The sequence below is a fragment of the Azolla caroliniana genome, unplaced genomic scaffold (genome assembly GCF_043228905.1).
Source record: "Azolla caroliniana isolate FFs.n. ecotype wild unplaced genomic scaffold, voAzoCaro1.0.p SCAF_17, whole genome shotgun sequence".
NCBI lineage: Eukaryota > Viridiplantae > Streptophyta > Polypodiopsida > Salviniales > Salviniaceae > Azolla > Azolla caroliniana.
In genome coordinates, this window is record NW_028230452.1 from 9,294,439 (window position 1) to 9,366,527 (window position 72,089).

The 72,089-nt window shown below is 40.8% G+C and overlaps 1 protein-coding gene and 2 long non-coding RNA genes across 3 annotated transcripts; 1 reads left to right on the forward strand and 2 right to left on the reverse strand.

The window, feature by feature from the left end:
• Positions 1-23,646: 23,646 nt before the first annotated feature.
• On the reverse strand, positions 23,647-36,716 carry LOC147853095 (FAD-linked oxidases family protein). The gene is made up of 18 exons (XM_087332954.1): positions 36,483-36,716; positions 35,646-35,724; positions 35,463-35,566; positions 35,317-35,365; positions 31,481-31,573; positions 31,295-31,409; positions 31,092-31,152; positions 30,894-30,930; positions 30,747-30,808; positions 29,275-29,371; positions 29,106-29,180; positions 28,920-29,028; positions 27,123-27,232; positions 26,967-27,029; positions 26,605-26,684; positions 26,395-26,525; positions 24,042-24,085; positions 23,647-23,969 (listed from the first exon to the last, which is right to left on the reverse strand). Exons 1-18 carry the CDS (start codon positions 36,698-36,700, stop codon positions 23,850-23,852), a joined length of 1,647 nt encoding a protein of 548 aa, XP_087189080.1. The 5' UTR covers positions 36,701-36,716; the 3' UTR covers positions 23,647-23,849.
• Positions 29,620-29,850, forward strand: LOC147853096 (uncharacterized). The gene is made up of 2 exons (XR_015531263.1): positions 29,620-29,695; positions 29,800-29,850. It is a non-coding gene; the product is annotated as an uncharacterized LOC147853096 (long non-coding RNA).
• Positions 36,717-38,910: 2,194 nt separating the features above from the next.
• LOC147853097 (uncharacterized) lies at positions 38,911-39,402 on the reverse strand. The gene is made up of 2 exons (XR_015531246.1): positions 39,303-39,402; positions 38,911-39,234 (listed from the first exon to the last, which is right to left on the reverse strand). It is a non-coding gene; the product is annotated as an uncharacterized LOC147853097 (long non-coding RNA).
• Between the last annotated feature and the right edge of the window lie 32,687 nt (positions 39,403-72,089).

Consider the following 72,089-nt stretch of genomic DNA (forward strand, 5'->3'; position numbering starts at 1 on the left):
ATACATGTCATAAAGACAAGGCCTTGACACACTTTGCATCTAGCGGTTTGATGTATACCTTTTACAGTAATATATATGTATCTTTCTCTAAAGAGAATGCAAACAAACAACCATAATCATTCTGATCCTTGTCTTTTATGCTTGTGATTTATATACAACAAGAAAACTCTCATCCTGGCTTACAAATGCACCTCTATTCCTTTACACATAAACCCTAAATTCTCACAATCATAGGTTTCCATTTGGAATTGACCTATTGAGGTGATCCTGAGATGCTTCCTAGAAAGGAAAAAACTTACGAAAAATATTAACATCAGTCTTGGTGAACTTCCATAAAAAGACTTCAATAGAGGATATCGACCCATCTACACTACAAGATAGATAACTTTAGTACATAAATTCATTGTGTTATTATTTTTAGTGTTATATACAGAATAGACGATTTATAGTTATATAACTCACCCTGCAAATTCTGTAAGATAATTTGTGTCATTACACTTACTGTTTTCTAGATTAATGATAGTACTTGAAATTGAGGTCTGGACCTAACTTAAAAATTACTTGCTATCTGATTGTTTTGGTCTTTAAACTTAGTCTTCTTTGTATTTATTTCAGGCTTATATCTAGTACAATCATAAATCTTTGATAGGCAGAAACACCAAGAATCGTTTCTGTGACATCATCTGTTCTTGCAATTTTCCAAGAATGGCTACCATCATAAGTATTAGAAATGCAGTTGTGAAGCCAGAGCAATGCTCCAGTAAGGCAAGGTAGGGTTGCAAGGGTTGGGTTAGTTACCACAAACCTAATAACTGAGACAACTTAAATGTTTCAGTAAAGAGCCTTTTGCCTCATGCTCATAATGGAATGAAGGCATGGAGAGGTAAAGGTTCTATCTTGAACTTGGCTATGTACACTAAAGTAAGGTGACCTCAACTGAGAAATCTAAGGATGTAGGTGGATGGTAGGTGGTAGCAATAGCAAAAAGAAAAAGCAAACCAACATGAGATTGAACACAAGACAATTTTAAATAATGACGAAAAAACTTCATTCAAGAATATAACAATGAAATAATGAATACATTAATGGAAACAAATTTATTTCTAAGGATGATATTAGGTTAAGAAAAGTTGTAACTTTCCATCATTATGATTAGAAAATGGTTGCAGAAGAAGAAGAGAAAGACGAGGACGAGGAATAATGTACCTTTTCATCATTATCGATTAAACAATATAATGGATGATGATGATGGTGATGGTGACATCATTAAACAATATAATGGATGATGCTGATGCTGATGGTGACATGGTGACATCTTCCCATCATTATAATTGCTTAGAAGAAGAAGAAAGGAAGAGGAAGTAGTTACCTTTTCTTTGTCACAGTAAGTGTTGGAGATGGAGGTTGAATCAAGAGGAAGTTTTGGTTCGGATGGTTCGAGAATAGTTGAAGTCTCCTTATTTTCTTTGTTCTCAGAGGAATTTCGACTATCCATATGCGTACTAAACCCTAAACCGACTGTTACGGTTTCTCTGTTTCCCCGCCCTTGCTCAAAAGAAAAATAAAATTTCAAATTTCTCTTCTCACACAACAACATATATATAGGTTAGAATCGGGCTCCTCCCTCTTGTAAGTCGGGCTCCCATAAAGTGAAAACTTGAGCACGCGCTTTTTTTTATCCAGATTGGACAGTGGAGATCGCACACGCCATCAACGATGCGACTTGCACCATCTGCGCCCGTGATTCCCTCTTAAATATTTGGTAGTAGTTAGACACGTCGATGTACATATGTACTACTACTTCTTCAGTCTTCTTCTTCTACTACTACTACTAATAATAAATAGGAAGAATAAAAGATATTATGTACGATGGATGACATCTATCTATCTATCTATCTATCTCTACATACAATCCATTGATCGATCCGCTCTTATTATATATCCATTCATTTATTCCTTCCGATCATGTCCTTTTTGCCATCCAAATAATAAAGAGGCCTGGTGAAGGAATTGTGGTCAACGCACCCCGAAAGAGCGCAGTTCACAAAGAGCACGTAGGCCCGTGACTAACTCGGCTCAGTCCAACAGCCTTCGTCGTGTTTAACCCGGCTCAGTCCAATAGCCTTCGCCGTGTTTAACCCGGCTCTGTCCTTATGTTTCTCAACTCTAATTGACCTATATCCAACAGCCTCTGCCACGTCTAACCTAGCTTTGCCCTTGTGTTTGTCACGTCCAACCCAACTTAGATCTTGCCTTTGTCATGTCTAACCCAACCCAATGTTGTTAACTCGACTAACTTTTTTTCTAACTCGACCCCCGCACCTACATCTAACCCAACTGAAATTTCTGAAGCGACTAGAAACTTCAAATATCACCAAAAAATTTCAAAAACATATTCAAAGATCAAAATACCTTAGTTTTACATTTAAAACTGTAGACACCAAAAACTTCAAAAAATATTGGATCTATAGCAAAAGTCAAAGTTCATCGCAAACAATGAATCTTCTCAGATTTCATCCACCATAAAAATTTAAGCCATTATAAAAATTTCAGGCATCAAAAGAATTTCTAAAGTGACCAAAAACTTCAAAGATCACATATATTCTGCAAGACCAATAATGCAGACATTCAGATTGTAACCACTTTCAAATGTGAGCCACCCTAAAAATGTGAACCACCAAAAACATGACAACCCTAAAAATCACAAGATCTAAACAAAAAGCTAGAGATCATGGCTCTTGTTCAGTGGATGGCAAAATACACCCATAATTTTTGCTGCAATCAACATTAGAGTCCCTTGAAGCCAATGTCAAGCCATCACAATGCAAACATAGAAGCTTCTTAGCCTCACATATTGCCGAATGCCTCTTAGAACACGTTCGCGTTCACAAGTGGAAGGATCGTGCATAAATGGAAGGATAAGGGAAATTTTGGTTGATTTTAGGGCTTTTTCAATGATTTTACAAAACACATTGATACCAGTATCATACATGTTCAAACATACTATGAAAAAGGTTAAAAATCCATTATTTTCGTGATTTAGAAGTAACTAAAAAAAGACGAATTTCAAAAAGATACATTCTCAATTTATATCACAAACTTTACAACCAATGTTATTTTATAAGAAACAATTTTTTAGAAATCATAAGAATTCAAAACACATGCTTTTATATTACTCTATTTGTTACAAGCGGAATGTAGTTACACTTAATAGCCAAATATACATTCATGATCACTCCTTTACGGAGAATCACTACTATAACTAATATACAATGACGATTCCTCCTCATCATCCTCGGATGTACCAATCAGTGCATTATCTTCGTCATAAACCAAATGGTTTGACTCTGGATTATATGTAGCAGATCTCGTTTGCCTTTGACTCGAGCCACCTTGTAGACCTGGTAATTTTTCTTTTATTATATCTATTGTTGACTTCCTTAATCGTCCGGCTTTTGTAAGTGTGAAGTCGTACACGATGATATCCACATCAGAGATATCAAGGGTCGAGGTGTTACGAATGTTTCGCTTCCTCTTCCTACCTCCCCTTCTTGTTGGGCATTCAATCATTTCCAATGTATACTTACCTGTAAAAGCATTTGCACTTCTAGTGTTGTACCAATGAACATTTATAGACTTGATCGTGTTTTCTATTTCATGCATTAGCACTTCTAGAATTTTAACAACCCAAAATTGGTGGCCATGTGAGTTCTCATCAGTCGGCGTTGCAATCAACATCCCCGCGGTGAGCTCTTGCAAATTGCCTTGCCATCTAGCTTCGGCTACTTTGGTCATCCTTGGTCCCACATAAATGTCTCTTTGTTGTGGATGGACTAAGTTGTCATTAATCGCATTTGCTAGTTGCTCCGGAGTTCTATTTACGCGATCATGTTGAAGCGACCATGTGAATGGTGTTTCCAAATTCCAATTATCACTAGATACACAATTGTCTATAATTCCTTTCTAATCACTATAAAATACATCCCACCATGACGTGTCTTGTTGTGCGGCATATTTCTTGGCGGCCTCAATATGCTTTCTTTTTTCTTCTAAGGCTTGGAGCCATGACCGTTTTTGTTCTGATACCAAGTCGCTCTGCAACTGTCCTTTCTTCTCAATTGGCATTTGCTTAGCTCCGTGGACAATTGTACTCAGCATACAAAGTAATAACTGGCAACCACCTTCAGGTTCCCATGTTGTAGAAGATGAATATTGTTTAGCATACAAAAGTGTAGAACCACTTATTCCATTTTTCTTTATCATAAAAATGTGATTGAAACTTATATTGTTTAACTGAGCAAGCACTTTAACACTCCCACCACCCCCATCTGATATATATCTCTTAAAGTCATATACCTCCTTCAAGTGTAACACTTTTGGGCGTGGTGTATATGCATCACAAATGACATCAAATAGTTTAGGTAAAGTGAAAGCATCATGCCGAGACAACTATCTAGAGAATGTGCTAAACATCTGATCTATATGGTCATGTGTGTGGCCAACCAAAAGAAAATTGACTTTCACTTTCCTAAACAATTCTTGGTTGACCAACATACTTAGATAGCCAAATACAGTTGAATTTTTGTTCTCTCTAGCAGTATTGTCCAATTGAATGTATAGAACAAGGGGGAAAGGTTGGCCCCAAGACATCAAAACTCGGTGAATGACTGTAACTGTTAGGTTAGGGTTATTGTGAACATTGGGGTATGTAATGAAGACGTGAGGTCCAACAGAACTATTATAAGCCAAGCATCCCACCAAGTGCATTTGAACAAGGCACTCATCATTGACATCTTTGGGGAGCCTCCGCATATGCGGCAAGCACGTCTTCTTCTGGTCCATGCCATCTATCATTAAGCACATGTATTGTTCGGGCCTCTTCAAACACTTCTCTCTATGATGTATCGCCTTCTTTCGTTCTAAGGATTGTGCCTCACGATGCTCTTGTAGTAACTTCTTACTCATATCCTTTTCCATTGATGTCTTTGCACCTTTAGCCAAACTTTTAAGATTTGCACAAATGGAGCAATACCCCATACGTACTTTACGAGGAATGATAACATTTGAAAACCGAGCTCTCCATAATCTTGTGAATTGGCTATAGGTGATAGACTGATTACGTGAGCCCAACATATCAAATCGATAGACATCATAAACTTCCCGACGTGTATAATTATCAGAAAGGTGCATCCTACCTGTAGTGGGAATTACTTCACAATTTAACTGAAAGTAAGTTTTCATCCAACCAATAGCATGTCTTCCAATTGCACCTTTTGTTATGGGCATGACCATTTAATATCCCGTGGTGAGAATTTACCGTAGTATTCTATACACGTGGATAAGTGTGAGGGTTAAATGAGAGTGTAAAGAAGGGGAGGATTACTTTTAATCCTCGGGATTGAGACAACCCATTAGGTCAACTGTGAACTTGCATGGGGGCCTTGGGTATCGCTATAAATAAGAGGCCTAGCTACCCTCATTTGATCAACTTTTTGACAACATCGAGACTCTGCTCTTGTGGTGGGTCAACTCTTGTAGCGAGCGCGCCAGCACCAGGTACGACTCGACGCCACGGCGGTGGTATGGGACGCCGATCGAGGCTCGAGTCCATCTTGATCCCTTCGCTCGGGGGTGGTCGGGTGGATCGGCACCCTTCTTTCTCTTTCTCCTTTCTATCTATCATTTGTTTATCCTTATCTTAAGCTTACTTTAGTACTTAGATCTCTAATACCTTTCATACTTGGAACCTCTTTACAATTGAGCATCTGATCCCCGCTAAGTAGACGTTGTTGTACTCTATGTAGCCGCATATTACTAACACATAACGCAATTTTGAATGCAACTCTACATATCTGTTGTGCATGGAAGATATAATACTCGAATGATACTTTGATCCCCGTACATTTGTCAGATACTAGTTGCATATGTGTCCCGAGGTAAGTGTCTTGCTCATCACCGGTCATCGAAAAATAGTATCGCCTTAATTCTCGCAACTTTGATTTTCCAATCATAGACATACAACCACGGGCACAACATATTTTTTTGACATCAAATCCAATCTGTTTATCTGATGTCACCAAGCTAAATCTAGCCAGACGAATTCTTCGTGGGATTCTTCTAATATGCATAGGGCTCCCAGATTTCTCTTCCTGCATAGAGTTTGGTGTAACCTTGTTACAATCTCATTCTTTGTTGTGACCATCGCCAATGTTATTCAATGTTTCCTTGGCACTACCTTCATTCTCCGTATCTTTATTAATATCGTATTCTTCAATAGAGAACTCTTCACATGTGTCATTATTTACATTCCCTGTAGATGAGCTCAGACAATATTCTTCGATAGAATATGGTGAGTCTGTCGACAGACAATATTCTTCAATAGAATATGGTGACTCTGTCGACAAACAATACTCTTCAGTAGAAAACGATGAGTCTGATGACAAACAATATTCTTCAATCGAGAACGGTGAATCTTCACTCATGGCTTAAGGTCTAGATAGGGCTCTGTAAGTTATGTGCTTAGGGTAAGGAAAAATAATAATAAGCTCCTCTCTAAACATATACTCCTCTCTAAACATAAACTTCTCTCTAAACAAAAGCCAAATCAATAGAATGTCTATATTATGTAATATTATATTAATACAATACATAAAAAATTTATTTTTAATATAGTAATTATATTTAAAATATCAATTATTATTTAAACTACATCCATATGAAGTTAAATCAAGTATAATATAAATCTAATCATTACCAAGCCATAAATATGTTGGATTAATGTTAAAATCATTGGCTAATTAATGACACCCATATTTGATATAGAACCTCTCACTCATTGGTTCTTTAATGCTCACCATTTTAAATATTAGACTTATCAATCATTGGTTAATTCATGCCCACATCTTTAATACACAGCATTTGAGAGTCATAAAAATTGTTGCTTTTAGTAATCAATCATTGGTACATTCATGAACCTCTATCATTGTCTCCTTCATGACCTTTGAAGTCATTGCAGGTTGTTATCACTATAAAAGATTGATCAATATGTTAGTTTGACTTTGTAATCATTAATGCAATCATAAGTTACTCTAGTTAATGTCACTGTGGTTACCAACTAACTATCCTCAAACTTACCAACCTTGGTTAAGGTGACTATGGTTACTTTAACCAATGTGGTCAATCCCTATAAATAGGAAGACCTCGTCATATTTCACTCACAAGAGCACACAAGAGCGTACAGAGCACACAGAGCACACAGAGCGTATAGAGCACACAAAACACATAGAGCACGTATCGAGTTCCTATGTTTCCTTTGCTTTTTAAACAGGAACTCGATACGGCATATCGAGTTCCCGTTTAAAATTTAAGTTTTAAACAGGAACTCGATACGTCGTATCGAGTTCCCGTTTAAAGTTTAGGTTTTAAACGGGAACTCGATACGCCGTGTCGAGTTCCCGTTTAAAACCTAAACTTTAAACGGGAACTCGATACACCGTATCGACTTCCTGTTTAAAAAGCAAAGAAATCACAGGAACTCGATACGGCGTATCGAGTTCCTGTATAAAAGAAGGCCCTGAAAGAGAAAATTTGTGTTTTTTGGGGCAACAATTAATTATTGTGTGGAAAAGATATCAAATTGTCTGTCAAAATTAGTCTTTTTTATGTTGACTTGCCTTACTTTTTAAAAAAACATGCCCTAATTATAGGTGTTTTATGACCTACTATTTGCTTAAAAGAGTAGAAAATAACCCACAAATTACCTTTATGATAGCAAATTCTCCTCAATATAGGTCTGGAATCTATATAAGTCATACCTCCTCTTTAAAAGAATATATAACCTTGTTTACTTATTACGATATATATTTTCTAGTTTGAATAGCCCTGCCTAGAATGGATTTTTGAATATAGGACTACCATGTACTTTGAATGCATGATTGATATTTTCACTTCACCACTAATCGCCTGCTAGTGAGAATTGTTCTTCATCTTCTTATTTATATTTTAATATACAACCTTAATCTACGTGACCACCTAACTTATGTTTTTGCATGTACTTTCTTAAATAGGTCGTTTGAGAACCTTCGGACCGACCCGTGAAGAAAATAAAGCTTCGCATACAGGGTTCTCCAATCGAAGCCCAGACCAAGGTAGCTCTTGAGACCATGAAGAGAGGAAAAAAGCTTCTCTTTAACGAGGAGACAAAATCTCAGCCACACATTGACGTTAGCCAAAAGAAACTTGTCGCTGCTACTGGCGGTGAAGACCTTCCTGACCGTAATCTAACGGACAAGGAATGGTGTATGCAATATGTCGACTCAAAGAAAAAAGTCGTATTGTATACAGCAAAGAAGAAGGGGGAGGGGTAGCTTGGAAAGGAAACCCCATTTATGTATGGCCATATTCTACGATTTGACTATGAAGATGCAGATTCATCCAACATACTGGTAATGATAGAGTGCTCCAAGGGGGTACGTAAAGTGTTCCTTTCAGAAGATCTTTTAGTAAAGGAATCTTGTGGGCCAGAAGCGTTCAAAAAAGATCTTGAAAGCTCACAAAACCTTATTGTTACGTTGAGGCCTTATATACAAGGCCATGTAACTCTAAGAGATGAAGTGTCCTCCCCATTGAAGGCTACAAAAAGGGTATCCAAAGTCCAGTCAAGACCACCAAAGAAGAAGACATCCAAAATGTTGGACACCGATTCAACAAGTGAAAACGAAGAGGAGGACAATAAGGGAACGCTAGGAGCTGAGCTGGCATCGGGTGTTTTGTCATCCGAGCAAAATAAGATAAGGAGAGAGTTAATGTAGCGTAAACTGGTCAGGAAAGGGCAAGTGTTTAATTTGCCTATAACACACATCCATCGGCCCCCTATTGAGATTAGAGAGCCACACCGCATGCATGTTCAAAATCTCAAGAAAAAAATGAAAATTAATCCTCATGCCACTGTGGTGCCTTTTATTGTTATGGTAGATCTTGAAGAATGTGAAACCATTGAAGATTTTGATATTAGAAAGCATGATCAATATAATTACTTTGTCATTGGTGGATCGCATTCAGCGGAGGCACATCGGCAACTTGTGAGAGAACATCCAACGACTTTCTTCTTCAAGTATGCCGAGTGCAAAATTTATGTTGGGCTCACAACCGAAGAGGATAAGCTGTTGGCATGGGACCATAATAATGATAATGACTATAGGCAGAAAATGTCGTCCATTGAGCGTATACGGTTCTTCCACCACGAGTATTTGGACGTGAAACAAAAGTTTGGTGTGAAGTTACGTCCAGGCCTACGACGTCAATGTCTGCATGAAGTCGGCATTGTTGTAGATGATAATGTTAAGTCTGATGGTCTTCGAAAATATGAGTCTTGGTTTCAATTGGCATTTAGAGATGGAGAAGTATGGGACCTACAAGATCAAATCTTCTCAATGTGGGAGAATAAGGAGGTAAAGGGTCAACGACAAAAGAAATGTAAGGTTGACCCTCAACTAGAGTTAAAGTCACAAGCTGCCAAGAAAATTGACTTGACAATTGAAGAAGCCGCAGACGACATGAAGCTGTCTCTGTGGATAGCGATGCAAGGTATTAAGGATGAGCAGCTTCTTGTCTGTTTTGTCAAGGGTTGTGGCGAAAGATTTAAGCCTTTGAAGAAATGGTCACTGAGTTCAATAAGTAAGTCTTTCAAATACTGAAATTGTAGTCTATATGGTGTAATTCAAAGTTCTAATCTTGGTTTCTAATTTACAGTCATAAGGTGTACATTAAGATCCAAGAAGTTATGATGAAACAACTTGGATGTATAACTTGGGAACAAGTGACCGAGGATTATCCTCTCACATCTTCATATAAGGCGTTATCAGAGTATTTTATTGCATTCAAGGATTGGGTTAGTATTGATGGTTTTTCATTACCCTTTTATTATATGTAGAGCTTGTATAATAATACCTGATGTCCTATTGCTTCTATTAGAAACCGTGTCGAGGCAAGAAACAAGGAGAAGTTAAGGATATACACGATTTCCCTACATCCTTCCTTGCACATCTCGAGCGAGCCAGAAAAGAAAAGGATCATCGCTTAGTCAAGGCGTATGAAATGGAGGAAGATGGCTCCTTTAAAAAATTTAGCCACAAAAAAGATATTACGAGAGATCTTTACTACAATGTGGTTTGCGGTGATGTCGTCGACTTGATCCAAAAGGTGCCAAAGAAGGAATATATGCTAATGATTGCAGATATTCCTTATGGATTTCGAATGGCTAGGTCATCATACGACGATGAACCGTTTAGGCTTAAACAATTGGAGAAGATGGTCAAGGATTTCGCTGAGCTAACGACTGCATCCTTGTGGCGAATAATTGTCTTTCATAGTATGGACCAAGGATACTCGGCAGCTCAAGCTTTGAGATCTCGTTGCCATGGCATCGAGAACCTTGCTTGGTAAGGATTATTTATAGGTGTCTTTCACTATATTGCATTTTTTAAGGTTGTTCAATCTATTCTTAACTCGATGTATTATTTTTTATAGGATCAAGACCAATGTAAATAGAGGGCCAACTTTTCGGTTTGTTAATGCCATTGAATACATCACGGTTGGCTACTTCGATGAAATTAAGAAACAGAGAATCAAGGAGCATTCTAATGAAGTGGGAGGTTCAAATCTGTTGGTATATCCAGCAGTGACACGGAAATTGCGACATGTCACCATGACAGAACGGGGACTTGTCAACCCATATCAAAAACCTCAACGACTTATGATGCACTTGATCGAGATGTTTTCTATCGAAGGAGACTGGATATTAGATCTCTTTTCTGGCACAGGTATTCCTCGAACTAGGGTAACAATCTTGAGATAACCAATCCCGAATCTTTTTTTGTTTGACAACTAAATCTTCTTGTTACTTACATCACAGGAACGACGTCTACATGTGCATTGAAGCTCTTTAGAAATACAGTTGCATTGGAGAAGGACGAGGACCAGGTTATATTTATTAATATGTAGATTAAGGCTTTGTGGGAGTGCCCAGACCAGGATGAGGAGGTCGGTGCAAAGAACCTCGCTAATACAGAAACGTTTCAACCTACTTTGCGAGAGCCTGTTCCTCCGTTAGTCGGCGAACCGGGGGAGCTAATAGAGCTTGATGATGAGCTTATAGAAGATATTTCGTTGGCTCGGCTAACAGGGGAAGCCAATGCACGTATAGCCGAAGAGAGTTCTACACAAGATGATGAAGAAAATGGCGTTGATGAATTGATTGCTATGTAATAGACTCTATGAAGAAAATGACGTTGACGATTTGTTAGGATTTCACATTATTAATACAAATTTTGGGTTTTACCTAGTGGATTCTATTCTTTATAATCTTCTATATGTTTCAATTTTATTTTTATATACTTGGTTAGTAGATTTATGACATTGGTTTCACCGCGTGCATAGCTGACTACCAAATTTATGGAGAAACATGAATTAGTTAAAATTGAAGCTGATTTTGGTCCAAGCTAACCTTAACAGAACATGGCCCTACAATTGTTGCCATGACTATCCATGTTGTTATTATGGATCTTTGTCTTCTATTGTTAAAACTATTATGTTTCTATTCCATTGCTGCTTAGATTGTGTAGTGTGTTGATAATTGTTCTAGTTGCGTTATCGTTCGGAGTTTGATCCTGTGTGAATCACCTAAGCAATAGAGTAGATCAATTTTAAATACAGGTATGAAAGCCTAATAGGTTTGTTATTTCCATGACATTATCCTAAAGTTCATTGCCTTACATTATCCACAATTATATACATATGGTTTGATCCCATATGAACAAACTGAGGAATAGATTAGATCAACTTTAAATACAAGTATTGAATACTTTAATAAGTTAGTTATTCCAATCACTTATCCTAATGTGCACTATCCTACAATTTCCACAATTACATACATGCACGTATGGGTCAAAGTATAAATTATGACTCATTTTATTAGTATGGATACAAGTACACCTGATATTTTTGTAAAACTTACCCAATTAATATAAGTCTTTAAGTTAGTGTTTCCCTTGTCGCACAGTAGTGACATATTGAACCACTGTTGAACTTTATTATGCCTACATTAACTTATCAACGCGTCTAAACTTGCATGATTTCTAATGATCTCCACTCGTAGACCTATCATGTATTTTTATATTTGCAAATTCTCATCAAGTTGAGGAACATGTGATACTAGTGCATCCAATTTTTGTAGAGAGGGTGTATTTGCTTCGTTTTAAGAAGATTCTACAAGTGGAATGTGCAATCCTTCCACTTGTGAACGCGAATGTGTTTTAGCACGACGAGCACCTTTTTATAGTCTTTTGGGTTGTGTTCTGGTATGGTTTCAGGAGTTGACAATAAGTTCTTGCAAAATTTCAAGTTTGACTCCTCTTTTTTGAAGAATTTGTTGTTTTCGACATACTGAACCTTTTTTTTTTTTTTTTTTTTTACCATAAAACATATGCTCCATTGGTATTAATAAAAAGCCCGGAGGCAGTATACAAATAGTACATAATATTGTTTCATCTCCACCAGTATATCTGAAATGATTCTAGTATTTGTAAAAACTGTTGGGAAAAAAAACAGCCATAAAACACAACATTGATTCCAGTGATCTGCTGCAGATTCCATGTCCTCCGTCTTTCCAATCATATGTGTCAGGTGTAAGAAGATTTCCGTCTCTGTAAGAAGATTCACCATCCCAACAGAAACAGTTGCAAACAGATCTGAAGTGATTCCAACATTTGTAAAAACTGTTGGGGAGAAAAAAACAGACCATGAAAATGAAATGTACTATACTAATTCCACCTCTCACCCCATTTGCTTTGATCCCCACAACTTATTCACTCTCCCTTCATGATGTGCTTAGGCCCCCTCACCATCATCACTCCTAAAAACAACCAAATTGCTTCATTCAATCCACCTCCACCATCTCGCCGAATGCCACCAATGTCCTGTGGAATTAACAACAAAATAAATAAAAAATTCCTCATCCCCTCATGAGCTGCTTCGATCCCCCCCACCATCATCACTCCTAAAACAGACACATTGCTTCCTTTAGTCCACATCCACCATCTCGCCGAATAGCACCAATGTCCTGTGCAATGAATCAACAAAAATGAGAAATTGTTCCTCATTCCCTCATGATTTGCTTCGTTCCCCCACACCATCGTCACTCCTAAAAACAGAGAAATTGCTTCAGTCAAACCACATCCACCATCTCGCCGAATACCACCTCTGACCTATACAAAAACAACAAAAACAAGTGAATAATGGTTCCTCATCCCCTCATGATTTGCTTTTGTCCCCCCCACCATCATCACTCCTAAAAACAAACAAATTGCTTCAATCAATCCACATCCACCATCTCGCCGAGTACCGCCAATATCCTGTGTAATTAACAACAAAATAAGTGAACAATGATTCCTCTCCCCTCCTGATCTGCTTCAGCCCTCGCACCAACACCACTCATCCTCACACCATGACAAAGTTGCTTCAAATCCCAATGCCATCATCCCGCAACCTATGAGAACCATAATATCTGTCTTAAGTCAACCCATATCTAGGGTATCTTGCTTCCCCTATTCCATCTCACCGATTAACGCGGTCCTGTAATCACAACAAAAAATGAGCGAAAATCATTCCTCGCCTTCTCATAATAATCTGCTTCAGCCCCCACTCCAACATCACTCATCCTAACCACAAAAAACAGAAAAACGGCTTCGTCCTGTCCCCATCTACCATCTCACTATCTCCGATTCGACAATCCTGTTACACTAACAACCAACAAATGAGTAGAAAACAAACAGAAATCCTCACCTTCTCCTAGTAATCTTCGACAACCCCCACCACCATCAGTCATCCTAATCACAAAACAACTTAAACCTATTTCAACCTGTCCACATCCACCATGTCGATGTCTCTGATTATCACACGAAATCTGCCTCATACCACTAAAATCTTCTTTTACTAGCCTGATTCAGCATCCAGAACATCATCCCATTTCCTCATATCTTCTTCTAGCATATGTATATCTTACCTACATTAAAATAGGCTTCATACATGCCGCCACCGTCTCCTCCCTGTTATCTCATGTTGTTCGCCATAAGAATGGTACTGGTGGCGGGAACAACCAACGAGGTGGCACATAATTCCACCTAACCTCCGTGCCTGCATCTAACATTATAGGAATAGCTGACCAAACTCGTCGTAATCTCTTTCTTTTTCGAATGGTTGTGTTTCCATAGCCTTTATACCTGTCATACTCACCTTTAACCGAATGTACTAATAAATTCCAAAAAGACTTTACCTGATCCACAACATGAATGTCTTCATCATTGTATAACTTGGAGCACCGAGCTTTCCAAAGAACCCATAGAGACAACGAGGAGACAATCTGCCAAACATAGCTCCGCGAGAAGAACTTGACTCCCTGCAAGGATCCTGAAGTAGAATATACCTGAAAACTTCTTACATATAAAGACAATGAAGAATGATTATAATGATAAAAAGCCCTTTGTTGATCCAACATTCCCCAAAAGACTGCACCCCACGTAAAAATAGCAGACTTATACTTACGGCCTAGAAGCCTAAGAATTCGACACCAAAAACTTTTTGCGGAAACACATTCCCAAAATGCATGATGCAATGTCTCATCCGCAAACCCACACATAATACATGACCAATTACTCATCGATCTCCTCAATAAATGACCTATTGGCAATGCATAATGAATCATCAACCACCGAAAATGCAATATCTTATTCATGCATTTAATAGACCAAAACTGTTTCCAAAACATAACCATATTAGTAGATGAAACATTACCTTCCTCCCAATACTTTTTTCCAGCAGGTATTGGCTCGGTCTGCCTCAACATAAAATTCCTACCAAACGCTACTGAATATTTGAAAAAAGGAAGGATCTTAGTCGAAGAGTCAGATATGGATAATTTCCAACCATAATCCGCTGGATCCCACTGCAGGTCATCAATAGGTTTAGAGTCTAACACCGAAATATGAGATGAAAAATTAACTATTAGTGGACTAGGATCGATATATATATTTTTATGTAATCTAGCAATTACTCGCACTGGCAATTGCTTTGCAGCCAACATGATTTGAGACTCCTCATCCACTAGTATCAACCTACCATTGTCCAACACTTCATAAAAATAAATGCTACCATTTTGATCATATAACCGAGCTCCTATAAGTATATTGAGTGTCGAGAACATACCGTACCAACTCTGAAAATGATCGAATTGCAATGTAGGCATTGTGACCTGATACACCCTGGACAATTGTGATAACATGATCTTAGCCCCTCTTAAGTTCGATAACCTATTACTTTGCTCCAACGTAGAGGACTGCATAAACCTTATCCAATCCGCAACCGTACGAGCTGGTCCACTATCCATTGCAGCCCATGATAACCTAGGGCGTAAACCCAAAACACATGCAGCTTCATCAGTAAATAAAGGATTCCATATCAATGGTTGACGCATAAATTGATGATAGCTTTTCGGTGGCAAGAAAACAAGCGCTTGCCGAAGAGTTTCCCATGCCCGAAAAATTCCATTGAAGAAACGCAATGATCCATCATTGGACTTAGGTAGCTGGAAATCTGCATTAAAGAACCATCTAAGACTCTCCTTCCATTGACCACCTACCGAAGGCTTGACCTTATATAGATGTTGCATCCATAGCTTTTTCCATAACTCCTGTCCTGGCAATAAACTCCTAACAACATGTTTAGTAAGTAAAGCTTTGCTTTGCATAAATGGATCAATCAAACCTAAACCACCTTTTTGTTTAGGTTGTATCAGGATAGACCAAGCTACCTTTGCTACAGGATTGACTGACCTATTGTTCCCCCAAATAAAATTCCGTACTAAACGTTGAACTTTCAACATTATTGACCTAGAAAACAGCCATGTAGATGCTATATACCAAATCGAGGACAACAACACCGCATTAGCTACAACTACACGTCCTGCTAAAGATAATTTTTCTTTATTCCAATATACTAATTTATTTCTTAATCTTAACAATAAGGGTGCAATCATATCTTCTGACTTTAATCCCACACCCACTCGACAACCTAAATACCTAATGGACTGACCTTGAGGTATCCATGTGAATCCTAAAGAGGGTACATTAACTGGCGGATCTCCCAAAGCGACCCAAAAACCTGATGACTTATCCCAATTTATCAATGCACCCGATGCATCTGAGAAATCATCCATGGCCTTTTGCGCATGAAACAAATTACCATGTGAGGCCTGAACATATAAAGCTGTATCATCAGCGAATTCACAATCCACATTTGCGTTTGCTACTGGTAGTGCTAAACCTTTAATATTTACATATGGAGAATTTAAATGTACAGAGAATGCTTCGGATACTAACAAAAACAGGAAAGGAGCAAGTGGACATCCCTGGCGTACAGATCTTGAAATAAAAAAATTCCTACCAATGTCCCCTGCAAATAATAGAGAACTACTTGCATTACGATATAATGCTGAAACTCCTCGTATCCAATTACTTGGAAAACCCATCCTAACGAGTGTTCCCTCCATAAAATTCCAGTCCACTCTGTCGTAAGCTTTTTCAAAATCAAGAAATAACACCGCCAGATCTTGCTTCTGCACTTCAGCGATGGTCACCATTTCCCAAAAGAGAATAATATTATCAAAAATACTTCGCTCTTGCAAAAAACATGTCTGGGTATCATGAATCAACTCCGAAAGATAAGGTTGTAACCGTCTAGCTATCGTTTTTGCTAATATCTTATAAATAACATTCAACAAAGTAATTGGTCTCCACTAGCTAAGCTCTTCTAACTGTCCACTTGTTTTAGGAATCATATAGATTAAACCCTCCTTCCATTCTTGGGGCATATTTCCAGAATCTAAAATTTGTTGATAGGCCTTAGTCAGCCCATCACCTATCAAATCCCAATACTGGATATACCATTGAACTCCCAGCCCATCCACACCAGGACAAACATCCTTTGCAAGGGCTTTTACTGCTTTAAAAACCTCTTGAGTACTTAATGGTTGTAAAAGACAACGTAAAAGATTTCCAGAAACCCTATTCTGAACCCTAGACCATATAATGTCCCTCTTAACCATATCAGCCTCAAAAAATGGTCTAGCTTTTAACAAAGCTTCATAATAATCAGAGGCTATTTGTCGCATCTGGCTAGGATCCGTGGTATAAGAGCCATCAGGACATCTTAATCTAGATATCCTAGCTGATGACTTATGATGATTATGCACTGCAAAGAACAACTTGTTGACTTTATCTCCCAATTCTGCCCATGTGGATGATGTATTGTGATAGTTAAAATCAACAGAAATCTTTTGTAAGTCCAATATTTGATTCCCTACTTGAACCACTCGAGCACTTATATAACTCGAATGTGGTCTTCTCTCTTGCAAATGTTGCAGGGATTTCAATCCCCTACGCAGCCTACCTATTTTAGTTAAAGATGCATAAAATACTTGTTTAGCCTTCCTGTAAAAAAATTGTTGTGTTTCACTAATAGCCTTGTGAACACTAGATAATGCATAATCATAGGAGTAGTCATACTTATTCCAAATATTATGCACCGTAGGGGAACAATCTGGGCTAAGAAACACATGATTCGGAATTCTAAACCTTGAGTTCTTATACTGCTCCTGTAAGACTATAACTAACCGAAGTGGTGCATGATCAGAAAAGGAAAATGAAGGTATGATTCCAATGGAACCTCCTTTGTCCCACAAAAACTTATCAGCATAAAATCTATCTAACCTAGACAAATTTGCATGTGATTGTCTTCTATCTGATCTTGAATACTCTAAGGAATCTTGTATCCTTGTAAAAGAAGACACATGCCACAAGTCCAATAAACCTAAAGAAAAGATTAAACGTTCCCATTCATATAGTTCTAAACCAGATATTGTTTGTGATGTGCCTCCTAACCTATCACACCCATCCTCCAACATATTAAAATCACCTGCCAATGCCCAATGGTCAACAACTGGTAATTGTGCCATTAGGCTCTTCCAAAGTATCGTTCTATCTTTCGTATGATTCGGTGCATATATATTCAACAAACCCCATTTTTTCAAACCAATTTGTAAAATTACATATTGACCTCTACCACAAGTCAAAACTCCGTAATGTAAGAAAGCAGAGCACCAAAAGTCATTTATTGCAATGCCAAGTCCCGCCTTCCGATTATTATCCCCAGTTGCAAGCACCCAAAATTGTCTCCACTGGCCTAGCAACAAATTTCCATATTTTTGTATCCTTTGTTCATTTAAATGATGCTCTTGAATAAGAAGAACATCAATTCTACCTATGACAGACTTTCTTAACTGACGACGGAAAACACTCCTTATTTTAAGGTAATGTTGGCCTCCCAAGCCCCGTACATTCCATGAAATAATATTTAATCTATCCATCATTCATGTTTTGCACTCCTACTCTACTTTCAGCCAGTGCAACGTCTCTACCCTTCCTTCCATCTTCGGAGGCCCGTAATTGTCTCCTATTTGACCAAATGTCTTTCCCAGTCACCTTATGTGCACACACAGGCATGTGTTTATCTATGTTAGAAACCCTATCAGATGACTTATCAACTATAGTAAAAGCAACTATATTACCACCCTTCATCTCAGCATGTGTGAGGTCAACCTTGAGCACTTCATTTTCCTTTTTAAACTCTTCGAAAGCAACGGATGTATCAATTTGTTGTACTTGGTCTAAAAATATTTGTTTATCGTTACTAAATTGATTATTAACCTTAAAAACAGATTCCACATCTTGTACCTTCGGAAATGTGTCTTTCGAATTATGTTGCTCGTTCGTGAAAACTGGGATGGAAAAACCGCCCTCCACTTTACTAGTCCCCACCTCCTTTTCCGTTTCCTGCAAGGAATGATAAGGATTAGCTTCAAGTAATAACACTGGCTTAACCAACTTACTAATCGGTTTAAAAACATGTTTAGCAGCAACTGTAGACCAACCCTCATTATTAACATTCGGTTGACTTGGTGCACGTGCTTCATCCTTCGGCCGGCGCTTTTGATAATCTCGACCTAAATGACCAAATTGTCGACACACAAAACATTGATTAGGTAAACCTTGATAATATATCTTTTGCACAACCGGTGATTTATTCATAAGTAAGTTAGGTAATGTAATAGTTGACGGCAACCGAACAGATCTTGGTGCAATCAACCGAACAGCGGGTACCCCACCCACCTGTCCCTCGCGCATACCAATGACCTTACCTAACAATGTCCCAATACGAGGAAGAACATTCCTCCATTCCTTCCTTAATCCGGGGAATACCGCCGTAAACACCATACTAGACTCTTGATCCTGTAATATGTCATCTACATTAACATTATGAGACCATTTATGAAAAGATATCCATGCACCTTCCACGCCCGCCTCCTTAATTGCTAGTAGCTTCGTGACGGCCTCCTCGCTTGCAAATTCCACATGGTAACATCCCCGAGACATAAATTGAATATCGATTATCTTATCCGCTTCCTCCGAGAAAGCCGCGTACAAAGTATGTCGAAGTTCCGATCGATTTAATCTCAAACCCTGTACCTACACCACCAAGGAGTAAACTTCCAACCTTTGTACCTCGCCCAAAACCACAGCTCGATCCTCCTCCGATAACAACAGGTCGACTGTCTCATCACTGAAATGAGGCGAAAATTGGGGGGGTGCACTGGACTCCCTTGCTCGCGTATGCAGTCCAGCTGCAGATGAAGTAAGCGGTTGGCCCGCAGTCGACCTCCTGCGCGCGTCGGGATCACCTGTTTCTGAGGTCGCGCTGCTCGCGTCATACGCGACCTGTGGTTTTCCTGTCTACTGCATCTCCTCTCAAAAAAAACCTTTTTCTAGCATATTGGTTGTCGTTGGAGCACTGAAACCATTCAGCTTATTTCGGAGATCTACCACTTGTTGCTAAGAATCCTCAACAACAACCTTGTTCACTGATCTTGATCCTTGAGCTGTTGATCTTCGACTTCTACATTTATCTCCACTTCTACTTCTACATTCAACTCTAGTTTTGCTTCTTTTGTGATAACATCCATTCGCATTTTAGCCGCATGATCTATAAATGGTAATGACACACATAAGAATGTCATTTGCCTTTCTATGATCATTCTTATTCCTCGAAAATGCTTACATTTACTTGCAAGGTCTCGGCAATCGCAATAAGAGCATTGGAGCAAGACATTGTACCATAGAGTTAAAGTGGTCACGGTCAATATTTTAAACCAATATTTGGCCTCACCCACAAATTGGATATCACATACCTTTCTAGTATCCTCTCAGCCTCTTTAAGTCTCGACCTTTGATTCTTACAATTTGCATGGGTTGGAATCTACCACTCTCATATATATCTTGCCTTTGCATGTACCATTCTATTACAGTTCCTCTAATGCAAGTGTCAGACACACTATCTCCAATTAAAGCATGCAGTAGATCAGTAATAAACTGCTTAATTCTTTCTCTCAAGGAAATGTTTAAGATAAATTGCCAATGTCTCTCCACTTGTTGGTAGTGTCAACATGTCCATGGTTAAATAATCTTCCAAATTTGGGCCATAGATTCCGCCGAATATAAGTCTTTCCTCACCATTCTCCTTTTATATACTCACAACTTTGGGTTTGTTTGACTGTTATTGCATTACTTCTTCACACATAGCATTGAGGGTGCATTCCATTATGCAACCCATGAGTTGGCACATCCGTTGGTAAAGGTGGTGTCTTTCAGTAGCACTCACTTTGGGCAACAAGTTAGCAACCCATGATTTTTTAGCATGGAACTAACACAGTAAACTATGGCAATGTATGTGTGATCTTTCGCCATTTGCAACAATCCAACATTGATGGTCTCAAGTAGTAACATTAGATATAGAATTATATTCTTTCCAAGATTTATCATTGACTATGACATTTGGGCTTACACTTGGCATTCTTGCAAATATAACTTTCAAGCAAGTTTCCAATGTTATTTGCTCATGATTTGAGCACCGATCATAGTAGGATCCGGATTCCCATATTGTTTGGTGCAACTGTTGCATATAATGGCAACTTGGATTGATTCGTTTTGAATGTGAAGTCAATTGCCCCACTCACACATTTCCAACATCCATTGATCTTGTAGTATCAAAATAAATGGTTATAGGGTTGGAAATCCATTTTGGCCTGGAAGGTATGATTGGACATGTGCCACTTTCCCTTCCTCTTCAAGGGCATAGATATATTGCGCCATCAAAGAACAATTATCGTCCAACAATGCACTTCTTATTTTTAGCTTATTAGCCATATTATGCACCTCTATTGGTAATAAAAGAAACAAGTTCTAATGGACTAACCTTAGACATGTGAAATGATTCTTTTTGCATGCTCATCTTGGCAACATGCCTTACACACTCAACATCAAATAAGTGATCTTTGCAACAACTTATTACATTAGGATGGGCCAACAAATGTTACACGTCACGTCTTGTTCCTAGGACAAGACCACTATGACAACCGTATACATAAATGTTCGCAATCCCATGTTTAATCCCTTCATTCAATCTTAAGCTCTCATGAAATTTACATCCACAATGCTTTGAACCCTTCTGACTTTATGTGCGCCTGATCAATTGTCAAGGCACATCTACACAATGGCAATCATATTTGGCCACATGTTTGCCTACCCCTTTCCGCAAGCATGTATTATACTTGATTTGAGCCTCAACTAGAGTATCATATATTAGACTTGTGCCCAACATGTCATTTGGTGTAGCCTTTTGTATTAACTAGCATTGGTCAATTAGTGCTTTTACGTATGCACTAGATATTCCATAATCATGAAGATCCATGGCCCAATGCTTCTTTAACTCTGTAAGAGTTTATGTTAGTAGGTGATGGGTTGTCCCCCCATGTGAGTGTAATACTATCTATCTCCATTGATCTACAGATGATACTCTTAGATTAGGCAATGTCTTAAGTAAATTGTACTCTTCATTTTTTAGCATGAGTTGACTCTTCAAGTGCCTCCATGCATTAAAATTCACAAGCATACCCTTTGCAACATCTTTTAAAGATTCAACTGTGACCTTAAATATTCCTAATAAATCTTTAACCAATAGTTCATATGTACCTTGATTGAAGTCAAAAAATCTTGGGGAGCAAAACATTGAGGGATCCATGTTGTTCTTAGTTTCGTCAGACTACGACTCGTTGTCATCCTCAGATGTCATTGAAGTTCCTAAATGTGATGAGGTTTCCTTTATTTCGGATTCCAACTCAAATATAAAATCTTCCACTTCAAATAAGTTATCACAGATGTCTAACATGATAGCAATATGAAAATTGTAGCTATGAATGTAGAAATAAGAGCAATATGAAAATGATATTAGTCAACATGAAATATTCCATAATATGAAATGGTAGTTGTGGATGTTAAAATGATAGCATTGGAATTTGCCAATGTGCTGCAAAAATGACGTTGATGGAAGGTGGTTGTTTCTAATTGTTGAAAACTAATAATTACATGTTATTGGTGTGGAACGTAAATTTGGCTAGGTTAGTTGCAAACATTATCTTTGATATCTTTTCTAAATTACAATGGTGCTCCTAACATAAGAATGTGAAAATGAAGAGCACATTTGATATTTTTAACATAAAACCAAGGGGTGTCTGAAATTCAAGTCCGTCACAAGGGACGGGCAAGTTTTAATTAGGTACTACATATATAGAAAAGGACCTACTGCATATATAAAATTATTGTGTGCTTTTAATGTCCCAACACCAATTGGACTTGGTGACCGGTGAACCATTAATACACCTAGTTTCCATGGAAAACTGACAAGAAGTTAAAACACTTGCAAGCGAGAGCTTGTAGATGGGAATTAGATGTGTATAGATATATTATACAATTGCCTATTGAATTTCAATCATCCAAGAGCAATAATTGGACATGGAGTTCAGCTATGCCTAATAACCATGTTGTGAAACATTGTTTAGTATTGTTCCCTTCGCTATAGAGATTAAATATATTTCAAATCATGGCCCTCTATACTTCAGGCTGGATACTAATCAAGCTTTATGTAACCTAAACAAGCCCATTTTCGAAACCTGTCGAGGATTGTAGGGCAGAGCTTGATACTTGCTTGTTTGGTTGATGTTTTCTCTCTCTAACCCCTAGATAGAAATCTTATGTTGAGGAAGTAACCCCTGTTAATTGTCATATTCTTAATCAGCAGATTAGACCAGATTGATTATTAAATTATACTCGATAACAAAACATGAATCCAGTAATCATTGAGATTACAAAAATATGCTTTCTAATGTTTTATAGGTATAACCTTTCGGAATAATCTCATGCATAGATGTGGATATGCATGTTGGATTGCCATTAATACATTACAAGTTATCAGATATTTTAAATTTCTCCCTGTAACAATGGCCACCACACAATAACATTCATTGGCCCAATATGAGAAAAATTCAAAACATTTGTAACTAGCAGCTTACATTTATTCTGAACCAAAAAACAAAATAAGAACTTGGGTTGTGTATGTACTTAATAAGTCGGGAAACGTGGAAGAATATCCATGAAACTCAGAATGGCATGACATGTAAAGACCTTTTATTTACTTCGTGTTCCAGATTACCTTTTTATTACACCATTCTTGAGAAGAACATTGTACAAGTAAATCATAGGCATTTGATTCCTTCCATCTTACACTCCATCAGAATGACACTTTATCACAAGGTATGACAGTTAGTGATATAAGCAAGTGTGATGCGAGGTTCAAAGGCACACATGAGAGGGTATCATCTTTCCAGGATTCATTATGTTATTTGGATCAAGAGCATGCTTGATATTTTTCATCGCCTTCAATGTATTGTAGCCATGTTCTTTTTCCATGTACTGCAAAAAATATTATCCCATATGTTAATTCCCGTGTGTCAAAACTAATTCCTCTAGTTGGAAAACTATCACCTTGAGCTTTCCAGTTCCAACGCCATGCTCTCCGGTACTAGTACCTGAAATTTAAACCAGTTTTCTAGTAAAAATACTGTATTATAAAAGACTATCCTTTGCAAATGAAAATTTGCATTATAAAAAACTATCCTTAAACAATGCAGCTGGCAATGTTGTATTCAGAAAAAAGGACATCCTTAACATCCTCAGGAGTTTAACTACCAAGTGTAGACCTATATATTCACAGTGGTGTTTTATCACCTATCCCCAGAGAAATTGCATTATTTATAGATGAGATTAGGTTTCATCTTCAGATGCAATTAAATAATACTGCCATGTGGACCTTTCAAACAAAAGAATGCAAGTTGCCCATGTATCAAAAGCTCAATTATTTTCATTTTGATTCTGATAGGTCTGAATCCATTGGCCCTATCTTGACATTCACAAATGAATAAACTTTGAGACAACTCGAGAAGTGCTACTGATGTTGTCAATCACCACAATCCCATGAATGTGAACCTAGACAGGTCCATCAGCAGCAACACCAACAGTTCAGTAAGTCCAACACAAGGGAGAGGAGATACAATGCTTGATCACTAGTCAATACTGATTCCAGTATTGACCTTTTTACACATGGCAAGAAATACATTAGATCAGTTACACTTTGAAAAGGCACAAAATCATGACAGATTAGTACAGTAGGTGACCATTTTTCCCATGCCCACCCACAAATGGGTTGTTGGACCGTGGCTAGTACAATTGGAGTAAAACAAGCTTTTGCATAGCGATATTTTGAGGTTTGGGTATACAGCTATAACCTTACAAATCTACGCCTATCCAAAGGAATAAAAGATATCAAATGGTTTAAAATCATTTTGTTCAAACATATTATTTTCACCAGGGATTCATAGAGTGCATATATTCCCTGTCGCACTTTTCTGATTGGAGACGCCAAGGGTTTCTAGCTGCAGCAAGGGCTGAGAGACGGGTACAATGTCAAGGGCTTTTCAGAAATCCACAAAACAGTAAAAAATCCCTTTTTTATGGGTCTACTTGCTTTGATAAGGGCTCAGCAGATTAATATATGATGGAAACTGTGAACCCCATTCGAAAGCAAAGCCTGTTCAGCTCAACAACCATTCCTCTTTGACCATACACTCAATTATGACTCTAGGATCGAGCCATATAGTTAAGCCAAATAATGGACCGCCATGATTGTCCTAAAATTGCTTGGCATCACGGGGCTTGAGCCATGTGGCTGGGAGAAAGTGGCTACCCGGGGATATCATAGTACATTGCATATTGATGCCCCACCTGAGATGCGATCAGTTGTGTAATAGGTTGCCTCTCATTAAATATTTCCCATGCTATTCTACTTTCTTGTCCTAGGAGCAGGCAATATACATATATTTTGAATTTAGCCAAATATAATCTCTTCTTCTTCCTTTGGAAGGCTGCTCTTGCTTGTTTATGAGTACAAATCCTGTGAGTAGCATCTCCTTGTATCATGATAGTCCTCATCATCCCAACTATTGTGGGTGAGTCTACCAAGTTTGGATGTGTTCGCCAATCCTTGTCGACTTCCTTTAGCGGTGCAAAAGGATCCAAATCTAGCATTCTATACTCCACAACTATACACATAAACGTCAACATGTCAAAGCCGCCAATCTGGGTCATTGTGACAAACCATTATATATCACAAATCCATGTGCACTTCCCAAGGCTAGAAATTTGTTGCCATAATCTGTTACTTTGCTCATACTTGAGCTTGCTGCTTTAGGCCAACTTCTTATGCCATAACTTCTCCATACATGGCCTCCCTTGTGTGAAAAAGTTAGTTTTCCATCATAACTTCATGCACTGAAGTCTCTTACAGTACTAAATCCCCAAATACTAGCAAACCTTATGATATCATATAATGATAGATATGGTAATACACTCAGAGGTTCAAACCCACAGTAGGCAGGTGGAAAGTAGCAAATTGCAATATATAGCAAGGAACCTCTTGCAACAGCAAGAAAATTGTGAGCAATTGACCATCCTCCGAAAGTCAAGCTGAAAAGTCAGTGTCAGTGCAGTATAACATGGTGTAAGAAGAAGGTGACTGATATACTTTGTAACATATTTGAGCCTCCAACTAGTGGAGTTATCACAGAGTTTAGGGACATAATTCAACCAGATGCAATGCACAGATTATAAAAGTATAGTATAGCTGGTATGCATGGCCCGTGCACAAGAGCCACGGCAGCCAAGTCATCAAAAGAAATACTTCATCACCAAAGAACAGGCCATTTCTAAATTTCTAGCAGTTTGTATAGAGCTTGCCAATTTATCAAAACACTGAACATTCACTATTTATAACGACTCTTACCATCCATTGACAACGCTGTGTATACCATGAATTCACTCAGACGAACAGCTTCTTTTGCTTGTTCCTGATTGGAAGGGTCAAACATGATTACTGTATGGAAATTACCATCCCCTGCATGGGAAACAATTCCACTGTATAGAAAATTGTTAAAACATACACTTCAAAATAGTTTTCCAGCTAGCTTAGTGGTAGAAAAGATGTCTCCATTACCAAGTGAGTGGTGATGCATCAAGCTCATCTTTAGACTTTGTAATGCAATCTGCAAGCCTGGATAGTGGAACACAAACATCCTGCAAGCACCCACTTGAGTTCACAAACAGGTTTTGTAATTTTTCTTCACCATCTTTAGATTAGCATGTCAATTCAATTCCTAACCTTGTGTCAATATAGAAATTAGAAATTTCTCAGCTGACCATAGTGGCAACAATTATTTATGGAGATGGACACTTGCCAATTTAATTGTAACTTTTAGAATATTTTACAAAATACTCGCTACGAGTTTCTTATCAACATAGACATTAGATCCCATCAAAGCCATGTTTCATTCGAGCATTAACCAATGACTTTCTTACTGTAGTCATTGCTTCAGCATTTGGTACCGCCGCATAACATGCCCACAATGCCTCCTTCCTCATCTATACATGGAACAGTTGAATTACTCATAAACTCGCATGGTATCAATCACATGATAAAAGTAAAAAAAGTATGGAGTTTAATTAAGAGTATACCCTCCATAATTGTTCCTTTTCTTCAGGTGTCTCATAATACTTAAATCCCGCACCATGGTGCTCTTCTGCTATTTTCTGCACTCTCAGAGTTTGCTCTAGAGCATATGCATCTGCGAATCACATTTGAATCAATTAGACAAATGATTAAATATTATACTTTTATAAGACTAGAATACAATGGACTCACTGATCTCTGTGCAAGCGTATGGGAAAAGCAAAGAAAGATTATATTGGGCATATCTAAGCAACTCCGTAGACTGACATTTCAATACCAATTTCTGATACATATGTTTAATACTGATTTCCTCCAAGAATTCGAAACATTAAGTTTTCCTAATGATTATAAGATCATGCAAACAATGTTAAGGAAATCCTTGCCAAAACGACCCAAAGAGAGGTAACGTATCTAATGTATCAGGGAGTGCAATCAACAAGACATGAACATGATGAACCATGTTGTCTTTATATCCCACTATGCGTCTTTATATCCCACTATGCCCCAAGTCAAAGTAATATGTATCATGAACCTCTAACTGAAGAAATAACGACATATAACCTTATAAAAGGTCAATTTGTACATGTGAAATTATGGCCAATTGATTCAGTTCAAGTATCAACTGATATGATCCAATGGTTGGAGCCTTGAGTCTATCGAATTAAGGTCTAGATCAAAGTTGGAATATGTGTTTTCAAGTTTCTACAAAGCTTGTTTTCAATCACAGTTAGAATATCTGTTTTCAAGTTTCTACAAAGCTTGTTTTCAAGTTGGAATATGTGTACAAGTTGCAATGTGTGATAAGGAAGCTGCAAACTTCTTCGCATCAGTTAGAGATTGAGGTAGGCAGATGTACACAAATACCTCTTGAAGAAATAATTTGTGTCAATGGAGTGAAATCTGAAGAAGAACATTTGTCATTGTACTGTTTTTATGAAATAAGATGGAGAAACCATTGTCTCTAAGCAACACTTTGGCCCATTATGCAAGGTAACGGAATATGAGGACCAACAGTACTTGGGACTTTTCTTGCTAGAATTGAGAGACACAAGGAAAAATTGTTGAAGGACAACAATACAAGCACACATGCTAATCAACAAAGTGCAAATATAGCTTTTGTTTAGCTCCATTACTCCTGCAAGTCAATCAAGGGCTACACAAATGGGCTCCCGACTAGGATGTTGACAAGGGGTTACAATAGATCAGGCAATAGCAATTTCTTGATCATGTAGTCCTCGGGCTCGTGGACCACGATCTTATCACCCTTGTCATCAACAAATAAAGGCCATTATCTCCCACCATCACAAGTGCCTTGCTCGCTTCAGAGACCTCTCCATTCTGGATTGGCCTACGCTAGAGATTTTTTGAAGACAAAAATTAGAAGATATATGATTCGAGAAACTTACATGTATAGATAAGATACTTTCGTCACATCGTCATTTATTTCATTTAAGGTACATTTATTTATTTTGGTTATTGTTTCTTAAAGCCAAGACAACATTTTAAGATGCAATTTCTTGTTTGATCTTACAGGCCATTTTGATTGGTATTCATAGATAAGGTTGCATATTATGATAGTTCATCTTCAGTTTATGATTTAGAAGTTGGATTTGTGAAATATAATTTTCCATTCAACTCACACATTACCTAAAATTACATAATCAGGGAAACAGGTCATCGGGGAACTCATTTTTCTTGATTAGTATTCGTAGATAATTGTGCATACTATGATAGCTCATTTAAATGTATGATTTATAAGTTGGATTTGTGAAATATAAATCTCCATTCAACTCATTAATTACCTGTGCCAACAAACTCAAACATTAAGATTGGTGTTTCCTTCATACTTCCACCATTAGCAATATTTAAAATCTTTACCATGACTTCATCCAGAAGTTCTACCCGACTAACCTACAGCCATCCCATCAAAAAGTGGATTATGCATAATAGAATAAGTGAAGCAGGACGTAAGTCCAAAAAACTCTTGCCTGAATGCCACAGTGCATTGTAGCAATGGCCACATCAGCTGCATCTTTGATTGAAGGGAAGTTGCAGATTGCTACCTGAAGAACCCAATCTCAATAAGAAAGAAAAAACTTTTTAATTTCGCAATATGAAAAAACTTGGCTAAGGATAGTTCTCATAGTAAATGCATACAACAGATGCTTCTGGGATCTTTTGAAGTTTTAATGTCACTTCAGTTATAATCCCTAGTGTGCCTTCACTTCCAATCATCAATCTTGTCATATCATATCTTCAAAAAAGAAAAATAGGACATAGATAACAATATTAGAATTAGTTCAGCATTCTTTTTAGCATACAAAGAAATAGCAGAAGAAAGAAAGATTTTAGCTTTTGTTACAGAAGCAAATTATCCAAACTAAATGCTAAAGAAAAAAGATATTACTTATATGTACAAATTGTTACGTACATCCATAACATTCTCCACAATCATTTCAAAGAGAAAGAAGAAGAATCTTAAAGTTTCACTCCTACAATGCTGAAGAGTTTAGGGTATCAAGGAGAAATAGTTGGAAGAAATGAGATGAAATAAAATGAATGGCTCCAAAAAGCCTAAGTGACACATGAGTCAATGAATTACATCCACATGAATCTTATAGAAGAATAGTAAATAAAGCTAAGACATTGTACCTAAATTATGTATCTCGGTTGTGAGCATAGTACAATGATATAGGAACCATGATACAAGTTATGCAGAGGATATTATGTACAGAGAGGTAGAACGTGAGTTTGTCAACTGATGAACACTCTCATAGGATGATGCCATATGATAACAATGTCATTCACGATGAACCACCCGGAAGATCATGCTCAAACTTCAGAAACAATACTATGTATCATCCATGTCTTCTATGTGATGATCCATCCATGTGCCCTAGAGGTTTTGGAGTGAGCCAAATGAGCTTTTTGGTCAAGCATTATTCTCCATCTTATATACTTCATCTCCAAACCCCACAAGCAGAGCATTGGACCTCACCTTGGTTTATGGACTATCCTGACCAAAGACAAGTGGGATTCTTGTGGTCATCATATGAAAATATTAGAGAGACTATCATTGAAGTAGAAGAATCTCATGGCTCCTACAAGTACTAGGTAGAGATAATAGGCATGCATAACAATACGATGCACAAGAGTTTCCATTAGTTGTATTTCTTCCAGATTTCTTATTCTTTCTTTACATCATCTATACATGCATTACATCAACCTAATAAATCAAGCTGTATATACCTAACGAATTGTAGCATTTAATAATGGCATCATCTGCAACGGACTTGAATCTTGTACACATACAACCATTTTCCCAAGACACCGTTACCAGTAACTCTGGATCTTTGGCCATTGGCAAATATTTTCGAAGACGTCAGATAAGTGCTTTTTTGGGAAATCTCACAACAAACTTCATTATCATCAACAAAATTCTTGATCTACATTAAGACAGATACCGTGACCTGCTGGCCATTTTCACGAAATCACTTCGCATATTTTGACATAAGATTGAGGTTTTCCAGCCAGAAACATAATGCATTACGAAGAACTTACATCATATCTAAAAACAAGTCGTTAATCATGCATAGTTTACATAATCCATTGAGAAGTTTGGGACAAACCCTGCAGATGTTTTGCGAGCACGATTTGCTGTTTTGATCACATCTCCATTCGCGAGAACTGCCTGCAGCAGCACCAGATAATACCTGAAATTTGGTGAATCAGCTGGTCTCTAAAGAATATCTAATAAGGATAGTATCAAAGCTAACCTTCAATGAGATAACATTGTCCTTCATTGTACCATACCTGAGATATTAAAGTATAGAGTAAGAAGATAATCACACAATATTATAATTGAACATCAAGGTGAACAATGTTAATTTATCCCTGCCCAACATAATTGATACATGGGAAGGGAAGGAATTCATCTTGATATGCAGATGATTGCATACAGGGCAGTTCAATACCGGACAGCAAGAGAGCCTGAACAACGAGTTGCACACATCCCACCAATTGACGCTCCAGGACCTGGCACATATTTACATATCCCACAAAAAGATGCTCAGCTTGATTAAAGAAATTTATTTCATACTGAACTAGTTCAAACTTCACTTGATAAATAGCATACTTGAAAGTCCTATATGTTACTGCTTTTATGCTACAAGGGTACCTGGATCTAATGGAAAAAATAATCCATAAGGTTTCAGAAATTCATTAAGTTCAATCCATCCAAGACCAGGCTCCACTACCACATCCATGTCATCAACATTCAGCGCTTTAATAGCCTAAGAGCATGCCAAATAAAACTTGTCACATTGTGGATGTGCAACAGAATTCCACAAAATGAAGTGCTCACCTTCATTTGACTCATGTCAACGCTTACACCCTTGAAAGGGGTCAATGTTTGTCCTTCAATTGAGGTGGCACCACCAAAAGGTATGATTGGAACCTAAAACAAAATGTACATAAGGTAGAGTGAAGAAAGAAAGAAAATATATTTATGTCTTTCAAGAGGCCAAAATGGCCTATACGACCACAAGAGATTGCATTTTAAAATGTTGTATTCTCTTTGAGAACAACAAAATAAATTAAATGTGACTACATAAAAAGTAAATAAATGCAGAAAGAAAGACAGAAAACGATATTAACATCTTTTAAGAGGCCAAAATGGCATATAAGACCAAACAAGAGTTTACATAGTACAATATGTTGCGGTTGCATTGTTGTCCTTCAACTTCTCTCTATCTCTTGAGTTCTAGTAGAACAATCCCAAACCCTGTTGGCTTGTGTATTCCATGATTTGGAACAGGGGGCCAAAGCCTTGTTTGAAGAGGCAGTGATATCTCCCTCTTATTTCATCAAAAACACCAGTGGCAGACAGTGTTTTTCTGATTCATCCACCTGATGGTACCATTGCCATATCCATTCTTTCACAAGCTTGACTGCATATCTGCCTATCTCATTTCTAACTAATGTGAAGAGGTCCTGAACTAGACACATGAGATAGAGGTCTATCCATATAAGAAAGAAAGAAAGAAAGAAAGATATATCAAAGTCTTAAGAGGCTGAACTGGCCTATAAGACCAAACAAGAGATTACATCTTAAGTGTCCTCTCGTCTTTGAGACCAACATATCAAAATGAAATAAATATTCCTAAGTAAATATAATGGAACATAAAATAAAAAGAGACTAAATAATCTTGTTTTCGGCACATGTAAGATTCTCAAGTCCAATATATTGTAACTTTTGTCTTCAAAAGATCTCTGGCATAGGTTGATCCACAATGGAGAGGTTTCCGAAGCAAGGTAAGCACCCGCAATGGTGGAGATAACGGCCTTTACCTGTTGATGACAAGGGTGGTGATATTATGGTTCATGACGCCGGTGCCTACATGCCCTACAAATTGCCATTGCCTGATCTTTATTATGCCCTAGTCGGGAGCACATTTGTGTAGCCCTTGATTGACTTGTAGCATTAGTACGAGTGATGGGACTAAAGAAAGTTGTGATCGTTCTTTATGGATGAGCTTGTGTGGTTGTAATGTTGTCAAACAACTTTTCATTGTGTCTCTTGAGTTCTAGCAAGAAAAGTCCTAGGAACTGTTGGTCCTCATATTCCATTGACTTGCGTAGCTGGCCAAAGCCTTGTTTAAAGAGGCAATGGTATCTCTCTCTTATTTCATAAAAGACACTATAGTGACAAACATAGAGTTCTTCAGATTCCACGCCTTAACGACACAATTCCACTCCTACCTCGATCTCTAATTGATGTGATGAGGTTCACAGCTGCCCTATCACACTGCACAGCACATAGGATAGATGTATCTCCATATAAGGTGGCCTGATGATGGATCCATCCTCCGGTGTGTGTACAACGTGTCCTGTAGTGGGCCATCTTTGTACCGAGTGATATTTTGGGGCTTCACCATGTTACCTTGTTTTCCAAGTTAATAATATCAGTTTGGATCACTCTATTCTTTTCCACTTTGGTCATGTTTAGATGGGGACAGTCCAAGCTATATTGAAATGGGGTTAGTGTATTTTATGCTTATGCCATGTGACTCGAACCATTGCTTCATTTTAGCATACCAACAATGAACATCTCCATGTTCAGCCAGTTCTCTTGAACATTAGTGCTAACCTTGAGTACCTTCCTTTAGGGAACTCCCAAAGACGTTGGATCAAGTCACTAATCGGAATAATGCCTCGGTGATTATAGGGGCTGCTCCAATCTCTGCCCAAATTATATCACGGGGCACCAATGTTTTGATCCTTATCATGTGGACGATCATTGACACTAAATGTCTTTCTAAATCTTTCCAATGATTTGCTTTGTTAAGACTTCTAGGTATGTGGAGCACATATATTCCACCCTTTACTCTTCCAAGAAGAATTCTAGTTCTGATCTTGTTACCCATACTTGAGTGGCGTTAAACACCATCACTTTAGAATTATCCATGTTTATGAACAAACCTTTGTCTTTACAAAATAGTTTAAAGACATTTAGATGTCTTTGTAGTTCCTCCAGAGAGTCAAAAATCAGCACAATATCATCTGCATATAGCAACATTTGTATAGCTATACCCGCTAGGCAAGCTCCCGAACCCCCGAATCTCTCTATGTGATTTGATACCTCATCTATATAGAGACCATAGAGAGTGGTAATGATACTATGTAAGAATCTAGTAAAACTGCTAAATGTACAAAAAAGTCTTGTTAGCTAAGACTGATGGACTGAAACTTCTGATTCCAAAACATATCGATTCGAGATGGAGAGGTCTCCAAAGTGAAGGACACACTTCAATGTCAGGTGATAATGCCTTTATCTATCAATGACAAGGGTGACAAGGTTTATGTGCATGACAAATTGCTATTGCCCCATCTATTGTAACCTGTTCTAGTATATGATTGAAACTGACCTTGTGTAGCCCTTGATTGACTTGTAGCATGAGAAGGAGTGATGTTGTTAAAGAAAGTTGAGATGGTTTTTTGTTTGAGAGCTGTTGTGGATGTACTCTTGTCATTCGAAAACTTTTCCAGGTGTCTTTTGAGTTCTCGCAAGAATAATACCAATCATATTCCATTACTTTGATGAGTACGCCAAAGCCTCATTTAAAGAGGCGGTAGTATCTCCCTCTTATAACACATTGGTCCTCTTATTCCTAGCCTTGACAGCATAATTGCCAAATCTATTCTTCCATAGATTTGCGTGCGTATCGCTTATCTTAATCACTAACAGATGTAAAGAGATCCTAAGTTTCACCCTAACACATAAACTAGACGTGTACTTATATAAGAAGGCCTGATGATAATGTATGAGAAAAATGAAAAGTAATCAATAGGATATACCATAATTGCAGGAGAGATAGACGATAAGTGGATTGCCCTATGCAGCAGTCTTACAATGTATATCACTCTTAAGAAAACATTCAAAGTGATGCCTGCAACCTCCAACAAAATTGTGTTGCAATGATGTATTCTCCAATGTAGGTAGCATCCATTGTGAGGAATCCAAGCAGCCCAACTAAAGAGCTTAGGCAAGAACTATCCCATTGCGAGATGCTTGCTATTGTCGGGTCTTCTGGAATATCTCTCCATGGAACCCCTAACATCCTCTTTGGAACTATGTGCTGACTTCACCAACAACTCAAAAAAGACTCTTAAAGTGCTGACCTCTACAGAAAGAAGCTCAAACATCTTTGATCATAGAAATCCAAGACCCCAAATTTTGGTTGAAATCCCTCCCTAGAAAGGTAATAGAAGTGTACTAATATAAAATACAGCAGCATGTCTAGAACTTGTACAGTTTATGAATCATAATAGACCACATTGTTATATTACCCTTGGGCTATTGCCCAATTTTCCAAAATACTTATTGGGGAGTGTGATGGCTCTGTCTTCTGTAAAACATGTGTATTGAAATTTAATTAGAGAACATGATAGTCTAAGATATCTCATCTCCTATAAGTATCCAATATCACATCATCATAAAGCATGCAATTCAGACACAAGATTCAGTGAACATCGGTCAAAACAAATGTTCAAGTCATAGTTAAGAATCACCGAGATTCCAAATACATCTACATTGTAGAACAATCACAAGATTCAAACGAGACGAGGAGAGTGAAAAAGATTCCTACATTATATCATGTCTTTCATTCACCATAATATTTTCTAGTTAGCATTAACAACCTTAAATTTGTTGCATGCTTTCACCACTCCTACCACTTCTTCTTGAGTCCTGCAGTACAAATGTCACAGGGGGGGAAATAAACACTACTTTCAAAAAACCATAAGGTGATGATGCATGCATGGATGAATGAACAATGAACGCTTACTTTGGGTACACAACCACATCTGGAATGTGCTCTGCAGGATGATAGCTGTTTACAGGCTTGCCATGTATTTCTCTATCCTCTGGATCGAGCACCACATACTCTTCCTATAACATAGCCAAGTAAGAGATTTCCTACAAACAGAATCCCACCCTTTAAATAAAGATCAAGGAGATAAAACCCTACACCACAAATAGCCTTCAACTCTGCAATAAAAGAATCTTGCACATTTTGTTGACTCAAAGATTCCTGAAGAATTTGAACCCTAAAAAAGGAACAAGGTTTACGTTATGATCAAAACATAATTATGTGACAACATCTAATTAAGCACATTGTGGTTAATAAACTTCCATTGAATCATCATGTTATTACATGACGGCGACAAAAATACATCTCATGAGAACAAAACTGTCTCATTACATTGTATACAGCTTTAGAAAAGAACTTGCACAATGGTTATGAATTGAACACCATTAAGCATCAGTGGTGTTTGTACTGGGAACTGGATTAATCTGATTTTATGCATGTAAAAAAGGGTGTCCTTGCTATTCATACCACCACAACTTATTCCTCCTTTGTAGGTTATCTAAAATAGAGGGTTTCTCAATGTTGATATGATTTTACCTGTTATACATGCGTACAATCCAAGAAGAATGAGAATGACAGGAAACATCTTCTTCGGATGATCTCCAAATAGTCTTTCATTGTCTACAAATGTTTATGCTTGATCCAATAAACTCTACAAAAGTTTCCAATTTGCGAGTATTTTTTTTTTTCATTCATTCATATGGTACACATCCATCAATCTTCAAATTGGGCCAAGCATCTGGAAATCCTTTAATTCCTATTTTTTTGTGGAAATCCTGTGATTCCTATTTTGTTTTGTACCGAATGCCTTCCTTTCTGATGGTTTAATGCTCATTTAGAGACGATTTAAGCTCAAAGGATGAGGGAAATAAAAACAAAATAAAACAAATTCCGAGGCAAGAATATATATATATATATATATATATACATACATACTTGTGAGGCTCGGCGGAGAGCATCTTCTGCGAAAAGAGAAAAGCAGCGGAAGCAGAAGACGCAACAGATAAAGCGAAGAGACCATGGCCATGTGAGTGTGAGCGACGGCGAGAATGCGAATGCGAAGAGGAGGTGGCAAGAGGGCGAGGGAAGTGGTAGAAGAAAGGAGGCGTGTAACGAGGAAAGCAGAGACGAAGCAATCGAGTCGAGAAAGCCATGGATGATGGCGGGTGAATCAATCGATGACAGTCACAGTAGTAGCAGTAGTAGTATGTATGTATGTATGTATGTATGTATGTATATGTATTGCTCGTGACTAACTGCTACCAAATATTAAAGAGGGCAAGTGAGGGAATCGCGGAGAGGGACGGTACAGGTCACATCGCTGATGGCGCGTTCGATCTCCACCGTCCAAGATGGATAAAAAGCTGACAACGTCTGTCAGAAGGAGCCCGACTCTGCGAAAAGGAGCCCGACTCTGCCACAGGGAGCCCGACTCTGTCAAAAAGGAGCCCGACTCTGTCAGAAGGAGCCCCGCTGTCAGATCACATCAGTAAGAAGGAGCCCGACTCTGTAGCAACAAACATCAAAAACTCCACAAAATTGTAAGTGTACAACAAATATTTTCCATGAAACTGACCATAAAATTTCTCAAAAAAACGTAAAGGTTCAAATAACAAGTCTTACATAAAATATTAAAATGTCAGATGTTGACAACCCTAAATTGAAATATACATATTAAGATTATGGCTCATGTCGGGATGATTGCAAGATGCAACCACAATTTTTACAACATGTAACATTTGAGTCCCTTGAAGTCAAGGTCAAGCCATCGCAACGCAAACACCGAACCTTCTCATGGTCAACCAATGGCAATCTCCTCCTAGCCCGACTAGCACCTCTTTGTAATTTTCCGGAGTGGGATTTGGAAGTGTTTGGGGAGCTGCCAATAAGTTCTTGCGAGATGTCTATTGTTGCACGAGATGTCTATTGTTGCTGCCAATAAGTTCTTGCGAGATGTCTATTTTCGACATACCTTTCCAATATTCTCTCTGCTTCTTTAAGTCGAGACCTTTGATCCCTACAATTCGCACGAGGTGCAAACCGACCACTCTCACATATTTCTTGTCGTTGCTTGTACCACTCTATTACCGTTCCTCCTATGCAAGTGCCAGTTTCACTGTCCCCGATTAAGACATGTAGAAGGTCGGTAATTGATCGGTTTATTCTTCCCCTCAAGGCAATATACTTGATAAACTGCCAATGTCTTTCCACAATATTGGTAGTGTCAACATGTCCATAGTTGAACATTCTACCAAACTTGGGCCAGAGTTTCCTCCACACACATGTCAAACCACAAATGTGTTTGGGACCGTTGCCCATTTACAACAATCCAAGATTGACGGTCTGTTGCAACCACATTAGTTATGGCATTATATGACGTCCAACATTTATCGATCACTATCGCATTTGGCCTCACCGTGGGCATCCTTGCGAATATGACTCTCAAACAAGTTTCTAATGCCACTTGCTCATGGTTTGACCCCTTATCAGAACTACAAAGCATGTACCATAATGGGATCCCAATTCCCATGGCATTGGGGGCAACTGCGGCATATAATGGTAGCCCAAATTGGTTTGTTTTAAATGTCGAGTCGATTGCCCAAGAGTTGTTTAGGGTCAACCGCTCACACATTTCCAACATCCATTGATCTTGAAGTATCAAGATAAATGGTTGTATGGCGGGAGATCCTGGTTCACCATGCAGGTAGGGTTGAACATGTGCCACTTTCCCAAGATCTCGGAGTGCATAGGCATGATGCAAGATCAAAGCCCAATCAACCTTAGTCATGGCACTCCCAATTTTTAACCTTAGTCATAAGATTGACATTGAGTCTTATTATGTCTTTGAAATGGATTGACATTGAGTCTTATTTATGTCTTTGAAATGGATTGACATTGAGTCTTATTTATGTCTTTGAAATGGATTGACATTGAGTCTTATTTATGTCTTTGAAATGGAATGACATTGAGTCTTATTATGTCTTATTATGTCTTTGAATTGGATTGACATTGAGTCTTATTATGTCTTTGAAATGGATTGACATTATGTCTTACTATGTATTCTTTACGTAAGGACCGAAGCACTCTTTCTATATACTTACTCTTTATTGGCCTTTCTCAAAAACCATTGCCTTCACTACTTGTCAATAAGCTATTAGTCTTATTCTTTTGACACCCAAAACAATTCCAATATACAACCAAAATGATTTTCATATACAACCAAAATGAGATTCATACACAACCAAAATGAGATTCATATACAACCAAAATGCGATTCAAAAATTGATTCATATTCAACCAAGATGAGATTCATATACAACCAAAATGAGATTCAAAAATTGATTCATATTCAACCAAGATGAGATTCATATACAACCAAAATGATTTACATTGAGTCATCTACAACCAAAATGATTTACATTGAGTCATCTACAACCAAAATGATTTACATTGAGTCATCTACAACCAAAATGATTTACATTGAGTCATCTACAACCAAAATGATTTACATTGAGTCATCTACAACCAAAATGAGATTCATATACAACCAAAAAGATTTACATTGAGTCATATACAACCATTGCAAAATGACTCCACGTAGTCATATGCCCAAAGTCCTTCGTGCCCATTTTGCCATGATTTTCCGAAGGAGCTCCACGTCTTCGAATCCAAACCATTGCTCCTTACCCTACAATTGAAGATGCCATCAACAAAAACAAAAACAAATGCTCAAATTCAAATCTCATAAATACTTACAAATTGATCGGACTCAAATCCTTGAATCAACTCCTCGACCAACATGCGAATAGTTTGCATCACGTAATACCCACAATCGGTCCCATTAGGTTGGGTTGGGTTATCATCCATGTGGATGCCATCTCCCCTACTGTGATCAACGAACATAGTTGTATCTCCGACAAGAAGACCGCTACATCCAGTCGTCGGCATGCCACCTGATACCTGTTTATTAGGCTAGATTAGTAACTACTAAACAAACATGATGTTAACTATTGATATCATGCCCCCAGCATAACAACATACCTGGTGAACTTATTTCTTGCAGAGTTATCCCATGTTTTCGAGATTGTCCCTGGACCAACAAAGACAATCCCAATGTTTGCATCCTCATCTGTGTCAGATGATGTAATGAACTCCGAATTACATGGGTCCACTTCTTTCCTGCGGATTTGGATTTTCGGCCTCCTTGCTTGTTGCATTGTCGATTCTGACAGTTGGTCTTGACCACCATCGATCTCGACATGTGCCTCATCCTTTGGTATGGGAATTCCATGACTCTTACACTACAATTCATACATAAGATTCACACATAATCATAAGTTTTAAACTCACATAAGATGCACACAAAATCATAAACCATACTTACATAATCTTTAGACGCATCCGCAATCTTCAACCTCACTTTTGCCATCCTATGCTCCTTTCCCTCGTCATACCTGGCCATTTGTTGGCTAACGAATTGAGCAATGAAATCAGCCTCCTTGCATGTTCGAAGTGAGTCCGGAGTGGCTTTGAAGATTTTTATTGCTCTTGTCCTCAACTTCCTCATGTGTGATTGGCGTGATCTATTATACTTGAGCTCCGGATCCAAAAAACGATTTATTGATCGTTGTCTTTCGTATTCGCTGAAGAATGATGTGGCTGTACTCCTCATGGAGGTCGATTGCTCTTCTTCGTCTATCTTTAGCCCCCGAGGCAGTATTACATGGATGCCATGTGCCTTCTGTAAATGGGCCTCCATGTCCGCTTTTTTTCGAAACCATCTCCCCTCTTTTCTACACGAATCTCCCACAATACAGGTGCGACATTTGATACCTGTTGAGTCTCTTCCACACTTGAAGAGGGACATAGGGTCCACTACAACAATGGTGTCACATTTGCATTAGAAAAACCCAAAATATGCTTACATCAATAATGATTATAAGAATGGACATAAACTCACCATTTACTTTGATATCTTCAACACCTGGACCCACGTCATGCATGGGGTTCGTATCCATGCTCGAGTCTTGAGTAATGATGTTTTCAGCCTCCGTATCATTGGATTTGGGGCACCTAACACCCTTTCTTACATAAACCCTAAACCAACATTCAAGTTAGCACACAAACATTATTATTTATACACAATATAAAGTAGAGAAATGATTCATGCCATACCTCCCTTCATAGGGTATTGTTTCACCCCAATCTGCATCAAAGTCTATGAAGATCTTGGACCGACTAGCCATCTGTACAAAACATTTTTAGAAAGGCATTCATTACATTACTATTATTTAGGGAGAAAAAACGCAAAGAATGTATACAAGATTTTAGATTTGACATTCAAATGTGGGCATAAAAAAGAGCCCAATAATGCATGAATCACATGGGCAAATTCAAGCATTCAAATGTTGGCATTTAAATGACATTCAAATGTTGGCAAAATCAAAATCATACATGTATTCAATCATACACAGCCCATGGGAGATCTTAAATGCACACATACATGTATTAAATCACAGCCTATAGAAGATCTTAAATACACACAAACATGTATTCAATCATACACATGCACACACATTCGCAGCCCATGGAAGATCTAAAATACACAAATACATGTATTCAATCATACACATGTATACACACACATTCCCAAATAAATGTATTCATCATACAACAAACACACACATTCACAGCCCAAAGAAGATCTTAAATACACACATACATGTATTCAACCATCACACACAGAAATGTATTCAATCATACACACACAGAAATGTATTCAATCATACACACACAGAAATGTATTCAATCATACACATGTATACACACACATTCCCAAATAAATGTATTCAATCATACAACAAACACACACATTCACAGCCCAAAGAAGATCTTAAATACACACATACATGTATTCAACCATCACACACACAAATGTATTCAATCATACACACACAGAAATGTATTCAATCATACACATGTATACACACACATTCCCAAATAAATGTATTCAATCATACAACAAACACACACATTCACAGCCCAAAGAAGATCTTAAATACACACATACATGTATTCAACCATCACACACACAAATGTATTCAATCATACACACATACATGTATTCAATCATACACACACAGAAATGTATTCAATCATACACATGTATACACGCACATTCCCAAATAAATGTATTCAATCATACAACAAACACACACATTCACAGCCCAAAGAAGATCTTAAATACACACATACATGTAACCCTAAACCCATCACACACACAAATGTATTCAATCATACACACACAGAAATGTATTCAATCATACACACACATACATGTATTTAATCATACACATACACACACAAATGTATTGAATCATACACACATACATGTATTTAATCATACACACATTTATGGTACCTATTAGAAGCAACCCTAAACCTAATAGAAAGAATATGATACCTAATAAAAACCAAAACCTAATAGAAGGAATATGATGCCTACCTCTGGACTGCAGGTGCTCGCAGTGCCTCACCGGAGATGTTTGCAACGAGTGCTCGCAGATAGGTGGTGCGCCTCGCTCAAGAACCCTAAACCCTCAAACCCACGAATGACAGAAAATGACAGAAAATGACAGAAAATGGGTTTTTATACTTCCTTGAACATGAATGAGAAGGGCTCCCTTTTGACAAAATGGAGCCATTCTTTAATGAGTCGGGCTCCAAGGGAGCCCTTCTTTAATGAGTCGGGCTCCATTTTGCCTGAATGGGTTTTTATACTTCCCTGAACATGAATGAGAAGGGCTCCCTTTCACAAAGTGGAGCCCTTCTTTAATGAGTCGGGCTCCATTTTGTATGAGCCGGGCTCCCTTTTTACGTGGCGCGCTTTTTCGCGCCTATTCCACATCCATCTTGGACGGTGGAGATCGAACGCGCCATCAGCGGTGCGACCTGCACCGTCCCTCTCCGCGATTCCCTCACTTGGCCTCTTTAATATTTGGTAGTAGTTAGACACCACGATATGTATTATGTAATGTATGTATGTACTATGTATGTAGGTAAGAGTATAGTAGTTAAGTGTCTGTCGCAAATCAATAATAAATATGTATGTATTGTATCAGTATTTATATAGCCTACTACAATCATCGGTTTTGGCTTCTTCTTTTGGGCAAAGCAAGCTCTTCTCCAAACCCTCTTTGCCTTTGCCTTTCACCATTGCATTTGCAATGTAATATGTATAATGGGTAAGAGTGAGAGAGTGTCTACTTGCAACGAATTAATAAAGAGGCTTGCTCTGCTTGCGAACGGTGTGCATGGGAGCACAATTCGATAATCCCATGACATCTGTACCATCATATCATTATCCACAAAAAGCGCACGCCCATAACTAATGGGGTTCTGTCCAACAGCCTCTGTCACGTCAAACTTGGCTCCTTCCCTACGTCTATCACTCTAACTTAGCTCTTCCCTTGCGTTTGTCACGTCTAACCCGGCCCAAAGTTGCTAACCTGACTGACTTTTTTCTAACCCAATTAATGTAGCGCAAGGTTGTAACCTGACTACCTTGCATCTAACCCAATTGAAATTTCTTAGTGTGAAACTGTTTTTAGAATTCAAGCCATTGGACACTAAAAGAATATAAGGTATGGAGATTCACATTTGGAGGACAAGGACATGAACTAACATCTCGTGGATAAGTCCAAATAAAAGCAATAAAGATGGAGAAAAGTTAAAAAGAGAAAAAGCAGACCACCAAAACGCAGTCAGAAACAAATGCTCATAACTCTCTCGTTTGACACCCAAATATCACGTGTAAATATGGGTTAGAAAGCTTATGATGAGAGCTATCCATAGCGTTTTAAAACTCTAAATTTGGAGCATGGATGAGGGAGATATGACGATTAGAAGATCATTGTGTCATAGCTAAGAATAGGAGATGGAAAAGCTCTAAAAAAAGCGTGGAAAAGAAAGCAAGCGAAACTTATCTACTAGAGGAGAACTTCATATAAAGCAAGAAGAGTGAGGTGGTGAGGAGAGCTTTTTTCTTGTGGTGTTTTTCTTGCCTATTCATGTAGTGCGTTTTTCTAGTGATCAATTCATCCTTGTAGGCTTGAGTTTATGTATCTTCTTTCTCTTGTTTCTATGATCATCACTCCTTATTAATATATCTTTGTAGATTTGGGTTTCTATATCTTCCTTCTCTCTCTTTTCTATCATCATATCTCTTTTCACTTAGGAGACTAGAAATTGCAAAGATTTGGACGGAGACACAGCGCATAGAGTATGGACCGGCAAAGATGTGTCTTACCGGCACTTGAAGGTGTTCGGTTGTCTTGCCTATGTACATGTAGCAAGGACCAAGAGAGAAAAATTGGATCCAAAGTCCCAGCCATGCATATTCCTTGGGTACAGCGATGATGAGTTCGACTACTAAGTGTAGGACTTGGTCGACAAGAAGGTCTTCCGGAGTCGAGACATAGTCTTCATGGAAGACAAAACCATTGCCAACAAGGAGTCGGAGAAGCAAATAGTGGACTCCAGGTCGACCGACAGAAATCGGTTGGAAGATGCTATGACACATCCTGTTGGAAGCCGGATGTCAACCGAAGACCATGATGAATTAGACAGATTCGAATAAAGAACCAAATTAACCAAAGAAGAAGAATCGGACACCGGAACCAAACAAGACCCCGAATCAGATTCAGATGAAGAACATATGGAGGAGTTGGTCGTCGAAGACCAAGGATGAAGATACCCTCTAAGAGAGATGTTGAGCGAGCAAGCTCAACCAGATCCGGATCGGTATCCGAATGGTATCCGGAAACAATCGGCCAGATCGGGGAGACAGATTGAAGAGCCGGATTCGAGTGCAAACCGGAAGCCTAATAGTAGCCTAGACTACTGGGTAATCATTGTCTCATAGTTAGTGTCAGTCGCTCGTGTGAGCATTGAAGTACATAGTACTTTTGCCAGTCCTTTTGAGGACTTGTATAAATAGTGATGTTTAGCACATTGTATGTACAAAGTCTACAGAGTGTTTTTATTTTTTTGAATCTACGTTTACATTATGCTCTCTCTGTCTCTCCCATGTATACTCTCTGTGTATTAAGCTTCTCCATTAAACCTTCATCTTATTCTCTGTTGATATCCGGCTGAGCCGGTTCTGTCTAACGCTTCCGCACGTTAACATTCACATGGTATCAGAGCGTGAGGGTTGAGAACCTCTACAACTGACACTTGCTTTTGTAGACGAACCCTAGAACCTGGTAACAACAGACAAAAAGAAGATATGCACAGAGGAATGGCAAGTTCACTTCCAACAGAGAAGCTTGATCGGAGCAACTACGCGTCCTGGTCATATAAGATGCACCAGTACCTGGTGGGGCATGGACATTGGAGCTTCGTGGAAGGAAGAAACGAGGTAGCGTCGGAGCCGGCACACGAGGACTTCCCGGTATGGGAGCAAGGAGTCAGCTGAGTATTTTACTGCCTCACGTCTTGTGTGCATGACCAGATGCTCGGCTACAGAAAGGATGCAAAAACGCCGAAGGAGGCCTAGGGAAATCTGAGGAAGATTTTCGCCACGAGTACCACAACCCGTAAGTTGCAGCTCCGGCAAGAGCTGAACAATATCCGGCAAAGAGATATGTCGGTTATGGATTACACCACCAAGATAAGGGAGATTTGTGATGCACTCGGGTTCATCAACGTGACGGTGGATGAAGACGAGATGGTACAAATCTGTCTTGGTGGTCTAGCGCAAAGGTATGGGCCAATCCGGACAACGATCTGCACCCGAGAGAAGCCATCGTCCTTCTTCAACTTACAATCAATGTTGATGGTTGAAGAAAACCACGCGACCAGGTCGAGGACCACTTAATCGGACAACCGGATGTTGTACACAAAGTCAGATCGGCCCCGTGGACGTGGAGGACAAGGTGGGTCGGCACGCAATGGAGGCGGCCCGCAAGAGTAGAACCGAAGGCACAGAGGTAGTGCCGACAGTAGTTTTGGACCCTCCACAAGCAGGGGGAGTCAAAGCGGCGCTGGAAGCCGGCAAGGAAAAGCCGACACGGAATGTTGGTACTATGGAAAAAAGGACCACAAGGAAAGCGTGTGCTAGAGGAAGCGCGTCAATTCAGAAAACTCCAGATCCGGCAAAACCAACAAAGCTTGCACTACGTAGAAGGATCGGAAGGATCCAAAATCGGGAAGACCGGGAAAGGGCCAACCTTTGTGATGAGACAGAAGGCAGACCCGATGAAAAAGACTACTTCCAAATCAGAAGAAATATGGTACGTTGTTTCCGGAGCATCCAACCACATGACGAGTCATGAAGAGTGGTTCTCGATTTTGGAGAAACCGAAACAACCGGGGATTGTCGAAACCGGAGACGACACCCCACACCCGATTGTGCATGTCGGAGAAGTCCCTTTGAGCTATGTCGGATAGAGGGGGAAGTTGATGAATGTATTACATGTTCCAACTATCACAAAGAACCTGGTATCGGTTGGACAAATCATCGACCATGGAATGTAGGTGCAGTTTACGTGTTGAGAAGCAAGCTCAACATGGTATGTGATGCTTATGAGAAATAAGCTATAGTAGCTATTTAGCTACTAGTGAACAAAAAGGTAAAACAACTATTTAGCTAGTGACAGCTAATTAGCTAGTGAACAGCTATTTAGCGACTGACAGCTAATTAGCTACTGGCAGCTAATTAGCTGCATGTGTAATAACTTATGACTTAGGTAAAAATAAGTGTGAGTGAATAGTAAGTAGTAGTAAGAAAAAACAGAGAACAGTGAGTAGAGAACTCTGAGAGAGTGAGAGACCAGAAGACTGACGAGAGCAAGTTGAGCTCTACATGTAATAGAAGAAAACCATTTTGCTACTACAGAGGTAAGTCCCCTTTCCTTTCTCTGTCTGTTTAGAGCACGCTAACGATCCAGCACACTACGATCCGCCGCGCATACAAAAGAAGAGCCCGAGTGCCTTCTTCACGTTTTCTTAACATGGTATCAGAGCAGAGTTGCTCATAAAGAAGAGTACAAAAGTGCATAGATCTGAGAAAGGTATTTCTCTGTTTGCTGATCTGAATCAGAAAGTTACTTGTTGAAGTAATTGTAACAGAAAACCTAGTTTGGAAGAGATAATGGCTGCAGAGAATGCGGGCCAAATAGTTACAGAGAAACTAGATAAAAACAATTTCCCGGCGTGGAAATTTAGAATGACAAATTTCCTAATGGGGAAAGGATACTGGGATTACATTGAAGGAGACCTAGAAGAGGCTCCAGAGATCCCAAAAGAAAATGCCACAGCAGCACAGATTAAAGCGTTCAAAAATTGGAATCAAGGGGCAAGGAAGGTAATGCATTGGCTCTCACTTAGCATCTCAGATTCGATGCTTGGGCACATACAGGATGCTATGCTCCCAAAAGAAGCTTGGGACAGTTTGGTAAAACTGTTTGCAGTAAACACAAAAGCTAGAAAGCTACAGTTGAAGACTGAGCTAAATACCTTAGAAAAAGGTAAGATGTCAATAAATGAGTATGCCCTAAAAATCAAGAGTATATGTGAATCACTTGCTTCTATCAATGTGAAGATAGAAGATGATGACAAAGTGGAAATATGCTTAAGAGGCTTAGGACCTCAATACAAGAGTTTTAAAACTTCTATGCTCACAAGGGATAGTACCCCAAGTTTTTCAGATCTGGTCTCAATGCTTGTGGTAGAGGAAAGGAATCAAATGGATGATGCAAATAAAGGAAACTCAGAGAACGAGGGGCAAGCCCTCTATAATAATGCCGGAAGAGGCCAAGGAAGAGGCCATGGAAGATTTGGCTCAGGAAGAACCAATAATAATGGCTTTCAAGGAAGAGGACAACAAGCTCATAGAGGAGGAAACAACAACAGAGGCAGGGGGAGCAACCGAGGTAGAGGTAAGCAAACTTATGTAAATGATGATGGCTGCTGGTATTGTGGTAAACCAGGCCATACACAGGCTGAATGTTACAAGAAACAAAATGATGAGAAAAGAGGAAAAGGACAACAGAGTAACTATGCCTCTACTAGTGAAGATTGTGAAAAGGAAGGTGTTCTTGTAGTGCAACATGAGATAGCAGCAGTGGCTGAAAGCTCATAGAAATGTAATGAAGAGTTCACGTGGTATGTAGACTCGGGGGCATCTAACCATATGACTAGACATGCAAATTGGTTTGAGAGTTTAAGAGAACCAGAGGTTCCTGGTTATGTACAAACAGGTGATGACACAACTCACCAAATAAAACATGTTGGAGATATCCCATTGTGGGAAGAAAGAGGAAAAACCAAGTATATGTTGAATGTGATGCATGTTCCAAACCTTGCTAAGAATCTGATTTCTGTTGGACAGATTGTAGAGCAAGGTATGCAAGTGAAGTTTAAGCAAAGTGGATGCTATATAGAAAAGAATGGAAAGCTCATTGCAAAAGGGAAGAGACAAGGAAGAATGTTTATCTTGGATGTAGAAATGCCCAAACAGATTTCAGCCATGTTTGCAAATGGAACGAGTGTAATCTCAGATGTGGAAATGTGGCATAAAAGGATTGGCCATATAAGTATGCAAACATTAAAGAATATGTTGAGAAAAGATGCAGTGGCTGGACTGCCAAACTTGAAAAAGTGTGAAATGGGAAAAGTATGTGAAGCATGTCAATATGGTAAGCAAAACAGGTTGCCATTCCCTCATGAGAGACATGTAAGCAAAAATCTGTTGGATTTGGTACATACAGATGTATGGGGACCAACAAAGAATGCATCTATTGGTGGATGCAGATTTTATGTTACATTTATTGATGATTGTTCACGGAAGACATGGGTGTACTTCATGAAGGAGAAAAGTGAAGTATTTGACTGTTTTCGTAAGTTTAAATGCATGGTAGAAAAGCAGGCTGGTACAAGGATAAAATGTTTGAGATCTGATGGAGGAGGAGAGTATTTCTCCAATGAATTTTCTGATTTTTTGTGTAATCAGGGAATAAGAAGACAGTTCACATGCCGATATACTCCACAGCAAAATGGAGTTGCTGAGAGGAAAAACAGAACTTTGGTGAACATAGCAAGGGCAATGATGACTGAGAAGAACATGCCATTATACTATTGGGCAGAAGCTGTAAATACAGCAAATTACATTTTAAATAGATGTATTACATCAGGAGTACATGAGGCAACTCCTGAAGAGTGTTTTTATGGCAGGAAGCCTAGCTTACAACACTTGAAAGTGTTTGGATGCCTTGCATATGTACATGTGCCTGCAGAAGTAAGAAGTAAGTTGGATCCAAAAGCAGAAAAATGTATCTTTGTTGGATATTCAGAAGAACAAAAAGGGTACAGATGTTATAACCCTGTGACTAAAAAGATTGTGACAAGTCGAGATGTGATATTTGATGAGTTGGCTAGTTGGTACAGCCCAAAACAGAATCTAGAGACTGATGAAGACTATCAAGATGAAGACAAAGACAGATCAGAAAATGTAGAAGACTGTCACAGAGATGGAGACAAGGTTGGACAGCAAAGTCCAACATCAACAGAATGTTCTGGACCATCAAAAAGCTCAGATGGTAAATCTGATTCAAATTCATGGAGTGGAAAAACTGGACAGAAAAAATCTGATGACAAAAAAGGAAAACAGAAAATGCCAGAGTATGAAATCCCGGATGACCTATCAAAAAACATGGAAGATGAAGATTCAGATATGTCTTTGGATGATTTCCTTGGAATACAGGAAATGAAAATCCCTGGTATGGAAAAGGCAATAAAGAATGCAAATCAGAAACTGAGAAGATCAGATAGAGAGAAAAAGACTGTGGAAAGATTTGGGTATGATACATATATGGCTATGCACTATGCATATATGTCTAAGGTGGTACAGATCCCTGACCCAAACAACTTTGAAGAAGCAAAATCTGAGAAGAAATGGATGGATGCAATGCAAGAAGAGATTGATGCATTGGCTGAGAACAAAACGTGGGATTTAGTGAAGTTACCAAAACAGAAAAATGTGGTAGGCTGCAAATGGGTCTACAAGACAAAGCATGACTCCAATGGGAATGTAAGTAGACATAAAGCAAGATTGGTTGCAAAAGGATATGCTCAGATGCAAGGGATTGATTATGATGAGACTTTTGCACCGGTTGCAAAGATGGCAACCTTGAGAACACTACTTGCTGTAGGAGCAGCCAGAAAATGGATTTTGCATCACATGGATGTAAAAAATGCTTTTTTACATGGTAACTTGGAAGAAGAAGTGTATATGAGTCAACCACCAGGTTTTGAAGATAAGAAACATCCTGATTATGTATGTAAGCTGAAAAAAGCTCTCTATGGACTGAAACAGGCACCAAGAGCATGGCACAGAGAACTTTCAGATTCTCTGAAAAATCTTGGTTTCAAAATGTCAAAAGCTGATCCTTCTTTGTATGTAAAAAGTGAAAATGATTGCATTGTTATTATTCTGATTTATGTAGATGATTTGATTATTGGAGGAGATTCCGTGGATGAAATAAGAAAGTTGAAAAAAAATCTGGAAATGCAGTTTCATATGAAAGATTTGGGAGATCTGAGATATTTTCTTGGTATTGAAATCATCAGATCTGAAAGTGGTATATGTATGTTGCAAAAACAGTATGCAACAACTATGTTGAAAAAGTATGGTATGCTTGGATGCAAACCTATTGCTGTACCACTTGATAAAAACTGCAAGTTGAGGGCTGATTTGGGAGCCAAGATAGAAGATGTAAACATGTACAGGTCTATGGTGGGCAACCTTATTTATTTGACTATAACAAGACCTGATTTGAGCTATGCTGTTGGATTAGTCAGCCAGTTTATGCAACAGCCAACAAAGCCGCATTTGGACTGCATCAGAAGGATTCTGAGGTATGTAAAAGCAACTCAGAACTTTGGACTATTTTACAGGGCTGATCTAGACATAAATCTGGAAGGATATACAGATGCTGATTGGGCTGGAAGCCAAACAGACAGGAGATCCACAAGTGGATACATGTTTACCTTGGGAAGTGTAGGAATTTCATGGAGTAGCAAGAAACAGGCTACTGTTGCATTGTCCAGTACAGAAGTTGAGTATAGAGGGGCTGCAATAGCCACATGTGAAGAAGTATGGATCAGAAGACTGCTTGCTGATCTGGGAGTATATATAGATGGTGCTGTCACAATCTGGTGTGACAATATGAGCAGCATTCAGCTTGCAAAGAACCCAGTGTTCCATGCAAGAACAAAGCACATTGAGGTGCATTATCACTTTGTTAGAGAAAAAGTGATGGAAGGTGAAGTTGATCTGGTGTATGTGAATACAAATCAGCAGGTTGCTGATATCCTTACGAAGGGATTGAGTGTGGAAAAGCATACACAGTTTCGGAACATGATGGGAGTTGTAGACATTGATATGATGGCTGAAAAGCATCATGAAAAAGAAGTTGTAGATAACCCCAAGAAAGGATAAGTTGAGCTTGAGGGGGAGTGTTGAGAAGCAAGCTCAACATGGTATGTGATGCTTATGAGAAATAAGCTATAGTAGCTATTTAGCTACTAGTGAACAAAAAGGTAAAACAACTATTTAGCTAGTGACAGCTAATTAGCTAGTGAACAACTATTTAGCGACTGACAACTAATTAGCTACTGGCAGCTAATTAGCTGCATGTGTAATAACTTATGACTTAGGTAAAAATAAGTGTGAGTGAATAGTAAGTAGTAGTAAGAAAAAACAGAGAACAGTGAGTAGAGAACTCTGAGAGAGTGAGAGACCAGAAGACTGACGAGAGCAAGTTGAGCTCTACATGTAATAGAAGAAAACCATTTTGCTACTACAGAGGTAAGTCCCCTTTCCTTTCTCTGTCTGTTTAGAGCACGCTAACGATCCAGCACACTACGATCCGCCGCGCATACAAAAGAAGAGCCCGAGTGCCTTCTTCACGTTTCCTTAACATTACGCACCTCGATGCTTCATCGAGGAAGAAGGCCGGATAATTGCGCAAGGGTGCAGAGAAGGGAGGATGTTCATCCTCAACACTAATGATGTCGGCACCGCCATGTTTTCTACAAGACAGAAGTTTGAATCGGACATCGATCTCTGGCACAAGCGGATCGGCCACGTCAATTACCGGAGGCTTCAGGACCTGCAATCGAAACAGGTTGTGTTCGGTTTGCCGAAATTCAATGGCCGGAAGGCCCAAGTTTGTGAAGCTTGCCAACTCGGGAAGCAACACCGGCTTCCATTCCCCACCGAACGAAACCGAAGGCATAACAAGCTTGATCTAATACATTTGGATGTATGGGGACTAACACAGAACGTTAGTCTTGGCAGGAGTCAGTATTTCGTCTCCTTCATCGACGACTACAACCGGCACATGTGGATCTACCTCATCGAGAGGAAGAGCGAAGTCTTCGAGTGTTTTCGGAACCTTCAAAGCTTGGTTGAACGGGAAACAGAGAGGAAGATCAAGTGCTTGCAGTCGGATGGCGGAAAAGAATACTTTGTTAGGAGACAGATCCCTCCGGATGGGAAGTGAGAACTGGATGTGGAGTACCCGGCTACTGAAGACCCGGTTCTCACCGGATGACAAGTACCCTGCTACGGAAGACCCGGTGAGAACCGGATGACGAGTACCCTGCTACGGAACCGGATGACGAGTACTCGGCAACGGAAGACCCAGTGAGAACCGGATGACAAGCACCCGGCAAGCGCTGGATGATGCAGGCCCGGTGAGGAGTGCTCACCGGATGAAGGGACATATTCGTAAATATGTTTCTGAGAGTCCATCGGGGCTATATTTGTAAATAGCCGAAAAGTCATATTAGTATAAATATGACTTAGGGAAAACTTAGTAGGATAAGTTGTCATTCTTGTTGGCGCAAGACTAGAGAGCGCAAAACTGTGTATAGAGAGAGTAAGAGAGAGGAAGAGGTCGTTGCCTCTGTTGTAACCGCCGCTTGTGGCGAAGATCGTGAGCACGAGGTTGTTGCCTCCATGAGCTCACTGTTGTAATCATTGTGATATAGTGATAGTTTGCAGTCTGTGGGCTGCCGTGGTTTTTCCCTAGTTTGGGTTTTCCACGTTAACATCCTGTATTCTCTTTTCTTTCTTGTGTACTCTTCTCTCCATTGTGTCGTGCCTTCATTCCCGTTTTTTTGTGTTTTGATTCTAAGCTCGGTTGTGGCCGAACGTTGTTCATCGGGAGCGTGTGTTCCTGTCATACTTTTCCGACCAATTCAACAGTTATCTGCAGCAGAATGGAATTCGGAGAGAATTTAGCTGCTGATACACACCAGAACAAAATGGTGTGGCCGAGAGAAAGAACCGGTTGATTTTCGTCGCGGCAAGGGCAATGCTGGAGGAGAAGAGCATGCCCCAATTCTACTAGGCTGAGGCAGTCCGGACGACCATCTACATCCAAAACCGGAGCGGTGACAAGGTGTCAGCACATGAGTTGTATTTCGTCGGAAACTATTGTCCATAGGCCAAAAATATAAATTAGTTAAATGTAATACGCCAGTAGGTAAGGCGAGTAGGTAAGGTAGAGTTAGGTGAACGCCGAGTTTCGAGCTTCACAGTCAGCCAAACGCTCGGCTTTGTATGAAGAAAAAGTATATAAACCGAGGTCTGCGTACCTCGGCAAGGGGGAGATATCTAGAGCCTAGGTGAGGTTGTTTCATAGATAAGAGCTTTGTAAGGTCACCGGCTGAGAGCCGTGTTTTTTTTGTAATCATCGATAACTGTTTGCAGTAATACATATCTATTAGCTCTTGTTGTTTTCATTTGTGTGCCGTCGTTTCTAAGGTCTCGATTACGTATACGACCCGGGCTCTATTCCGGGTAGGCTCTCCATTTTCTTCCCCTAACGATGCCTCCGTGCACAAGTCTTCACGTTCACTTCCCTTGATACCGATAGTTTGTAGGCATATCGAAGGTGTTTCCAACAGAACGGTTAACACAATTTGGCACGCCCGGTTACAACTGTGAGATCACAACGAACTACGTGGAAGACAACCTTCAGCCGCCATTACGGCACCCAATCGCACCAAGCGATCTCGGCCATCTGGCCGATGCCTTGAGCCAGTCGAAGGCTCTTCCGACTCGGCGATCACGGACCAGTTTTTCCAAGAAATATCGGAGGCTCACTGGTTGCAATCCTCGCCACCTGCTACTTGGTCGCGAGTTGAGTCCACACCAACCTCTCCACCAAGCCCTCCAGAGATCACCCACCCTAACTCTAACCCTTTTCCGGTTTTACCAGAAGACCCTGAATTCGATACCATGCCATATCCTTACCCACGATACACCGACAGCCCCGACGCGGAGTAGCACATCCGTGCCTTCGTGTCCACCTGGCAGGCCAACCACTCAACACAGCGATTCTCGCCTGCCGAAATCGGGTCCTCAAAAATTGCCGAGTTTATGCTATCCCTCGATGGACCAGTTGTGCGATGGTATTCTGGCCTCGACTCAAGGGAGTTTGCCACCTTCCATGATGTTCGCACGCAGTTCCTAGAACTGTTCCATCGCGAGGTGCCCAAACAAGAATTGCTCTGACAGTTCTTTTCCATGCGACAAGAACCGCACGAGACGGTCGCACAATTCACGATCTGGTTCCGGAATCTCTACAGACAAGTGGACGATGATGTCTCTACACAACACATTCCGGACGCATTCCTGTCCAGCCTACGAGAGCCTCTACGGACGACTCTCGCACTTACTAATTTTGCCAACCAAACGATCGAGCAAGTCATAACGCACGTCCTCGCCCTCGATCGGACTCAGCAAAGCACGACTTTCGCTATGAGTTCACTGCAAAGCGCCCTTGCTCAGGAGGACAATTGCTTCCACCAAGCCCTCCAATGCACAGTTTGCTCGGGATCGGGCCATCTGGTCCTCGAATGTCCTCACTGGCCACAGCGTCCGATCTGCCAGTCCCGATCTCACACTGTTAAGCACTGTGAATACAATATTCTCAACCGCACAACGACGACCCCGATTCGCCAGATCGAGCCCAGGGATACATACTCTCGTCAGGACGAGCAACAACCCTACCGGAACTAGGATAACCAACGACCCCGATCGCCGGATAGACGGCGCCGTAATGACGATTACCGTTAGGACGACGACCGTTACCACAACGACAACCGACGAAGATCGGACGACCACCGTGATCGCTATCACGATGACCAGTATCGGGCAAACGACGATTATGATCGGAATGAAGATGATCAGGATGACCGATATGATCAGAGAAATTTCCGTAATGATTGGCGCAACTCTCACCGAGGATTGCCAACACCCCTTCCACCGCGCCACCTGTGCACTTGACCGAGCCAGGAACGGGTCCACCCCTCATGGATGCGCAGAATCCAGCCATAAAAATTATGATTAAAGAATCAATGGGAACCTTGCCCCTTTTGGCTTTGGATGGCCGACACACGATCGGTTCGCCCCATCGGATTAATCCGCCACCTCGACTTTACTCTAGGTGGCCACATGTTCACTATCTCGGCCGTTGTATTACGACTCGAAGCACAGGGGGCTTACCCAATGTTACTGGGCAGACCATGGTTGCGCATAGCAAATATCAAACAACATTGGCAACGCAACATGATCTCGTTTCGCCGAGGAAAGACCAAGGTCCGGATCATAACCGAAGAACGCGTAACCACGCCCCACAACACCTCGCCGTTATACGCGGAAGGGGTGCACATGCTCGACGGGTTAGCCAATGATGAGCTGGACGACTTCCTAGAAGACCACCCCACTATCATACCTCTCTTCGAAATCAACGCCATGACGGCCCTCGGCACACCTCTAGACAAGGAAGTCATAGTGAATACACCTCCCCAGGATGAGCCCGATCCCACCACCATTGCAGAATTACGACATGCTCGGGACGCTTTTGAACGTGAACTCGCCATCTCCCAACAAGTGAAGGCATCAATGCTCGAAACACTGAACCTCGGTTTGGACGAGAACCCTCGCACCCTACAGATTGGTAATAACTTACCAGCCGGCGAACGAGCAACCCTCATACATTTACTCACCGATTACCAGGATGTATTTGCATGGTCTTACACGGATATGAAGGGTTTGGACCCACAATACTACCAACACCAGATCCATCTTCTCCCGGACGCTCGGCCGGTTCAGCAAAGACGATACCGAATGAACCCCAATTATGCGGCTAAGGTCAAGGAAGAGATAGACAAGCTCCTCCGAGTCGAGTTCATACGACCTGTAAAACGCGCCACATGGTTAAACGCAATCGTAGTCGTCCCCAAGAAAAACGGGAAAATTCGAGTCTATGTTGACTACTGTAAGCTTAATACTGCAACGGTCACGAATGAATTCCCTCTTCCGTTCACGGATAGCGTTCTCGACACGGTGGCAGGTCACGAATGCTACAACTTTCTAGATGGGTTCAGTGGTTACAACCAAATCAGAATGCACTTGGACGATCAGGAGAAGACAACATTTGTCACGAAATGGGGTGTTTTTGTGGCAAAAGTAATGATGTTCAGTTTAAAAACGGCGACAGCCACGTTCAAGCGCATCATCACCGAAATTTTTAACGAGTATATCCCGACGTTCATGCAAGTCTTTCTCGATGACTTCGCCGTATATGGTCAATGACTGGAACACATGACCCAGTTACGTCTCTGTCTTGATCAATGTCGCCAGGTTCGGTTAAGTTTAAACTCGGCAAAATGCGCGTTCTTGATCACAAGCGGCAACCTACTCGGGCATATCGTCAGTCAAGAAGGTATCACCATGGACCCGAATAAAGTACAAGCCATCCTAAACGCCCCCGCACCCTCGAACGCAAAAGGCCTTAGCCGATTTCTGGGACAAATCCGATGGCACAACCGGATGATACGCCACCTGGCCGATTTTGCGACAACACTACACGTGGCGGTGCATCGACTCCCCTTTCAATGGACTTCAATTGAGGACAAGGCTTACCAAGGATTGAAATTAATGCTCTCGCATGCCCCAGTTGTACAGCCCCCGATATGGTCGGAACCTTTTCACGTCTTTGTGGACGCATCAGATATCGCCATCGGGAGCGCACTTATGCAATGCACGCCCCCAAATTGGTATCGGCCGGTGTATTATATGCTAGCCGACGTCTCTCGGCCGCGGAAAAGAACTATTCAACCACAGAACGAGAGGCCCTCAGGATGATCTACAACATTAGTAAATTTCGGCATTACCTCTTAGGCTGAAAATTCACATTTCACGTCGATCACTCGACCCTCCTTTACCTGGTCAATAAACAAGCCCTGACAGGTCGACTGGCTCGATGGATGCTCCTATTGCAAGAGTTTGATTTTCATATAAAACATTGACCCGGAGTCCAACATGCCGTCATTAACTACCTAAGCCGCCTCGAGTCAAGAGACCCTGCCGAGCCCACGTATGACGATTTACCCGATGCCGGCTTATTTCATCTCACAACGCTGCCAGATGACAAAGAAGATGAATGGATCACGGAGATGACCCATTTCCTTAGTACTGGCTTGCCTCTCGACCACATGGCCCTCGATGTACAGAAACGACTCGCAATACGTAGCTACAACTTTTGTCTCATTTCCGACATCCTCTACCACAAAGGCTCAGACGGAATATGGCGTCGGGCCATTCGACAATTCGAGAAGAAGGCCATCCTCCAAGAAACCCACCTAGGAATCGCCGGCGGACACTACGCCGGAGATTCCATGGCAAGGAAAGTATGGCAGAGTGGGTTATGGTGGCCTACAACGAAAAAGGATGCCCACGAGTTTTGCCGATAGTGCGACTTGTGCCAACGGTTGGGCAAGCCGATGGAACAAGCTCGAATGCCGCACCAACCCATTCTTCCATTGGAACCATTTCAAAAATGGGGGTTAGATTTTGTGGGACCCTTCAAACCAGCCGCGGCCCAAACTGGTAATAAGTATATCATTGTGGCCACGGACTACTGCAATAATTGGGTCGAGGCAAAGGCTTTACGAGGCAACACGGTAGCATCCACGGCCAAATTCGTGTATGAACATCTTTGGTGCCATTATGGATGCCCAATTGAGCTCGTTAGTGACCAAGGTGGGCACTTTATAAACCATATAATACGCGAGTTGACGACACACTACGCGGTGGTACATAAGAAAAGTACACCATACTACCCACAGGCAAACGGATTGGCCGAATCGACTAACAAAATTCTCCAAACAATCCTGAAGAAGATTGTCAACGAGAACTGCACCGATTGGGATGACAAGCTCCAGAGTGCACTATGGGCTTATCGCACTACATTCAAAACGAGCATTCAATCCACCCCCTTTCGGATGGCTTTTGGTCTCGAAGCCGTTATGCCCATCAAGTTCCAAGTTCCGAGTCTCTGAGTTCAAGTTAAAGCACGTTGCTTTAGCTCCCCGAGGCCCAATCCGAACAATTGAGGCTGGAACAACTCCTCGAACTTGGCAAGGACCGAGTAGCGAGCATGGCCCAACTTGAATAGCGCCAACGACAACGGAAAACCTTTGTGGACCGACATCAGAAAGGATTGGAACAAGAATTGATCATAGGCAAACTAGTCCTTGTTTTCTAGACGCGACTCGGTACTATGCCAGGAAAGTTGTGATTTCGATGGACCGGGCCCTTCTAGATTATTGACAAGTTTAACGGCACGTTCCAGCTCGGCACCCTCGCCGGGGAAATTGTCAAAAGCTGGGTGAATGGATTCTGATTGCGACCGTACCAAGGAAATACCCCAGCCAACCCTTTCGCCGAGTCTCACGGCACAGACAATACCACGAAGGAGGCCACGTGTCCCCCTCGGTAAGAACCCACCAACATTCCAAAGTAGACATTAGGTAGGATTAGGCATAGTTTTAGCAATTAGTTAGTTCCACCTACACCACCTACCACATCACCCAAATCACGTCATGTTTAGAGGCACACATTAGTCACTTTCACATTCACTTAAGTATTTAAAGGTACATGCACATCACCTAAGGCAAAGCACTAACTCCCTAGGACACTTGACCATAATATCCTATTATGGCATCCACGCCCAAGAATCTCCAGGCTCCTCTTCATGCACAAAACCCTAGGCGTTCGCTAAAAAACAATTACCCCAAGCCCACCCCACACACAGACGTTTTCTTGCACACCTAGCTTTCATCGCTCCCACTCTCTCAAGCCTCCTCTCACTCTTAGCGTGTCCATCGCTCCCACCGCTCTTGCTCACAAGCCCTCGCTTGTCCTTGTAGCCCCTCTGCCGCACCACAACCATCTCCTTCCCTCACTCTGTCTTGGCTTGGTCGAATCCTCCTTCCCCAATCTTCCACACAGCAGAACCCCGAGTCCATTATGCCTCTTGTAGCTTCACAGGAAACCCGCTCCTGGCTTCAGGAACGAGGATTGGGTGGTTATTTAAAGGTGATCGATGCCCCTGCACACCCTGATGCCCAAGCGGTCGCACACCAAATTCACTCGGACACAGTCACCAACAATATGATTCATGTTGCCTTGGACCTGAAGCGAGGAGGTGATCATGAAGTCGAGATTCCCCCTTCCATGACCCTGAAGGAATACTTTGGTGCGTATTCCATATCTGGTAAAGCCTATCGCACCTATGGTGGATCCAACAAGGCATTTGGAGAACTCGATCGCATCCTGATGGAGTACGCGTTTGTGCATACCAACCCTACAAGTATGCCATAGAGCAAAGCGGCGATCATTATCAGTGCCTACGAGGGAAACAAAATCGACTGGGGAATCATCAGAGGCGAAGGAATCCGTGCGGCGCTGGAATCCTTCCAAACTGGTAAGCGTTTGCTGCTTGTGATCAATCACTTCCTTATAGTCCCCTACCCACCTCCTTCGGTTTCCCCTTGTCGCATCCTGACCTCTCCACCTCCCTCAGGCGCTCGGAACCCCGCTTTCGCCTCGGCCCCACCCCCACCAAAAACACAAAAACAACGGGCGGTAACAACAACCTGTGTCGAATGGGATGAGGCCGAGGAGGCCATCCCCGAGGATGTCACCATACACCAGCGGCCACCAAGGACATCAATGACCTCTCCACAACCGAGCCCACGGCCCACAAGCGAGCAGCCCTCGGCCATCCGGTAGCAAAAGAGGAAACAGGCCGAGGAGCCAACACCACCGGCCCCGGACACACAGGATTAGCCGTCAAAAAGACGTCACATCATTCAAGAGGCAACCACAGAAACCGAAGGTGACCAACGTAAGAAATCAAAAGAGGCCAGCCCCACCTCCACGGACATAGTACCAGCGGAGTAATGGCTCCAAGTCGGTACGGTCGAGCATGGACAAACCACACAGATATCAGAGGAGGAAGTCCTTGGTTACAAATATCTCCTCGTGGAGGCATACGAGTTCAGTGCACTACTTCGACTGGGCACAACTTACGAGTTAATGGTTTTCCTCGCACGCGCCCAAGTACCTGCCGTCGCTTGTATGGCTGAGGAGCATGCCGAAACAAAGATGATTCAACGCACTCTAATGGGTGAAATCGAACCTCACGAGGATCGAGCCTTACAGAAGATAGGACGGAAGAAGCAAGTACAGAATGCTTCGCTCCTCATGGAACTACTGGATCTGAACATGGCCTTAGTCGAGGCATATCGCAATCTACACCACACTACTCGGGCAGCCAAGGACATGGCCCGACGGATCAAAATGGTGCATCAGCAAACCAAACGGGCTACCGACCTATGACAAGCCACCAAGGAGAAATTGGCGACATTCACGTAGCAACAACCACCCTTAATACTCCTTGCGCCGAGTGACGGTGTCTCACCAGCCACTCTTCCAAACCCGAGTCCATGATGTAGGTACTGTCGCACACAAAGACGACACTGCCCACCCTGAGGTAGCCACGACCGAGGCCAACACAATGACGGACTCAGTACAGACAAGTGAGCCATCGTCATGGGCAGATATCAGCCCACACCCCCAAACCAGCCAAGCCTCTACGCAAACGCCACCACCTCCGGTCGTCATGGAACGAGCAACACAGACAGACAGGGCGTCCTCGGCCAAAATCCGGCAAGCGGAAACCCAGACAAGGCCTCCCCTTAGGGACTATCAGGAGGAGCTTCAGGCCTAGATTGCTCTAGCCGAGTTGGCAGAATAGAACCACAACAACATTCTTGGCCAACAACGGGAACAAGCCGCGAGCCACGAAGCGAACCTCAAGCGACTGCTTGTTGAAAGGTCGGCCGCGCTTGAAGCACGAGAATGAGAGGTGATGACCCTCCAGGTCTCTATCATTGAGGCTAAAGAACGTTTCATAAAAGAAACTGAGTGGAATAGCCAACGGGAACAAGAGCTCTTTGTAGACAACCAGGAATTACGATGTCATCAAAGAGCCTTCCAGGACATGGCCAACGAACATATGCAAAAGTGGAGGATCTCGGAGGAGCAACGAGCAGAAATTTCCGATGCATATCACCAGTTGCAAACCGAGCACATCGCCGTCAAAGAACAACATCGAGACGCTTGGCGACAGGAAAGGGACGAAACTGTAGCTCAGCTCACCAACCGTTATGAACAAACCATCGCGCTCATCACTGAAAAAGAAAAAGAAAATCAAGCTACTTTAGCACTCTTTACCCGCAAAAGCCAAGCCGAAGCCAAGGCCGCAAGGGAGGCACTGGAAGTTCACCGTGCGAGCATCGGCACGGACGATACCAAAATCAAGACCCTAATCCACAAGTATCGCCAACAATTCACTACGAAGATCAAAGAAACGCTTGACCATGTCTGGCAGGAGTGGTCAGTCCAAGCCGCAGACCTACACGTACTACATGCGGATGCCGAGAACTGACGGAAGGAGGGCCGAGGGTTTTACAAGATGGATGACACCAGCATCCAGACTCTCCGTGAAGACTTAACGGAAGAATATCATACCTTGGCAACATCCCACACCGCGGCCATCGAGCAACTCTTGGAGGAATTCAACGACGATCTAATGATGTTTCGTTTAGAAGCCGAAGCGTATGAGGAAGAATGACTCGCTACCGGGAGTCACAGAGCTCCCACAACCACGGAGCAAGGAACCGAGTCACTCCCCATGGCAGCTCAACCGGAACAATCGGCCCCTACCGACCTCCACATCCCAACTGAACCACTCACCATGGCAGTTAGACCAGAGGAACCTGCCCCTACAGACCCCCACATTCCACCGGAGCCACAGATTATAACCCCGACCCCGTCTGAATCGGTCCCAATAGAGGAGGACACACATGATGACACCGCCATCCCCAACTCGGCAAGACAACCTCCATCACAACCCCACCTGCCGAGCAGTCAGCCCAACCCCACACCCCTGAGGATATCCTCGGTATATTGGAAGAGGAATAAAACCAACCTATACGCACTTGTAGGAACGAGCAATTTTTGTAATTCGTGTTGTTTTGCCAAATCCATGGTAAACCGTGGGTGGGTCCAACGGACAAAGACCTGTCCCATGGGCATGCTAGGTGTTGTCCATAGGCCAAAAATATAAATTAGTTAAATGTAATACGCCGGTAGGTAAGGTAGAGTTAGGTGAACGCCGAGTTTCGAGCCTCATAGTCAGCCGACTGCTCGGCTCTGTATGAAGAAAAAGTATATTAACCGAGGTCTGCGTACCTTGGCAAGGGGGAGATATCTAGAGCCTAGGCGAGGTCGTTTCATAGATAAGAGCTTTGTAAGGTCACCGGCTGAGAGCCATGTTTTTTTTGTAATCATCGATAACTGTTTGCAGTAATACATATCTATTAGACTCTTGTTGTTTTCATCTGTGTGCCGTCGTTTCTAAGGTCTCGATTATGTATACGACCCGGGCTCTATTCCGGGTAGGCTCTCTGTTTTCTTCCCCTAACGACGCCTCCATGCACAAGTCTTCACGTTCACTTCCCTTGATACCGATAGCTTGTAGGCATATCGAAGGTGTTTCCAACAGAATGGTTAATAGAAACTGAATTTGAGACACCTTCGGATATTTGGCAGCATAGCATATGTGCATGTACCAGATGAGAAGCAAAGGAAGCTTGATCCAATGTTGGAGAAGTGCATCCTGGTCGATTACTTGCATGAGCAGAAGGGGTATAAGTGCTATAACCCCCGGACGAAGCAGGCATGAGTAAGCCAAGATGTTGAGTTTGACGAGACGACATCATGGAGTAGTCCTTGGGGATACGCAGGTTCGTATCTTGCTCTATGCGGATGACATAGTTTTGCTCTCTGAATCCGAACACAACCTACAAAGGCACCTTAATGCCTTAGATGACTTTCATGCACAATGAGGATTGGTAGTGAATCTAGGGAAAACTAAAGTCCTTATCTTCCACACATAGGCCCAAGTTAGAGCTAAGTGTCACCTAACTATCTCCCATAGCCCAGTTGAGGTGGTTGGATCATACATCTATCTCGAAGTCACTTTCAATGCTCGGTCAGGTAAATTTTCGATGACACAGGCAACGAAGGATAGACTTACGAGAGGACATACATCCCTCTCACTCCTAGAGAGACAATGCCAGCAAGCATAGTTTCAAGAGCCACGGACTAAAGGGTGGCTCTTTGACTCATTAGTGACCCCCTCCCTCATGTATGCATCAACGGTTTGGGCTCCAGGATTACCATCTTTCATGTGGGTGCAATTAGAGAGACCATTGGTGATGATGTTATCACGCTAACTCCGAAGCAAATCGACACTACCACATGACATTATTAGGGTTGAGTTCACGTTACCCCCAATGTTAGTAGAGGCACTTTTCCAACTTGTATTCTTTCTTCATAGGATACATAGCCAACCACATGATAGAATATCTCATCAAGCCTTTAAGGCCTCTCAATCATTGTATGAGTCCGGCTATACTAGCTCATGGTATGGCATGATGGTGAGTTGACTTCTTGCGAATGGTCTAGACATTAATAACCTACCTCCCCTTAGGTACAACTACATGATTGATAACACTTTAATCTCTCACGAGGACCGCAATAAAGTAATACGCCAAGACATATGGAAAATTTACACTTGGTATAAATGGATCACACCATGAGAGTCACTCCCATCTAAAATGTTGTACTATAAGGAACACTTCATGCACTTCTCTGAGACTTGAGTTAGGTTTTATCATGCTGTTACCGATTAGGAACACTGTCTATGGTCAGTCCTTCGACCTAGACTTCCAAGTGACTGTGTGCCAACGACTTCCAAGTGACTGTGTGCTTAGGGGGATACTTCCCGTAACCTAGCAGTGTATACGGGAGACGGCTACAACCGAGCTCCTTAGACAGTGGGCTAGTGCGCACACCGCCACTCACTCCTACGCTCTTAAGAATTACAGACACACAGTAGATTAACCACATATGCATATAGATATCAGAGAAGATAGAACTCTATTACGATACGTCTCTCATTCAAAATTACACACTACCTCTCTCAGAGGTTTTCTGCCCTTTATATATGTAGGGTCTTTTCGCTGTTCACGCTTCCCGTGTGAACCGTTACATGTGTTACAATATCAGATTCTTTCCATATTATTGTGCTCTTTGTCCGTCGGTTACTATTCCGGTGGACAACACATGGCATGCTTGTGGGACAGTGCCATGGCACGTCGAACCCATCCCTTTAATCTTCTTCCAAAATGGCCTTGATGTTTGGTTCTGCTACGGTGTCCTTGTCCGGGGACAACAGAGGACCCGTAGGTGCGTCGTTGTGAGGTTCCCCTGTCTGGTTTGGAGAGCTTCTCCTGGTCTCGCGGTTGTCCTGTGTGGGTGGATCGGGTTTTGTGGGTTCTTCTTGGGCTAGGGGGTTCGATTCAGCCGTCCACGGGCTTGCGGTAGGTCGTGGTTCTGTTCCTTTCGTCACTTCCCCCGTGATGTCGGCCGCCGTTGTACGCTCTGGGGAGCAGGTTTGCGGGTCCCCTTGGTCCGAGACGTTCTCCATGTGGTCACCTGTAAGCGTATGCTCCGGTAGGTGGGGTTCCACTTGGGTGATGGTGTCGTTGTCTGGTATTGCGGGGGACTCCGCTCGCCGTTCCGTGCTGTTCACCGTAGTGGTAATTTCTGGTGACCTGGTCTGAGGTTCCTCTTGCTCGGCAGTATCCTGAATTGGTGTCGCGACAGATTCCTCGTTTGTTCGCATGCTGCTGGCTTGCGTGATCTGGGGAAACAGATCCTCCTGACTTTCGCCAAAATAATCTAGTAGCTGCGCGAGTTCTTCGGAATGTTGGTCCGCTAGCGTGTGATAGTCCTGCGCTAGTGTTATGTACACATAACGTTGGTGAGGGTAGGTCACTAATATTTACTTTAGTGAAGGGTATGTTCACTATTATTAAAAAGGGGACTAATGATTGGATAGAATGAATAATATGTGCATGCACTATCATGATTTAGACAACCAATGAATAGAGAGCCTTTTAGAAAGGCACATCTATTCAAGGGGCCTAGGAAAAGGTATAAATATGAGGCTTAGCTACCCTCATAGGGATCATCACGTCGGAAGGCTGCTATCGTAGACACCGGTGGTGCGGGCTAGGCTTTCGTCTCGACGATCGTGTTTATCTCTTCCAAGGTATTAGTCATCCTAATATCCGGCGGTATGGGACGTCAGTGGTAGGTTGGCTATGTCTAGATCATAGCTCGGGGGTGGTCGGGTGGAACGGGTTCTTCTATCCAATCTATTTTCTTCCTTATTACTTGATTTGGTCTATTGATTAGTAATAGACTCTTAACAGTGGTATCAGAGCTTTTACTAACAATTTTGTTGTTGTTTTGATGTTTTTTGCGTGTGAGCGAGGGGGATCTAACAAGGCTCGTCATGCTCTTCTCAGGATCAAAACAACACTCTAAACCCGGTATTCTTCTTTTTTGATCTCTTCTCTTTTTCTATTATGCGTTCTTTATGGTCGAATCAAATTGGTATTACGTTTTATTCTCTTTCTTTCTACCTCCTACTACGCTACGATTTTACTTATTATTATGCATCGGGCCGAGCGTGTTTGCACTAATCGCACACGCTCAACTCATGGCCTTTTGCATATTGCGATATATATCCCACTCTCTCCTCTCTTGAACTCTTACGATAATAATTATTCTTGTGCATTGGGTCGAGCGTGTTTGCTCTAATCGCACACGCTTATCTCATGGCCGTTTTGCATATGATGTTGAGTATACCACTCTTCCCCTCTATTGAGCCATCACTTGGCCGATTCTAAGGGATGATGTGGCCTTGACGAGGTGTATGTTGCCTACCTATGCCACTCTACTCTCTATTAAGCCATCAATTGGCCGATTCTATGGGATGTTGTGGCCTTGACAAGGTATATGTAGCTTACATATGCCACTTTCCTTTTTAATTAGCCATCAATTGGCCGATTCTAAGGGATGATGTGGCCTTGACGAGGTATATGTCACTTACCTATGCCACTTTCCTCTTTAATTAGCCATTACTTGGCCGATTCTAGGGATATGTGGTGGTCTTGAGGAGGTGCATGTCAACTACCCTAGGGTTTCGTATCTTAGGGCATGTTTGATTCCATACACCTAATTGTTGATTATTCTAATTAAATCTTAATTTCATAAGTATTGTTTCACTTATATGATTTTCTAGTAATTATTATTTACCCGCCCACAATTAACTCTCCTTTTTCCACTTCCTTTTCATGTATAAAGTATTTACATCGTTTATTTTTAATGTAACCTTTACGAGTAGACTATTTTTTTCGTATGGAGTGGCTTGTTGAACGATTTTTTTTCAACGGGTCATCTAGGTTTAACTCTTATCATCAAGCCTTAGAAAACGAGTAAAACCATATGAGTTCCCTTATTGATGTTTTACTCATGGATTTGAGTATTACATCTTTGCGCACAACACCGTCATCACTTGTATCAATTTGTGGCTTATGTCACAATTGTGCAAGTTATAACAATCATATTGGGATGTATATGTGCATACCTTGCACTTCCCATTTATTTGTGACATTGTTTTTTTCGTAGGTAACACATGGGTTCTTTTTTTTACCCTTGTTTTCGTCACTACTTAACTCTTATGAGTAGTGCCTTATTTTATCATTTTATCATCACGTTTGCTTATTGCTCGCAAGACTAGAATATTACTTGTGAGTGCACTTGTTTTTTCACGTAATACACTTTCTCGACCATATAATACATGATGGGTTGGCATTAATATAAGGCTATCTAGGAAATTTCATTGATGTAAGAACCATGGTTGAGCCTCAGGGAGCCGCCATGATTACTCAAGATAGAGATCCGAGAAATACATCTTAGCTATGTTTTCCCCCATGGTTTTTAAAACACCATAGTGTTACCATAGTTATCGGATCTCGAATCACATCTCATATGTCTAGAGGGGTAAAGACATGAGATACTTTCTTGGATAAAGTTCTTTCAATCAAAATTTCAAGCATTCATTTTGCTTGTGTATTTTCTGAACCTCCTTATTTTATTACATACCCACAGCGTGCATCATGGAACAAGTTTTGAACGCAGTTGGAACGATCTCTCCAAATGAGACCTCTCAACCCCAATCCGCATCTCGCACACAAGCTGAGATCACTATTGAGCAATTGCTCACTACTACCTTGAATCAATTGGCCGAAATGAGACAGGCCAATATGGCATTGGAAAAGAAATTCCAAGAATTAACTATTGAGTCCAAGAAAGAAGGTGAACCTTCCTTCGTAGTCACGCCTTTCAAGGGAGATAAGAAAGAAAGAACCGAGGAGGCCATTAGCACTTGGCTTGGTCGTTGGGAGTCTCACTTTGAGCTTCATCCCAAGCCCGATGCAGTAAAAATTGGTTATGTCGGTCGTGAGTTAGGTGGCCGAGCTGCTACTTGGTGGCGTGGCCTAAGGACCGCAAAAAACTTACCCACAACTTGGGAAGGTTTCGTTGATGTTTTTAAGAAACAATTCTTGCAGCCACCTTCTCAAACCGAACAAGCGCAACACTTGCTCACATTGTCTAGTAAGCCATTTACCTCTCTCGAGGATTATGTGCATCACGCTCGGACCCAGATCCAAAAATCGGGACTTACGGGTGAGAAATGGTTTGTCGCTTGTTTTTTGAATGGTATTCCCAATGGGGATTATCATTGGATTGTCCATGACAAGGACCCCACAACTTTCGAGGAAGCCGTCAACATTGTGCTGCAATACCATAGGACTTCCAAGAAAGACCACAATAAACCTGAGTTCGCCAAAACTCCGAATGTCAAGTTCATTGGGAAACGTAAGCAATCCAGTGACACTCTTGACCGCGACTCAAAGAAACCGAACCTCTTCTGTGCATATTGCAAGAAGCGGGGCCACACAAAGGATACCTGTCGTCGTCTTGAGAGGAAGTCAATGAACACCCCTCCTCAAGACAAATCTACGAGTCACACAGGTGAGTCTTTTGATATTGTTGAAGTTCATACCAATCACTTAAGTTTATGTGAATGCACTTTTCCTTCACATTTACTTGGACCTAATGATTTACTCCGAGCAGTCGGATATATCAATGGAACACAAGCACATTTCTTGTTTGATTCCGGTAGTTCTCACAATTTTCTTAATGATCACTTTGTGCAGCAAATGGAGCTCCACATAAACGCAAGTGATCATATCTATCAAGTTCACATGGCAAATGGAAACGTTCAATACATCAGTGGCATTGTTTGTCAACTGCCAATTCAAATAGATACTTATTTGGAGAAGCTTGACTTTCATGTTATGAAATTACAATCCGCAGATGTCATTTTAGGATATCCTTGGTTTTTTAATAAAAACCCTTCTTTGTCCATTGATTGGGTTAATCACTCAATCACATTTGAACTTAATAATTGTAAACATTTTATTCAATGTTCCAAACTTCCTTCTCATTCACTTGTGTCTTCTAAATCTTTAAGTGAGTATTCTAGTTCATTAATTTATTCGTGTGTAATTGATCCTGCGGTTCAATTTTATTATTTTAATATTGATGCCACACAATTACCACATTTTGAGCAACGATTACTCGACTCTATTTTAGAGGATTTTCAAGATGTGTTTCCTACTGAATTACCGCTTACTTTACCACCTAAACGTAATGTGGACCATCAAATTGAACTCATCCCTGGGGCTGCTCCTGTGAGCATTCCACCTTACCGACTTAGTCGATTAGAAGAGGATGAGATCGCTAAACAACTTAAGGAATACTTGAGTATGGGCCACATTAGGTATAGTAAATCACCTTGGGGTGCGCCAGTTCTATTAGTCAAGAAGAAGGAAGGTTCGTGGCGAATGTGTATCAATTATCGCCGTTTGAATAAAATGACAATTAAGAATGCATATCCATTACCTCGTGCCGATGATTTGATTGATCGTTTGCACGGGGCTCGATATTTTATGAAAATTGACTTACGAACTGGTTATCATCAGATTCGCATCGCCGAGGATGATATTCCTAAAACCGCTTTTCGTACGTGCTATGGCCATTATGAGTTTTTAGTCATGCCGTTTGGGTTGACTAATGCTCCAGCCACATTCCAACAAGCGATGAATGATGTTTTCCGAGATCAACTCGGTGATTTTGTTGTCGTCTTCTTGGATGATATTTTGATATATAGCCGTACCTTGCAAGATCATGTTCAACATGTTCGATTTGTTTTGCGAAAGTTGCGTGACAACTCTTTCTATGCAAAACATTCAAAATGTGACTTCTTCCAAAAATCTATTGTGTACCTAGGTCATTTAATTACAGAAAATGGCGTTGAAATTGAACCTTCTCGTATTGAAAAGGTTAAACTTTGGCCCATTCCTCGTAATATTCGTGAACTTAGATCATTCTTAGGGTTTGTTGGATTTTTACGAAAATCAATTCGTAACTATTCCAAATTGACTACGCCATTAACTGACCTTTTAAAAGGTCATCCACGTAAGTCTGTCAAACCAATTTCATGGAATGAACAACTTGACAAATCATTTGAGACACTCAAGGAGCATGTGTGTCAGGCTCCCACTCTTCTATTACCAGACCCTTCTAAGCCTTTCTCAATTGAAACCGATGCTAGTGATTATGCTATTGGTGCCGTTCTTTATCAAGGTGGTCACCCTATTGCTTTTGAAAGTAAGAAGCTTGATGCTACTCAATCTCGGTATTCGGTTCAAGAGAAAGAGTTGTTTGCAGTGATACACGCACTTAAAACATGGACGCACTATCTCTATGGAAATAAATTTGTGGTTACAACAGACCATCAATCATTAAAGTATTTTTGTGACCAGCCCGATCTTGTTGGTCGTAAAGGCCGTTGGGCTGACCTTATGCAAGATTTTGATTTTTCCATACGATATCGCAAGGGTTCTATGAACACCGTTGCTGATGCTCTTAGTCGCATTAAAGAAGTTAACATGCTTAGCTTCACGGAAATAAAATCTGATCTTTTAGATCACCTTCGAGGGAAATACCTTGATGACAGTTATTTCTCAAAATACTGGACGAAAGCCGAATCTGGTTTAGATGCCGATACTAGCACCCTACCCTCGAAGGCGACCTTTCACATTACAAACGGTTTGCTCTACCGTAGTGGAAAGGTTTGTGTTCCAGATTTACCAAATGTTAAACAGAAAATTTTTCATGAATGTCATGATGCACCATCTGCTGGTCATCCTGGAATACAACGCACACTCGTTCTCATCTCGTGTACTTTTTTCTGGCCTAAGATGCGCTCTGACGTGCATAAATACGTAACTCAATGCTTACAATGTCAGATTAATAAGTCGGAACGACTTAAAGCTGCTGGTCTTTTACATCCCTTAGATATTCCGAACAATAAATGGGAAAGTATCTCGATGGATTTTATTGTTAGTTTACCTCGTACACAGAGGGGTCATGATGCCATATGGGTTGTCGTTGACAGGCTAACAAAATTAGCTAGATTTATTCCTACAAAAACCACGGTAACCGCTCAACAATTGGCTTATCAATTTGTTGATGAGTTATTTCGTTTTTATGGATTACCGATGGATATTGTTAGTGATCGAGATTCCAAGTTTACTAGTGACTTTTGGACTCAGGTCTTTAAGAAACTAGAAACTACGTTGAGCATGAGTTCCGCAGATCATCCTCAGTCTGATGGACAAACTGAACGAGTTAATCAAATTATTGAGGACATGCTTCGAGCTTATGTAGCAAAAACCCCTTCTAAGTGGGAGCAATACCTTCCTATCTTAGAATTTGCCTATAATAGCTCTAAACATACATCCACTGGATATAGTCCTTTTATGTTGATGTATGGTTTTCAGCCACGTGCCCCAGTTGATGTCACGATTCATCATGATACATTAGACAGTACACGCAATTTTTTGCAAGACATGAACCAAATGTTGCATATTGCCAAAGAAAATGTCAAGACAGCTCAAGATCGTGCTCGATTTTATGCTGATCAGGATAGACGTCCTCGTGCATTTACTATTGGTCAAAAAGTTTTTTTGCGTGTCCCGACTGATTCTACGTCATTATCTACGGGCAAGTGCGCTAAGTTAGCCCCACGATATTGTGGCCCATTTGAAATCCTTAAGCGAGTTGGGTCATCTGCTTATCACCTTGCCTTACCTCGTAACATTGGTATTCATCCTGTTTTTCACGTCAGTCGTCTAAAACCATTTTTAGGCTCTGGTGATAACACCATCACAATCCAAGATCTTGTAACATTAGAGGATTTTTCTTACAAACCTCATGTTCCTGAACGAATTCTTGATTCTCGTACTAAACGTTTACGTTCTAAAGAGATTCGGCTATTCAAGATCAAATGGATGGATAAACCTATTGATGATGCCACATGGGAACGCGAGCATTCGCTTAAGGCACAATTTCCTCACTTTATATTGCAAGAGTGCAATCTTTTGAAGTAGGGGAGTATGTTATGTACACATAACGTTGGTGAGGGTAGGTCACTAATATTTACATTAGTGAAGGGTATGTTCACTATTATTAAAAAGGGGACTAATGATTGGATAGAATGAATAATATGTGCATGCACTATCATGATTTAGACAACCAATGAATAGAGAGCCTTTTAGAAAGGCACATCTATTCAAGGGGCCTAGGAAAAGGTATAAATATGAGGCTTAGCTACCCTCATAGGGATCATCACGTCGGAAGGCTGCTGTCGTAGACACCGGTGGTGCAGGCTAGGCTTTCGTCTCGACGATCGTGTTTATCTCTTCCAAGGTATTAGTCATCCTAATATCCGGCGGTATGGGACGTCAGTGGTAGGTTGGCTATGTCTAGATCATAGCTCGGGGGTGGTCGGGTGGAACGGGTTCTTCTATCCAATCTATTTTCTTCCTTATTACTTGATTTGGTCTATTGATTAGTAATAGACTCTTAACAGCTAGGTCCTCGCGTATTGCTGCAATGCTTTGCTCATTGAGTTTATAGAAGCCTCGACCGTCTTTCCTCCGGTTCTCCCAGTCCGCTCGATACGCATGCAATTCCGCTGCTTGTGCAGCCCACGCCATCCA

Excerpts from the sequence above, each read along its gene's own strand:
- LOC147853095 (XM_087332954.1), bottom strand. The coding sequence starts at position 36,700 with ATGGCTTTCTCGACTCGATTGCTTCGTCTCTGCTTTCCTCGTTACACG. Across the intron at positions 31,153-31,294 it reads ATTTTTTCCATTAGATCCAG|GTCCTGGAGCGTCAATTGGT; the intron begins GTACCCTTGTAG and ends AATATGTGCCAG. Across the intron at positions 26,526-26,604 it reads GATGCATCACCACTCACTTG|TGGAATTGTTTCCCATGCAG; the intron begins GTAATGGAGACA and ends TTTTCTATACAG.